Here is a 72089-nt window from a genome sequence, read left to right as displayed (position 1 = left end):
GCGTCCCATTATTCACAGGATTCCTTTCAGAAGTGTACATGAACTGGTTATTAGCAACCATGTCAATGAGTTCTTGAGCTTCTGCAGGCGTTTTCTTTAGGTGAATGGATCCACCTGCAGAAGTATCCAATGACATCTTAGCTAATTCAGACAGACCATCATAGAATATGTCTAGGATGGTCCATTCTGAAAGCATGTCAGAAGGACACTTTTTGGTCAGTTCTTTGTATCTCTCCCGAGCTTCATAGAGGGATTCACCTTCTTTCTGTCTGAAGGTCTGAACATCCACTCTAAGCTTACTCAGCTTTTGAGGAGGAAAGAACTTGGCTAAGAAAGCCTTGACCAGCTTATCCCAAGAGTTCAGGCTATCCTTCGGTTGAGAGTCCAACCATATTCTAGCTCTGTCTCTCACAGCAAAAGGGAAAAGCATGAGCCTGTAGACTTCAAGATCTACTCCATTAGTCTTAACAGTATCATATATCTGCAAGAATTCAGTTAAGAACTGAAAAGGATCTTCAGATGGAAGTCCATGAAACTTGCAGTTCTGCTGCATCAGAGAAACTAATTGAGGTTTCAGCTCAAAGTTGTTTGCTCCAATGGCAGGAATGGAGATGCTTCTTCCATGTAAATTGGAATTTGGTGCAGTAAAGTCACCAAGCATTCTCCTTGCATTATTGTTGTTGGGTTCGGCTGCCATCTCCTTTACTTGTTCGAAATTTTCACTAAGGTTGTCTCTGGATTGTTGTAATTTAGCTTCTCTTAGTTTCCTCTTCAGAGTCCTTTCAGGTTCTGAATCAGCTTCAACAAGAATGCCTTTTTCCTTGTTACTGCTCATAAGAAAGAGAAGAGAACAAGAAAAGAAGAGGAATCCTCTATGTCATAGTAAAGAGGTTCCTTATTGTTAGTAGAAGAAGAAAAAGAATAGGGGTGAAAAAGAATGAAGAATCCAAACACAAGGGTAAGGATAGGAGCAGTGATGTGAGATAAAGAGAAGTGTTAGTAGATGAATAAATAATTAGAAGGAGATGAAGGAGAAGGATTTTCGAAAATTATTTTTGAAAAAGGGTTAGTGATTTTCGAAAATAGTTTTTGAAAAAGGTTAGTAATTTTTGAAAATTAAAATCAAAAATTAAAATAATTAATTAATTAAAAAGAAATTTTGAAAAAGAGGGAAGATATTTTCGAAAATTAGAGAGAGAGAGTTAGTTAGGTAGTTTTGAAAAAGATAAGAAACAAACAAAAAGTTAGTTAGTTAGTTGAAACAAATTTGAAAATCAATTTTGAAAAGATAAGAAGATAGGAAGTTAGAAAAGATATTTTAAAATCAATTTTTGAAAAAGATAAGATAAGAAGATATTTTTGAAAAGATATGCTTGAAATTAGTTTTGAAAAAGATTTGATTTTTAAAATCACAATTGATGACTTGATTCACAAGAAGTCACAAGATATGATTCTAGAACTCAAAGTTTGAATCTTTCTTAACAAGCAAGTAACAAACTTGAAATTTTTGAATCAAAACATTAATTGATGATGTTATTTTTGAAAATATGATGTAAAATTAAGAAAAATTTTTTTGGAATTTTCGAAAATAGATAAGAAAAATGAAAAAGATTTGATTTTTGAAAAAGATTCTGAAAAAAAGATAAAATTTGAAAATTTGATTTGACTCATAGAAAACAACTAGATTTTAAAAATTTTTTAAAAAAATCAACTCAAATTTTCGAATTTTATGAGAGAAAAAGGGAAATATATTTTTTTGATTTTTGAATTTTTATGATGAGAGAGAAAAACATGAAAATGATGCAATGCATGAAAATTTTTAGATCAAAACAATGAATGCATGCAAGAATACTATGAATGTCAAGATGAACACCAAGAACACTTTGAAGATCATGATGAACATCAAGAACATATTTTTGAAAAATTTTTAATGCAAAGAAAACATGCAAGACACCAAACTTAGAAATCTTTCATGTTTAGACTCTATGGATGCAAGAATGCATATGAAAAACAAGAAAAGATGCAAAACAAGAAAACATCAAGATCAAACAAGAAGACTTACCAAGAACAACTTAAAGATCATGAAGAACACTATGAATGCATGAATTTTCGAAAAATGCAAGATGAATATGCAATTGACACCAAACTTATAACATGACACATGACTCAAACAAGAAACACAAAATTTTTTTTTTTTATTTTTATGATTTTCTAATTTTTTTTGTATTTTTTGAAAATTGATTGAAAAAGAAAAATAAGGATTCCAAAATTTTTAATATGAATTCTAGGAATCTTATGCTCTTTAGTCTAAAGCTCTAATCAAAGAGTCAGGCATGACTTAATAGCCAGCCAAGCTTTAGCATGAATATGAGTGTAATTCATTCAATTTTAGGCCAAAACCTCAGTCCAAAAGAATTTAGACATGGCTTTATAGCCAGCCATGCTTCATGAAACACTAGAATTCATTCTTAAAAATTCTGAAGAAAAATATATTTTTGAAAACATTTTTTTTTGAAAACAAAGGAGAAATTTTTTGAAATATTTTTAAAAAATTTTTGAAAATAAAACAAAAAGAAAATTACCTAATCTGAGCAACAAGATGAACCGTCAATTGTCCAAACTCGAACAATCCCCGGCAACAGCGCCAAAAACTTGGTGCACGAAATTGTAATCTCAGGCAACGGCGCCAGAAACTCCGTACGCACGTCTTAATAAATCGTTTTTCATTCACAACTTCGATACAACTAACTAGCAAGTGCACTGGGTCGTCCAAGTAATAAACCTTACGTGAGTAAGGGTCGATCCCACGGAGATTGTTGGTATGAAGCAAGCTATGGTCACCTTGTAAATCTCAGTAAGGTGGATATAAAATAGTTATGGAGTTTTCGAAACTATATAATAAATAGACAGAAAATAAGGATAAAAATACTTATGTAAATCATTGGTGAGAATTTCAGATAAGCGCATAGAGATGCTTTCGTTCCTCTGAACCTCTGCTTTCCTGCTGTCTTCATCCAATCAATCCTACTCATTTCCATGGCTGGCTTTATGTAAGGGCATCACCATTGTCAATGGCTACATCCCATCCTCTTGTGAAAATGGTCCAAATGCTCTGTCACAGCACGGCTAATCATCTGAGGTTCTCGATCATACTGGAATAGGATTCACCCTCCTTTTGCGTCTGTCACTACGCCCAGCACTCGCGAGTTTGAAGCTCGTCACAGTCATTCAATCCCTGAATCCTACTCGAAATACCACAGACAAGGTTTAGACTTTCCGGATTCTCATGAATGCCGCCATCAATCTAGCTTACACTACGAAGATTCTGATTAAGAGATCTAAGAGATACTCATTCAATCTAAGGTAGAACGGAAGTGGTTGTCAGGCACGCGTTCATAGGGAATGATGATGATTGTCACGTTAATCACATTCAGGTTGAAATGCGAATGAATATCTTAGAAGCGGAATAAGTTGAATTGAATAGAAAAACAGTAGTACTTTGCATTAATCTTTGAGGAACAGCAGAGCTCCACACCTTAATCTATGGAGTGCAGAAACTCTACCGTATGAAAAATACATAAGTGAATAGAGGGTAAGCATGGCCAAGTGGCCAGCCTCCCATGGAGGTCTAGAGATCTAAAAATGGTCAAAAGATGTTCAAAGATCTCTAATACAATAGTAAGAAGTCCTATTTATAATAAACTAGCTACTAGGGTTTACAAAAGTAAGTAATTGATGCATAAATCCACTTCCGGGGCCCACTTGGTGTGTGCTTGGGCTGAGCTTGAAGTCTATACGTGGAGAGGTCATTCTTGGAGTTGAACACCAGCTTTTGTGCCATTTTGGGCGTTGAACTCCACTTTGCAACTTGTTTCTGGCGCTGGACGCCAGAATTGGGCAGAGAGCTGGCGTTGAACGCCAGTTTGCGTCATCTAAACTTGGGCAAAGTATGGACTATTATATATTGCTGGAAAGCCCTGGATGTCTACTTTCTAACGCAATTAAAAGCGCGCCATTTTGAGTTCTGTAGCTCCAGAAAATCTACTTTGAGTGAAGGGAGGTCAGAATCCAACAGCATCAGCAGTCCTTCTTCAACCTCTGAATCTGATTTTTGCTCAAGTCCCTCAATTTCAGCCAGAAAATACCTAAAATCACAGAAAAACACACAAAATCATAGTAAAGTCCAGAAATGTGAATTTAGCATAAAAACTAATGAAAACATCCCTAAAAGTAACTAGATTCTACTAAAAACATACTAAAAACAGTGCCAAAAAGCGTATAAATTATCCGCTCATCAGCTATGCATACACGATTCCTTGAGGATATGAATTAATTTAACTACATGTAAGCTTTATATACAAGTGAATAATAACTATAATTTCATGACTCATTTAGGTAGTTGCATTTAGAATAGAATGCATTGCATGAGATTCCACCATTCTAACTTTACCCTTTCTCTTGGATTTAGCATGAGGACATGCTATTGTTTAAGTGTGGGGAGGTTGATAAATCCATATTTTATGATGTATTTTGTGCTCAATTTAAGTGATTTATTCAATCCTTCACCCACTTATTCATGTAAATTGCATGGTTTTACTTTCCCTTCCTTATTATGTGATATATGTGAAAAACATGTTTCCTATGCTTTAGAAATATTAAAATTAATCATTCTTTATTACCATTCGATGCCGTGATTTGTGTGTCAATTGTTTTCAGATCTCCCAAGGCAGGAATGGCTTAGAGGACAGAAAGAAAACATACAAAAATGGAAGGAAAGCACAAAAATGGAGTTTTGAAGAAAAGGGCAGCGACACGAACGCGTGACTGACGCGGACGCGTGCCTTGAGCAGAACGCAAATGACGTGTACGCGTGACCGAAGCGAATGCGTGACAAGAAAAACTCTCAGATGACGCGACTGCGTGACCCACGCGGATGCGTGACAGACGCCACGCACCAGAATATGCAGAAAATGCCCTCAGCGATTTCTGGACCCTTTTTCGGCCCAATTCTGAATCCAGAAACACAGAATATAAGCCAGAGATTGGAGGAATCAAAGGGGGATATATCATACATTCACTTCTCATAATTTAGATGTAGTTTTTAGAGAGAGAGGTTCTCTCCTCTCTCTTAGGTTTTAGGATTAGGATTCCTCTTAAAGGATTTAGGATTACAACTTCCTCTCAGGTTCAATATTCCTTTTACTTTATATTTTTCTTTTACTTTCAGATACTTTAATGCTTTTATTTAATTACTTATGTTGCCAAATTGGCTTATGAACCATTCATGTTAGGATTTTCTTTATTTAATATAAATTGAGGTATTTCAGATTTATGATTCTTATTTAGCTTTTTATATTCTTGGCTTTAATTGATTAACTAGATACTCTTGAGTTATCAAACTTATCGTGGTTGTTAATTGTTATTTTTCCTAATTGAATTGAATTTCCCTAACTCTAGTCCTTTCTTAGGAGTTGACTAGGACTTGAGGATCTGACTAATTAGTCCACTTGACTTTCCCTTGCTTTAGTAAAAGTTAACTAAGTGGGATTAGAACTCAATTCTCATCACCATCGATAAGGATAACTAGGATAGGGCTTCCGAATTTTCATACCTTGCCAAGAGTTTTATTAGATATTAATTTTTTAATTCATGCAATTTATTTTCCTTGTTCAAACCTTTTAAAACCCAAAAACACTGTTTTCTATAACTAATAATAAGAACATCTCCCTGTAGTTCCTTGAGAAGACGACCCGAGGTTTAAATACTTCGGTTATCAATTTTAAAGGGGTTTGTTACTTGTGACAACCAAATGTTTGTACGAAAGGATTTTCTGTTAGTTTAGAAGCTATACTTGCAACGCGATTATATTTGTGAATTTCTTTACCGATAGAAAAACCTATCGTCACGCGCCCATGCTGAAATTCCCAAAATCCAAATCTTCATGTTCCTTCCTCTTGTGCATGCTTTCTTTCTCTCTTCTAGGCCATTCTTGCCCTATAAATTCTAAAATCACTTAGCAAACACGTCACGACACTGAATGGTAATAAAAGAGGATCAAAATATATCAATTCTAAGGCAAAAGAAGCATGTTTTCCATCATGAAGCCATATTAGGAAGAGAACACAAAACCATGCAATTCTTGTGAATAAGTGTGAAAAATATTGACAAAATCTCCCAAATTTTACACAATATAAACCACAAAATTGGAGTTTATCAAATCTCTCCACACTTAAACCAAGCATATCCTCATGCTTAAAATAAAAAGACCAAAGATCATGGTAAGAAAGGGTTCATGAAGTGCAAATTTCCTAAATGATTGCATACAACTAATGTAAAATCATCTATCTACTTGGTCAAGAGTAAATTTATCCTCCAAGAACACATATGAGCATACGGGGTAAAAATGCTATGTAATTCATAAATCCTACTAATTTGAACATTACTATGAAGTGCATACAACTTGCTAGATGAACGCTTGTGAAAGCCGGGAACAAAGAGTTGAGCATCGAATTCTCACCGGAAGTGTATTCGCTCTATTCGCTCGAGTGTATAGGGTTCGTTACTCCATCCTCTCCTAATCATGCTTTCCAAGATTTGTCCTTCATCTAACAATCAAGAATTACTTAATGCATGCATACAAGTATCATGAGGTCTTATTCATGGGTTGTAATGGGGCTAGGGTGAAGGTAAGGATGTATATGGTCAAGTGAGTTTAAAATTTGAATCCTTGATTAACCTAAGATCCCATTAGACACATAGAACAACCTATACAACTATAATACAATACCTAGCTACCCATGGGTTTCACTTTTTGCATACTCATGCATTCTTTTCAATTCACATCCCATATGCATTGTTATTATTACTTTGTCCTGGGGAATTTTTGTCCCCTTTCATTGCTTTCTTTTCTTTTTTTTTTATTTATTTATTTCTTTTTCTTACATTCTCATATATACACATATAATTTTTTCTTTTTGGTCCCCTTTTTCTTGGGGTTTCATGTACAAAAGTTTCAATGCATATGGTTCAATCATTTAATACATGAGTATGTTCCCAAATCCTAGAATTTTCAATTAAAATTACAAATATACCTCTTTACATCTACCCAAGTTACCAAGTACACCCTCCCATTTGAATGATATACACCTTTACTTACCTAAGCTAATCAAGGATCCAAATATAGAGACATTCATTGTTTTTCACTTAGGGTTGTTGATGTGCTCTATTTAAGATCAAGAAAGGTTTAACATGGGCTCAAAATTAGTTAGCAATGGTAGATAAAAGGGTTAAGGCCGTTTGGGAAAAGTAACTATTGAAATGATGGCCTCAATCATGTAAATGCATTCATATACCAGGCAATGGACATATAGAATCAGACAAAGCAAGGATTACAATCATAGAGAGAGAATAATGCACACAAGAATGGGAATTAATGGTTAGAAGATATAACCACACAATAGGCTCAAAACTCACATGCTTGTGTTCTTAGCTCAATCACTATGTTCCAAAATACATTCTTAAAGCAAGTTTACCGCAAAATTTTTTTTTTCAAAATTGGTAGGGTACCCCAAAACACAGTTTCTTAGGGAAGAAGTCATTATTTTGACCAAGTAACTCTATAGAGACTAACTATCATACAAGGAGTATTTACAAGCAAGACTAACTACACATGCAATGTACTAACTACTAAGCAAAAGATAAATCTATGGGTGTTGAAAGGAAGAGATTGTTACCCATGGAGATCGGTCGAACGACCTCTCCACACTTAGAATTTAGCACGGTCTTCTGTGCTACCAACAATACGCAAAGGGCGGTTGGGACCGGAACCCTCACTATCCCCTTCATCAGAGCTCCCATCACTTGGGTTTGAGGTGGATGTGAATATTTCAGGTTCCTCCATGCTAGGGGTAACACAACGCAGAAGCTTCTTAATGTAAGTGTATCGGCGTTGGTTGCGCTGCTTATATCTATCAATCTTTCGGTGCAGATATTCTATCCTTTGATGGGTGGATCTTTGCCGTGGTGGTGACGATGAGGTGGAAGAAATAGTAGATGGAAGGGCTATGTCAAGGCTAGGGTTGTTTATAGGAAGCTGTAAGTATTTTCCGCTTGGGACAACATCGCCCTTAGCCGGAATGATAGCCTTCATGTCCATGGCTTCCCAAGGAACACCCGCAGCAGCAACTAAATTAGATACCAATGCTGGAAATGGCAAATTATCCCGAGCGTGGACTTGACCCATTGCTTGCTTGATAAGAAGCAGAATGTTCACCGGTCTCTCCATGAGAACACACCAAACAAGCAAGGCGAGATCCGCCGTGAAGGACGACTTGTGGGTGCTAGGTAGCACATAGTGGGATAGGATCTGGGCCCAAGCTCTAGCTTCTACAGTAAGGAAATGTGCGCCAATGCACTTGGGCCGCATCCGGAGTCGACCATGGGTCCAAAATGTCTCTGGTTCAGCAATGACTCGGAGGATCGAGTCCCAATCAAATCCAAACTCTTATCGCTGACGTAAGACCTCTTGGTAGCCATCCATGTCACTTGGTACTGGTAAGATATTAAACACTTGCTGAATAGCCTCTTCTGAAACTGAGACTTGCTTCCGGCGCATGTATACCAATTGAAGAGAGGGAAGATGGTAGTTAGTGTAGAATTCTACCACCCATGAGAGGTTGACCTCCTGTGGTTTTCTCAGAAGAAACTCTCATCCTTGCCGTTCAATGCGGGGTAGAATACAAGGAGCAACTTTGTCCGGCAGAGCGAGTAGATGCTCAGCATGATAGTTCCTCTCAACCATGGTGGAGAACACAAGTTCACAGAAGCGGTTGGGGAACCTTGAAGAATCCTTTGCCGGTTTGCTCTTCTCTTTTTCATCAATAAGAGCGGGTGCCTTCGCCTTCTTAGATAGGGGTTTGGCTCCTAATGAAGAGTGCATCTTAGAGTTTAACTTTTGGGGTGCTCTCTTTACGGCTGGTTTCCTTGAAGCTTTCTCCTTGCCTTTCTTGGTGGCCATCTTGAAAAAAGAAGGGAAAGAGAAAAAGCATTAAACCCAAAGAATTATCTCAACAAAAACATACAAGTGAAAGATAGTTCCCAAAAGAAATAGTGCAACAAAGTGATCATAGAGGCATGGGTCACAACACTTGGCATGGGATGCAAGAGGGAGTAAAGCATGTAATATGGCATGAGAAGAATAATCTCAAGCATCCATAACAAAGAGCAAGTCATGTTCAATGAGTATCTAATTAGTAAGCATACACTCTAAGCAAGCAAAGTGGACTCAATGCACTTAGAATAGAGCAAGTGAATGAGGAGGAGCACCAATTTGAAGGTATATGACTAAAATAAACCAAAATGGTATTCGTGCATTTCCTCGAACACTTGGCGTGCAATTATCAAGCAATGAGCAATTATAAGATACTCAATCAATTAGAAGCTCAAAATGAAATATCAATCATCACACAACATCACCTACTGACAAAGATAATGAAAGACAACAAGAAGATCTATTAAAGAAAATTAGAACTTCAAATTCAACATTCATGGAAAAGCAAGAAAAAGAAAAAGTAAACAAACAAAAGTAAGTAGTATAATCATACAACTAAAAGAGAAAATAAGTGAATCAACAAGAAACATCTAAAAAAAGAGATTATGCAAAGAAAGTAAGAGATGAGATATAGAAGAAGTAGAACCTTGAGAAGTATAAAAGAACAAGGTAGAATTTTCTTTTTGTGAAAATGAGGAAGAGATATACTTCAGGTGGGTGGTTACCAACGAGCAGCTCCTTGAGGTATGTAAATCGGCGCTTGTTATGGCGCTCCCTTTGCTTTCCTTTCTGGTTAAGCCGGTCTAGCCTCTCAATTATCTGATGGAGCAGTTGGTTTGTTAAAGGTGCTTGTGATGTGAAAGGAGTAGGAATATTTTCGGCCGGGTCTACAGGCCGGTTAGTAGTGGTTGCTGGAGGTCTGATATACTTCCCGTTAGGGACGTATTGATCATCCCGTGGAATCATGGCCTTGGTGTCCCCAGCTCTGTAGGAGACTCCGAATGCTGAGACTAGATCTGAAACCAAGGCGGAAAAAGGTAGGTTACCCACAATCTGTACCTGTCCCATAGCATGCCGAATATGTCTTGGTATATTGAGGTGCTGGTCTATAAGGATACACCAGAGTAGAACAGCCATGTCTGCGGTGAAGGAGGACTCGTGAGTGCTCGAAAAGATGTAATAGGACATAATCTGTGTCCATACTAGAGCCTCCAAGGTGAGTGCTGAAGCCAATATGCTCTTAGGTCGAGATCGATGGTATGCATAGATCCATCTGCTGCCAGGTTGTGCTATAACTCTGAGAACGGCGTCCCAGTCAAATTGGTATGTTTGGCATTTGAATAAGGCTTCTTGGAATGCGTCCAATCCTTCTGGAGCAGGGGGAAGATCTAAAGCTCGTTGAATAGCCTCTTCTGTTATGGGAACTTGCTTCTGATGGACATAGACAGACTGCATGGTTGGCATGTGAAAATTGGAGTAGAATTCAACTACCCATGATAGGTTAACCTACCGTGGCTGTTTCCGTAGGAATCCCAATTGTCTTCATTCAATTCGGGGCTCAACAAAATCAATAATGTTGGTCGGGAGGATGAGAATGTATTCGTTATTATAATTTCTCTCAGCCAGGATGGGGAACATCTGCTCACAGTAGCGGTTAGGGAACCGCGCAGTGTCCTTTGCTAGAAAAGCTTTCTCTTTTTCATCGAACTTAATGATCCTCTTGATTCGCTTTGTTGAGGGCCTTACTGTTGTTGGAGATGGCTCTGCCACTAGTGCTCCTTTTGTTCCTTTCTTCGCTGGTGGTTTGGGAGTAGCATTCTCTTTACCCTTCTTGGTGGCCACCTAAAAAAGGAAAAAGAAAGTAATATATAAAGCTGAGGGTTTGAGCAAGGAAGAGGATGGTATAGGTGATAATCAATGCACGGTAAAGAAGGATATCATTAACACATGGTCATGACTACATGTGAAAATTTCATCAATGGAAATATAGCAAGTGCATGTGATGGCAATTAAATGCAAGATGTTTATTGGCATGCCGGCAAAGGCATGAGTAGCATAGATCAATCATTAAATGTCCAAGTTTGATTATCAACCCTTTCAAACTAACAATCTATTTGTATTGACAATTATATTTAATCAATAAAATATAAAAGAGATTTTGTGAAAAACAGGCATTAGAGTAGTAGAATAGAATAATATGAAAAAAATAATGCACAATGCCATACGGACTTTTTCACAAACACATAGCATGCATGGTGAATATGTTATTGAAAGTATTAAATTGAACATGCAAGCAACCCTTTAAGAAGTAATATTAATTGTCAAACAATTCCACAATAACTCACAAGCAAAATGTCAAAGAAAATAATCACCCAATTAAATTTTCAACACCAATTAAAGGAATAAAAAGGAAAGAAAAAGAAAGAAAAAAGAAAATATAGATAATGAAAGTGAAAAAAAAAGAAGAAGAAAACATTAATAAAAATAATAAAGGAAAAGTAAAAAGTAAGGAAAGAAAGAAAAGAACCTTGATAATGTATATAAAAAATAAGGGAGGAGAAAGTAAAAAGTGAGAAAGAATAAAGAAGGAAGAAGAGAGAAGAAAGAAATAAGAAGGGAAAGAAAACATTTGGATATGGGGAAGAAAAGATAAGATATCTGGGCTGATCTGGATAAGCTGTGCGTCACATGTGACGCGAACGCGTGGAGCACGCGATCGCGTGGTGGGTGATAAGTTCAGGTGACGCGGACGCGTGGGTCACGCGCACGCGTGACCTGATTTGTGCTATTGGCGCAAGTGCAGCCTCGCGTACGCACAACTCTTTGTTCTATACGCACATTGCCAAAAATTTGGGTGACGCGTGCGCGTAGGTGACGTGCACGCGTGAATGGCCATATTTTGAAAAACGACGCGGCCGTGTGGGGTACGCGTTCGCGTGATAGGGCTTGTGCTTCCAGCACCATTCCAGCCCCACTCCATCATAACTTGCTGCCATATACCTCTTTACGTCAATTTTGCAGGGTCACGCGTGCGCGTGGGTGACGCGCACGCATGGGGAGGCTATTTTTTCAAAATGACGCGGGCGCGTCGGCGACGCGGTCGCGTGGGCATGTTTGTGCCTAAGGCACGTGATAAACCACTATTTTATGGTTTATCTTGTGCTCAATTGAGTGGATTTTATCAACTTTTTACCCACTTATTCATACTATTTGCATGGTTTTACTTTTTCCTTCCTGATTTTGTACTATGATTGAAAACATGCTTCCTTGGCCTTATATTTGCTAATATTAATCCTCTCTTATTACCATTAGATGCCTTGATATGTGTGTTAAGTGTTTTCAGAGATTACAGGGTAGGAATGGCTTGGAGGATGGAAAGGAAGCATGCAAAAGTGGAAGGAATACAAGAAGTTGAAGGAACTGCAAAGCTATTAGCCTGACCCTCTCGCACTAAAACGGTCATAACTTGAGCTACAAAGGTCCAAACGACGCGGTTTTAGTTGCGTTGGAAAGCTAACGTCCGGGGCTTCGATTTGATATATAATATGCCATAGTTTCCCTGATGCTAAGTGACGCGAACGCGTGCTCCACGCGGACACATCGCAGTGACGAAAATCAGCGTGGCAGATTTCTTCTCCAGCGATTTCTGAGCTATTTTCGACCGAGTTTTCGGTCCAGAAAACACAGATTAGAGGCTATAAAGTGGGGGAATCCATTCATTCATAATCATCAGCTCATAATTCATAATTTTTAGTTTTAGATGTAGTTTTTAGAGAGAGAGGTTCTCTCCTCTCTCTTAGGATTTAGTTTTAGGATTTAGGATTATTTCTTCTTCATTCCAGGTTCTATGTTCCTTCAATATTTATTTTCTACCTTTATTTACTCTAATACTTTTATTTGTATTTGATTTATGTTGCCCAATTGACTTATGAACCTTTCCATGTTAGAGTTGAATTTATGTTTAGACGTAATTTGATGTGTTTCAGATTTATGAATGCTTTTAATTTAATTTAGAATATTCCCTTTTGGCTTTGGTTGAATTATTGGAGACACTTGAGTTATCAAACTCATTGTTGATTGAAAATTGGAATTCTTCAAGAATTAATTCGAGTTCCAATAACTCTAGCCTTTCCCAAGGAAAGACTAGGACCTGAGGAATCAAAATCAATTCATCCACTGAACTTACCTTCATAGTTAGAGGTTAACAAAGTGGGAGAAAAATCCAATTCTCATCACAATTGATAAGGATAACTAGGATAGGACTTTCAGTTCTTATACCTTGCCAAGAGATTTTATTATTGTTAATTTATTTTACTTGTCATTTAAATTACCTGTTCCTTACTTTCAAAACCCCCAATTTACAAGACTCATAACCAATAATAAGAACACCTCCCTGCAATTTCTTGAGAAGATGACCCGAGGTTAAATACTTCGGTTATCAATTTCAAATGGGTTTGTTACTTGTGACAACCAAAACGTTTGTAAGAAAGGAATTCTTGTCGCTCTAGAAGCTATACTTGCAACGAGGATTTATCTGTGAATTTCTAGACCACGCAAAAATTCCTCTCTTCAGCACGCCTCCAGCCACGCTTTCGCATGACTCTCTGCTTCTTTTTTTCTTGTTACGAAGGCACCAATGACGCGGACGCGTCAGCGACGCTTGCGCGTTGCGTGCCTCTCTCTCTCTCTCTCTCTTTTTTTATATATGCAGTATGCAAATGCTGCCTATATGCAGAGATTATGAGAAGAGTCATTAACAAAAACAAAAATAGAATAAAGTAAAATAAAACTAAGATTGAAACTGAACGATCATACTATGGTAGGTTGTCTCCCACCTAGCACTGTGCTTTTACGTCCTTAAGTTGGACGTCTTCAGGCTCATTCTGCTTCTGTTGGTGGGTCTTCCAAAAGGAAAACCTCTAGTTCTTTGTGATCCTTCATCTTCTCACCATGATAAAGCCTCAGGCGATGTCCATTGACCTTCATGAATTTGGAGCTAGAAGGGTGACGCAGGTGAAAAACTCTGTATGGCTTTGCCTTCTCTACTCTATAGGGACCTTCCATCTTGATCTTAGTTTGCCTGGCATAAGCCTCAGTCTGGAGTTATAAAGAAGAACTAACTCCCTTGGTCTGAATTCTCTCCTTTCGATGTGCTTGTCATGGACAGCCTTCATCTTCTCTTTATATCGTCTAGAGTTGTCATATGCTTCTAGGCGAAGATTCTCCAATTCTGCTAGTTGCAGCTTTCTTTCAGCACCAGATTCTTCAAAATTCATTTTGCATTCCCTTACAGCCCAGAAAGCCTTGTGTTCCACCTCTACTGAAAGGTGGCAAGCCTTTCCGTATACCAAGCAAAAGGGGCTTATCCCAATGGGTGTCTTATACGCTGTTCTATATGCCCAGAGTGCATCTTGTAGCCTGGCACTCCAGTCTTTCCTATGGGGCTTTACTATCTTCTCCAAAATACATTTTATTTCTCTGTTAGACACTTCTGCTTGTCCATTGGTCTGTGGATGATAAGCTGTTGCTACCTTGTGAACTATCCCATGCTTTTTCAGTAATCCTGTTAGTCTTCTGTTACAAAAGTGATTGCCTTGATCGCTCACGATTGCTCATGGTGATCCAAAGCGACAGATAATATGGTTTCTAACAAAGGAAACAACAGTGTTAGCATCATTAGTACGGGTAGGAATTGCTTCCACCCATTTAGAAACATAATCTACGGCTAACAGTATGTAAAGGTAACCATTAGAGTTTGGAAATGGACCCATGAAGTCAATACCCCAAACATAAAAAATTTCACAGAAAAGCATAATCTGTTGAGGCATCTCATCCCTCTTAGATATATTACCAAATCTTTGGCATGAGGAACAAGATTTGCAAAATTTAGCAGCATCTTTAAAAAGAGTAGGTCACCAGAATCCGCAGTCTAAGATTTTTCTAGCTGTTCTTTGAGGGCCAAAATGTCCTCCACTCTCAGAAGAGTGGCAGACCTCTAAAATGGACTGGAATTCTGCTTGAGGCACACACTTTCTAATTACCAGGTTAGCACCATACCTCTATAAATATGGGTTATCCCATATATAAAATTTAGACTCACTTTTCAGCTTGTCCCTTTGATGTTTAGTAAAATTGGGAGGGAAAGTATGGCTAACTAGATAATTAGCTACAGGTGCATACTAAGGAACTACTTCAGATACTGCATGCAAGTTATCAAATGGAAAAGCATCATTTATAGGAGCGGAGTCATCCTTAATGTGCTCAAGGCAACTCAAGTGGTCTGCCACTAAATTCTGGTTACCACTCCTATCCTTAATTTCTAAATCAAATTCTTGTAGCAGCAGTATCCAACGTATCAACCTTGGTTTGGACTCCTTTTTAGCTAATAAATATTTTAGAGCTGCATGGTCTGAGTACACTACTACCTTAGTACCAAGTAAATATGCTCAGAATTTATCCAGAGCAAAAACAATAGCAAGAAGCTCTTTTTCAGTAGTAGTGTAATTAGACTGAGCAGCATCTAAGGTCTTAGATGCATAAGCAATTACGAAAGGATCCTTACCTTTGCGCTGAGCCAGCACCACTCCTACTGCATGGTTGGAGGCATCACACATAATTTCAAATTGCTGGCTCCAGTCTGGTCCTCTCACAATCGGAGCTTGAGTCAGGGCGATCTTTAGCTTATCAAACGCTTTCATACAATCCTCACTGAACTTGAACTCAATATCTTTCTGTAGCAGTCTGGATAAAGGTAATGCTACCTTACTGAAGTCCTTAATGAATCTCCTGTAAAAACCTACATGGCCAAGGAATGAACGGACTTCCCTCACGGAGGAGGGGTAAGGTAAACTAGAAATGACATCCACCTTTCCTGGATCTACTGAAATACCAGTTTTAGAGACAACATGTCCTAGAACAATCCCTTGTTTTACCATAAAATGACATTTTTCAAAATTCAATACAAGGTTTGAACTAACGCATCTGTCTAATACACTAGCTAAACTATCCAAGCAAAGGTCAAATGAATCACCATATACACTAAAATCATCCATAAATACTTCCATATAGTTCTCAATAAGATCTGAAAAGATACTCATCATGCATCTTTGGAAAGTAGCAGGTGCATTACATAAGCCAAAAGGCATTCTTTTATATGCATACGTTCCAAAGGGACATGTAAAAGTGGTCTTCTTCTGATCTTTAGGAACTATATGAATTTAAAAGTAGTCTGTATAACCATCTAAAAAGCAATAATGGGATTTACCTGACAGGCGATCAAGCATTTGATCAATAAAAGGCAAGGGGTAATGATCCTTGCGAGTAGCTTGGTTGAGACGCCTATAGTCAATGCAAACCCTCCATGAATTCTACACTCTAGTTGTCAGGAGCTCTCCATGCTCATTCTTTATTGTTGTGACTCCATACTTCTTGGGCACCACTTGTACTGGACTGACCATTCACTATCTGAGATGGGGAAAATGATATCTGCTTCAAGTAGCCTGGTTACTTCTTTCTTGACAACTTCTAAGATGGTGGGATTCAATCTTCTTTGGGGTTGACAGACGGGTTTTGATTCCTCTTCTAAATATATTTTGTGCTAAAAAACTTGAGGATTGATGCCTACTATATCCGCCAAGCTCCACCCAATTGCTCTCTTGTACTTTCTCAGCACGCTAAGCAGTTGTTCTTCCTGTTGAGAAGTGAGTTCCCTTGCAATGATAATTGGGAATTTCTGGTTATCCTCAAGGTAAGAATACTTGAGGTATGGAGGAAGGGGCTTCAATTCCAATTTCTGATCATGGTTAGGCTCTGGATCATCCGGGGCTAGTGGTAATGGTAAGGTGTCTTCATTATGTTTAGAGGGTGTCCCTACACTTGGACCTTGCTCCATGTGCTTCTCTTCTAATTCTTCTTGGTGAACTTCAGCTATAGTTTCATCAATGATGTCGCACTGGAAGATAGAATGATCTTTTGGAGGGTGCTTCATAGCTTCATTGAAACTAAAACTTACTATTCTGCCATCTATCTCAAAGGAGTAAGTTCCTGAGAATGCATCCAACTTGAACTTTGAGGTCTTCAGGAATGGTCTTCCAAGCAAGATTGATGATGGTCTTCTTGAGTCATTAGGGGGCATTTCCAGGATGTAGAAGTCAATGGGAAATGTGAGCCCCTTAATGCTCACTAATACATTTTCAGCAATTCCAACTACTGTAATAATTTTTTTATCTGCTAACACAAAACGAGCTGCCGACCTTTTTAAGGGAGGAAGCCTTAGAGTATCATATATAGACAATGGCATTATACTAACACACGCTCCTAAGTCACACATGCAATCAGAAAATATTACACCTCTAGTGGTACAGTTTACCATGCATGGACCTGGATCACTACATTTTTCAGGTATACCTCCCATTAAAGCAGATATAGAACTACCTAAAGGAATAGTTTCTAATTCATTAATTTTATCTTTATGTATGCATAAATCTTTCAGAAACTTTACATATTTAGGTACTTGCTGAATAACATAAAAAAGGGGAACAGTTACCTCAACCTTTTTGAAAATTTCTACCATTTTGGGATCAAGTTTCATCTGCTTTCTGGACTTCCTTGTATGGTGTGGAAATGGGATAGGAATGGCGCCACTTGTTTCTTCTGTATCCTTTGGTGCTCCATTCCTTTGCTGAGCTACTTCTTCTTCAACAATGTCTTGCACCTCCTCTTCTAATTCAGTATCTTCCACTTCTATCAAATCCTCAGCTGGGGCGTGTACTTGTGGGCTTGGCTCTTCTTGGTTCCTCTCTTGCAGTGTGGTTCCAGACCTCAAAGTGATGGCATTGATGCCACCCTTGGGGTTAGGTAAAGGTTGAGAAGGAATTCCACTGGAGTTTAAAGGTTGGTTAGTGGAAGTAGGTAATGAATCTATCCAGGCAGCAAGAGCTTGTAAAGTGGCATTCAGACCATTTAGAGTAGAGTTTAGTGTAGTCTGCATGTCTTGTTGTCCTTGTGTAAGAGAACGAAGCATCTCGTCATTTGATGAGGAAGTGGGATAAGTGATCTGAGGTACTTGTTATTGATTTGCTGGGGTCCTTGTGATTGCCTTAAATAAGGAGCTCTATAAGGTTGGTTCTGATTCTCCTATCTGTTGTTGTTATTCCACCTCTGGTTTCCTTGGTTGTCTCTGCCTCCTCTGTTATAGTTGTCCCTCCAGCCATGGTTGGAATTATCCCTCCAACCTTGGTTGGAGTTGTCCTGCCATCCTTGGTTATAGTTCCCACCTTGGTTGTAGTTACCGCCTTGTTGGTTGCATCCTTGATTCGGGCGGTCATAGAAGTTATGAGTAGCTGCCACAATATTGTCTTCTTGTTGGACCTGCGGGCATTCATCAGTATAATGACTATAATCAGCACATATGCCGCATACTCTTTGGGGGACTAACTGTTGGCTTTGTTATGGTGGGGAAGGCTGAGCTTGTTATTGTTGATTCAACTGTAATTGCTTCAGTAGGTTGGTCATTTCACATATACTCTGTGTAAGAGCAGAAGTCTCAGTACTAGAGGAAATTTCTGCAACAGCTTTTGAGTGGGTTCTCCTGTGCCTGTGATTCCTAGTAAACTCAGCTAAGTCGCTGATTAGTTGCCATGCTTCATCTGCGGTCTTGTATTTCTTCAGAGAACCATTACTAGCACCATCTAGTATAGTTTTATCCCGAGGCTTCATGCCTTGAGTGAAATAGCTGATCAACACTAGCCTGTCAATCATGTGATGGGGGCATGCGTCCAGAAGGTTCTTAAAACGCTCCCAGTACTCATAGAGAGTTTCTGATTCACCTTGAACAATGCATGAGATCTCTTTCCTTAGTCTGTCTGTAACTTCAGCTGGAAAGTATTTTTCCAAAAATTTTCTCCTGAGCTATCCCAGTTAGTAACAGTTGCTTCAGGTTGGGAATAGTACCACTCCCTCACCTTTCCCTCAAGAGAAAACGGGAAGGCAGTCAATAAAATAGAAGTTTCATTTGCACCCTGACGCCTTACAGTGGAACAGGCTGTCTGAAAATCCCTGAGGTGCTTGATGGGCTCCTGAGCAGGTAAGCCATGAAACTTGGGCATCAAGTTGATTAGTGCAGTCTTCAGTTCAAAATCTGCAACCAGAGTTGGATGATGCACTTGATACAGCTGCATTGTAAAATCTGGGGCTCCAGCTTCCTGGAGAGTAATCCTCCTAGGTGCTGCCATTCTATCTGCACGTGAATTAAATGAATTAGTAGTAAAGAAGCTTGTTTCGCTCTCAGATGGCGGTTCAGATTCGCCCTCAGATGAGACTGGTGAATCAATAACAATCACTTCACCACCCTCAGAGTCTAGCCGACGTCGAGCTCGCCTAATACATGAAATAGTTCTTTCAATTTCAGGATCAAATGCGGCTAAGCTCGGATCAGGCAGTGAACGCGTCATTCAATGAAAGAAACATATAGCTCATGGTAATAAAATAAAAATAAAATATGCAAATAAAAATAAAAATAAGTACACTAATTAATAATTTAGCACACAATTGCAACTCCCCGGCAACGGCGCCAAAAACTGGTGCGTGGTAGAAGTTAGGCCAATTAAGAGATTTTAATAAGAGAACAACATTGCAAGTATAGCTCTTAACCAGTTAAAATCTGCCTCACCAATTTAAAAAGGGTGTCACAAAAATTTAGAATAAAAATACTGGAAGTATGAGTCCCAGGTCGTCTCCCAACGAGTTGCAAGAGAGGATGCTATTTTATTAATTAGGAATTTTCCGAGAGAGTTTGAGTTTGGTTGATAAGCAATTAAATAATTGTAAATTAAAGCAATAAAAACTAAGAATGATTATTAATATTCTAGATAAAAAGCCTTGACTGGGGGAATGATTAATTGGAAGTTCTATCCTTGTTGGGGTCTCTTAAGTGTAGTATCAAAAAGGTTGTTGTTTTCACTTAGTTAACCCTTACTAAATAAAGGAAAGTCAAGTGATTGAGCTAACTCTTATTCACAAATCCTAGTCCTCTCCCTTGGGAAGGTCTACCGTTAGTAAATACAGAACTAGCCAACAACTTCCAATTTAACCTGCACTTAAGCCTTCCAACTCAAGTGTCTCCTTTTAATCAACCCCCATGTCAAGTATGGAGTCTACTCCATTGACATGAATATAACGCTCATAAAAAAAAATAAGAAGACATGATAAATTAAATTAAATTAATTAAAAGTAAAAGTAATCCTTTGCATTAACAATCCATGAAAATAATCCAATTACTACTTTAAACAAGAATTAAGAATATGGAATAAGTAAAAGAGTAAGTAAGGAAACAAACTAGAATAATGTCTTCAATGGAGGTAATGACTCTTCAATATCCAAAAGCATAAAACTAATTAACTATGAATGTAAAGAGAACCTAGATGGGAAGTAATCATCTCTAGATTCATATCTAAAACCTAGAAACTATCCTAATGAGAATATGTGAATGTATAAAATTGTGTCTAAGATGTGTGTTGAGTCTCTACATGTTCCCTGGCTTTATTCTGTGTTTCTGGGCCGAAAAATGGGTCAAAACACGGCCTGAAATCGCCCCTAATATTTTCTGTTAATTCTGCAGATCGCGCAGGTCACGCGTACGCATCAGTCACGTGTGCGCATCATTTGGCTGATTTTCTTTCCACGCGTACGCGTCGTCTACACGTTCGCATCATTCGTGCAGACTCCAATCCACGCGTACGCGTCAGGCACACGCACGCGTCACTGCAATTTTCTCCATTCCGCGTGCTAGCGTCACCCATGCGCGCGCGTCAGTGTTCGCTGGTCATCTCCTTAGTTTCTTGTGTTCCTTCCATTTTTGCAAGCATCAACTCCATTATTTAAGCCATTCCTGCCCTATGAAGCCTGAAACACTTAACACACAGATCACGGCATCGAATGGTATAAAGGAGAATTAAAATACACAAATTAAAGATCTATAGGAAGCAAGTTTTCAATCATAAAATAAAACTAGGAAGGAAAATGTAAAGTCATGCAATTAATATGAATAAGTAGGTGAAGACTTGATGAAACCACTCAATTAAACACAAGATAAACCAATAAATAGTGGTTTATCAGTCCTTAAGTTGGACGGTCAGTCGCTCAAGCTTCTCCTCCTCTAGGTGCATCCGTTAATAGGAACACCTCTAGCTCTTTTGGAAACTTGTAGCCATGGTACTTCTTCACTCTATGTCCATTTACCTTGAAAGTTACTTCACTTTTAGGATCAAACAATTCCACCACTCCATAGGGCTTTATCTCTTTCACCTTGAAGGGTCCTTCCCATCTAGAGCGGAGCTTGCCAGGCATGAATTTAAGCCTCGAGTTGTAAAGGAGAACCTCATCACCTTCTTGAAAATCCTTCTTTCGGATGTGATGGTCATGAAATGCCTTAGTCTTTTCCTTGTAAATCCGGGCATTCTCATATGCTTCGTTCCTTAAACACTCGAGCTCCTCTAGCTGTAATTTCTTGGCCACACCTGCCTTGGTTAAATCCATGTTGCACTGGTTTACCGCCCAATAGGCTTTATGCTCAATCTCCATCGGAAGGTGGCATACCTTACCATAGACGATCCGGAAGGGGCTCATCCCTAACGGAGTCTTGTAGGCCGTTCTATACGCCCATAGTGCATCTCCTAGCCAGAGGCTCTAATCCTTCCTTTGTGGATTTACCACTTTCTCGAAGATTCTCTTAATCTCCCGGTTGGACACTTCCGCTTGTCCGTTGATCTGTGGGTGATAAGTAGTGGCAACCTTATGTAATACCCCATAGTGCTTGAGCAGTGCCTCTACTTTTCTGTTACAAAAGTGGGATCCTTGGTCGCTCACGATTGCTCGTGGCGACCATAACGGCATACAATGTTATTTCTAATAAAAGAAATGATGGTATTGGTGTCGTCAAGGCGGGTAGGTATTGTTTCTACCCAATTAGACATGTAGTGAACCGCTAACAGAATATACAGATATCCACTTGAGTTGGAAAACGGTCCCATAAGTCAATGCCCATACATCAAATATCTCACAGAACAACATAAGTTGCTGAGGCATCTCATCCCTTTGGGACGTGTTTCCCGACTTCTGACACTGATGGCAAGACACACAGAACCGGTTAGCATCTTTGAATAAGGTTGGCCACCAGAATTCACAATCCAACACCTTTTTAGCTGTCCTTTGTGGGCCAAAGTGGCCACCACATTCGGACGAATGGCAAGCTTCAAGAATGGGTTGAATTTCAGATTCCGGGACACATCTTCGAATTACTTGGTCCACTCCCCTCTTCCACAAGTGAGGGTCATCCCAAATGTAGTATTTGGAATCACTCCTCAACTTGTCTCTTTGGTGTTTAGAAAAGTTAGGAGGGAAGATTTTTGCAACCAAGTAGTTCGCCATTGGTGCAAACCAAGGAAAGATAGCCGACACAGCAGGCAAACTATCTAATGGGAATGAGTCATTGATTGGAAATGGGTCAAATTTTAAATTCTCAAGACGGCTTAAATGATCCGCAACTAAGTTTTGAGACCCACTCCGGTCCCTAATCTAAATGTCGAATTCTTGCAAAAGCAAGATCCAACGTATGAGTCTAGGTTTTGACTCATTCTTTGTTAATAAGTACTTTAAAGCTGCATGATCCGTGTATACCACTATCTTGGACCCTAGTAAATAAGATCTGAATTTATCTAAAGCATGAACAATAGCTAGGAGTTCCTTTTATGTAGTGGTATAGTTGAATTGTGCTGCATCCAAGGTTATGGAAGAGTAAGCAATGACATAATGGAGTTTAACATCGCGCTGTGCAAGCGTGACACCTACAGCATGGTTTGACGCATCGCACATTATCTCGAATGGTAGCATCCAGTTGGGGCCTCACACAATCGGCGCTGTGGTAAGAACTCTCCTTAGCTCTTCAAACGCATTCACACATGCACTGTCAAACTCAAAGTCCACATCTTTTTGGAGTAGGCGCGATAATGGCAAAGCAATCCTGCTGAAATCTTTAATAAAGCGCCTATAAAATCCTGCATGTCCCAAAAATGAGCGGACCTCCCTCACAGATGAGGGGTGAGGTAAAGTGCTGATAACATCGACCTTGGCCGGGTCTACAGAAATGCCTTCACTAGATACTACATGTCCTAACACTATACCTTGTCGTACCATGAAGTGACATTTTTCAAAATTCAAGACAAGGTTAGTGTCAACACATCTAGCTAAGTGATGAGCGGATAATTTATACGCTTTTTGGCATTGTTTTTAGTATGTTTTTAGTAGGATCTAGTTACTTTTAGGGATGTTTTTATTAGTTTTTATGTTAAATTCACATTTCTAGACTTTACTATGAGTTTGTGTGTTTTTCTGTGATTTCAGGCATTTTCTGGCTGAAATTGAGGGACTTGAGCAAAAATCAGATTCAGAGGTAGAAGAAGGACTGCTGATGCTGTTGGATTCTGACCTCCCTACACTCAAAGTGGATTTTCTGGAGATACAGAACTCAAAATGGCACGCTTCCAATTGCGTTGGAAAGTAGACATCCAGGGCTTTCCAGCAATATATAATAGTCCATACTTTGGCCGAGTTTAGACGACACAAAAGGGCGTTGAACGCCAGTTCTACGCTGCAGTCTGGAGTTAAACGCCAGAAACACGTCACGAACCAGAGTTGAATGCCAAAAATACGTTAGAACTTGGCGTTCAACTCCAGAAGAAGCCTCTGCACGTGTAAACTTCAAGCTCAGCCCAAGCACACACCAAGTGGGCCCTGGAAGTGGATTTATGCATCAATTACTTACTTCTGTAAACCCTAGTAGCTAGTTTAGTATAAATAGGACTTTTTACTATTGTATTTGAGATCTTTGGAACGTTTAGTCCTTAGACATTGGAGGCTGGCCATTCGGCCATGCCTTAACCTTTCACTTATATATTTTTCAACGGTAGAGTTTCTACACTCCATAGATCAAGGTGTGGAGCTCTACTGTTCCTCATGATTTAATGCAAAGTACTACTATTTTCTATTCAATTCAACTTATTCCGCTTCTAAGATATCCATTCACACCCAAGAACATGATGAATGTGATGATTATGTGACGCTCATCATCATTCTCACTTATGAACGCGTGCCTGACAACCACTTCCGTTCTACATGCAAATAAGCTAGAATGAATATCTCTTGGACATCTAATACAGGGGACCGAGTCCGAGTTATTAGAATCCTCGTGGTATAAGTTAGAACCCATGGATGGCCATTCTTGAGATCCGGAAAGTCTAAACCTTGTCTGTGGTATTCCGAGTAGGATCTGGGAGGGATGGCTGTGACGAACTTCAAACTCGCGAGTGCTGGGCGTAGTGACAGACGCAAAAGGAGGGTGAATACTATTCCAGTATGATTGAGAACCTCAGATGATTAGCCGTGCTGTGACAGAGCATTTGGACCTTTTTCACAAGAGGATGGGATGTAGCCATTGACAACGGTGATGCCCTTACAGAAAGCTTGCCATGGAAAGGAGTAGGACTGATTGGATGAAGACAGCAGGAAAGCAGAAGTTCAGAAGAACGAAGGCATCTCTATATGCTTATCTGAAATTCTCACCAATGAATTACATAAGTATTTCTATCTTTATTTTCTATTTATTTATTTTCGAAAACTCCATAACCATTTGATATCCGCCTGACTGAGATTTACAAGGTGACCATAGCTTCCTTCATACCAACAATCTCCGTGGGATCGACCCTTACTCACGTAAGGTTTTATTACTTGGACGACCCAGTGCACTTGCTGGTTAGTTGTGCGAAGTTGTGAAGTTATGTTTAGACCATGGTATTGTGCACCAGTTATTGGCGCCATGCCAGGAAGAGAACGAACAATAAATTTTACAACTCAGAGTAACAATTTCGCATACCAAGTTTTTGGCGCCATTGCCGGGGAGAGAACGAACAACAAATTTTACAACCTCAGAGTAACAATTTCGCATACCAAGTTTTTGGTGCCGTTGCCGGGGATTGTTCGAGTTTGGACAACTAACGGTCCATCTTGTTGCTCAGATTAGGTAATTTTCTTTTTGTTTTATTTTCAAAAATTTTTCAAAAATCTTCAAAAAATTTCTCCTTTATTTTCGAAAAAAAAAATTAAAAAGTCTTTTCAAAAAATTTTTATTATGTTCTTCAGAATTTTTAAGAATGAATTCTAGAGTTTCATGAAGCATGTGAAGCCTGGCCGGCTGTAAAGCCATGTCTAAATTTATTTGGACTGGGGCTTCCAACCCAACATTATCAAGAGCAAGCTAGTTGTTGCTAATCCACCTGCTGCTGTTCCTGATCCACCTGATTTACATGCTAAAGCTTGACTCGCTATTAAGCCATGTCTAACCCTCAGATTGGAGCTTTAGACTAAAGAGCACAAGATTCCTGGAATTCATATTAAAAATTTTGGAATCCTTATTTTTTCTTTTTCATATAATTTTCGAAAAATCCAAAAAAATTTAGAAAATCATAAAAAAAAATCAAAAATATTTTGTGTTTCTTATTTGAGTCTTGAGTCAGATTTTAAGTTTGGTGTCAATTGCATGTTCATCTTTCTTTTTTCGAAAAAATCATGCATTCATAGTGTTCTTCATGATCTTCAAGTTATTCTTGGTAAGTCTTCTTGTTTGATCTTGATGTTTTCTTGTTTTGCATCTTTTCTTATTTTTCATGTGCATTTTTGCGTTCATAGTGTCTGAACATGAAAGATTTCTAAGTTTGGTGTCTTGCATGTTTTCTTTGCATTAAAAATTTTTAAAAAATATGTTCTTGATGTTCATCATGATCTTCAAAGTGTTCTTGGTGTTCATCTTGACATTCATAGCATTCTTGCATGCATTCATTGTTTTGATCCAAAATTTTCATGCATTGCATCATTTTTCATGTTTTTCTCTCTCATCATTAAAAATTCAAAAATCAAAAAAATATCTTTCCTTTTTTCCCTCATAAATTTTGAAAATTTGAGTTGACTTTTTCAAAAATTTTTAAAATTCAATTGTTTCTTATGAGTCAAATCAAATTTTCAATTTAAAAATCTTATCTTTTTCAAAAATAAAATCTCTTTCATTTTTCTTATCTATTTTCGAAAATTTTAAAATTATTTTTCAAAAAAATCTTTTTCTTAACTTTATCTCATAATTTTCGAAAATATCATCAACAATTAATGTTTTGATTCAAAAATTTCAAGTTTGTTACTTGCTTGTTAAGAAAGATTCAAACTTTAAGTTCTAGAATCATATCTTGTGATTTCTTGTGAATCAAGTCATTAATTGTGATTTTAAAAATAAAATCTTTTTCAAAACTAATTTCAATCATATCTTTTCAAAAATATCTTCTTATCTTATCTTTTTCAAATATCTTTTCTAACTTCTTAACTTCTTATCTTTTCAAAATTGATTTTCAAAATTTGTTTCAACTAACTAATTGACTTTTTGGTTGTTTCTCATCTTGTTTAAAACTACCTAACTAACTCTCTCTCTCTAATTTTCGAAAATATCTTCCCTCTTTTTTTCAAAATTTCTTCTTAATTAACTAATTATTTTAATTTTTTATTTTAATTTTCGAAAATTACTAACCTTTTTCAAAAACTATTTTCGAAAATCACTAACTCTTTTTCAAAAAAATTATTTTCGAAAATTCTCTTTCTCTCCCATCTCCTTCTATTTATTTATTCATCTACTAACATCTCTCCCCCACTCACCAAAAATCCGAACCCTCTCTCTCTCTGAGTTCAGATTTTCTCTTCTTCTTTTCTTCTACTCAAATAAGGGAACCTCTATACTTGGGCAAAAAGGATCTCTATTATTATTATTTATCTGCTCCCTCTCTTTCATATGAGCAGGAGCAAGGAAAAGAACATTCTTGTTGAAGCAGACCCTGAACCTGAAAGGACTCTGAAGAGGAAACTAAGAGAAGCTAAAATACAACAACCCAGAGATAACCTTACAGAAATTTTCGAACAGGAAGAGGAGATGGCAGCCGAAAATAATAATGCAAGGAGGATGCTTGGTGACTTTACTGCACCTAATTCCAATTTACATGGAAGAAGCATCTCCATCCTTACCATTGGAGCAAACAATTTTCAGCTGAAACCTCAATTAGTTTCTCTGATGCAACAAAACTGCAAGTTTCATGGACTTCCATCTGAAGATCCTTTTCAGTTCTTAACTGAATTCTTGTAGATCTGTGATACTGTTAAGACTAATGGAGTAGATCCTGAAGTCTACAGGCTCATGCTTTTCCCTTTTGCTATAAGAGACAGAGCTAGAGTGTGGTTGGACTCTCAACCCAAAGATAGCCTGAACTCTTGGGATAAGCTGGTCACGGCTTTCTTAGCCAAGTTCTTTCCTCCTCAAAAGCTGAGTAAGCTTAGAGTGGATGTTCAAACCTTCAGACAGAAAGAAGGTGAATCCCTCTATGAAGCTTGAGAGAGATACAAGCAACTGATCAAAAAGTGTCCTTCTGACATGCTTTCAGAATGGACCATCCTGGATATATTCTATGATGGTCTGTCTGAATTAGCTAAGATGTCATTGGATACTTCTGTAGGTGGATCCATTCACCTAAAGAAAATGCCTGCAGAAGCTCAAGAACTCATTGACATGGTTGCTAATAACCAGTTCATGTACACTTCTGAGAGGAATCCTGTGAGTAATGGGACACCTCAGAAGAAGGGAGTTCTTGAAATTGATACTCTGAATGCCATATTGGCCCAGAATAAAATATTGACTCAACAAGTCAATATGATTTCTCAGAGTCTGAATGGAATGCAAGCTGCATCCAACAGTACTCAAGAGGCATCTTCTGAAGAATAAGCTTATGATCCTGAGAACCCTGCAATAGCAGAGGTAAATTACATGGGTGAACCTTATAGAAACACCTATAATTCATCATGGAGAAATCACCCAAATCTCTCATGGAAGGATCAACAAAAGCCTCAACAAGGCTTTAATAATGGTGGAAGAAACAGGTTTAGCAATAGCAAGCCTTTTCCATCATCCACTCAGCAACAGACAGAGAACTCTGAACAAAATACTTCTAATCTAGCAAACTTAGTCTCTGATCTATCTAAGGCCACTGTGAGTTTCATGAATGAAACAAGGTCCTCCATTAGAAATTTAGAAGCACAAGTGGGCCAGCTGAGTAAAAGAATCACTGAAATCCCTCCTAGTACTCTCCCAAGCAATACAGAAGAAAATCCAAAAGGAGAGTGCAAGGCCATTGAAATAACCATCATGGCCGAATCCAAGGAGAAAGAAGAGGACGTGAATCCCAAGGAGGAAGACCTCCTGGGACGTCCAGTGATCAATAAGGAGTTTTCCTCTGAGGAACCAAAGGAATCTGAGACTCATCTAGAGACCATAGAGATTCCATTGAACCTCCTTATGCCATTCATTAGTTCTGATGAGTCTTCTTCTTCTAAAGAGAATGAGGATGTCACTGACGAACAAGTTGCCAAGTTCTTTGGTGCAATCATGAAGCTGAATGCCAATTTATTTGGTAATGAGACTTGGGGAGATGAACATCCCCTGTTCACCAATGAACTAAATGCATTGGATCAACTGAGATTGCCTAAGAAGAAACAGGATCCTGGAAAGTTTCTGATACCTTGTACCATAGGCACCATGACCTTTGAGAAGGCTCTATGTGACCTGGGGTCAGGAATAAATCTCATGCCACTCTCTGTAATGGAGAAACTGGGAATCTTTGAGGTACAAGCTGCTAAAATCTCATTAGAGATGGCAGACAATTCCAGAAAATAGGCTTATGGACAAGTAGAGGACGTGTTAGTAAAGGTTGAAGGCCTTTACATCCCTGCTGATTTCATAATCCTAGATACTGGGAAGGATGAGGATGAATCCATCATCCTTGGAAGACCCTTCCTAGCCACAGCAAGAGCTGTGATTGATGTTGACAGAGGTGAATTAGTCCTTCAATTGAATAAGGACTCGCTTGTGTTTACAACTCAAGGTTATCCTTCTGTAAACATGGAAAAGAGGCACAGTAAGCTTCTCTCAAAACAGAGTCAACCAGAGCCCCCACAGTCAAACTCTAAGTTTGGTGTTGGGAGCCCACAACCAAACTCTAAGTTTGGTGTTGAACTCCCATATCCAAACTCTAAGTTTGGTGTTGGGAGGTCTCAATAATGCTCTGAACATCTGTGAGGCTCTATGAGAGCCCACTGTCAAGCTATTGACATTAAAGAAGCGCTTGTTGGGAGGCAACCCAATTTTTATTTATCTAATTTTATTTTTATTTTTGTTGTTCTTTCATGTTTTATTAGGTTCATGATCATGTAGAGTCACAAAATAAATAGAAAAATTAAAAACAGAATAAAAAATAGTAGAAGAAAAATCACACCCTGGAGGAAGGGCTTACTGGCGTTTAAACGCCAGTAAGGAGCATCTGGCATTAAACGCCAGAAACAAGCAGCATCTTGGCGTTCAGACGCCAGAAATGCACAGTGAGGAAAGCTGGCGCTGAATGCCAGAAACAAGCATGGAACTGGCGTTCAACGCCAGAAATATGCTGCATCTGGGCGCTGAACGCCCAGAACAAGCATCAATTCGGCGTTTAAACGCCAGAATTGCCTGCAAAGGCATTTTACATGCCTAATGGGTGCAGGGATGCAAATTCTTGACACCTCAGGATCTGTGGACTCCACAGGATCAACTCAGCATCTGTGGACCCCACAGGATCCCCACCTACCACCACTCACTCTCTTCCCTTTTCTCAATGTTCATCCTCTCTTCCCAATAAACACTCTTCCCCAAAACTCTTCACCAATCACCTCAATCTCTCTTCCCTATCACCACTTCACTACTCACATCCATCCACTCTTTCCCATAAACCTACCTCATAAACTCCACCTACCTTCAAAATTCAAAATCAATTTCCCACCCAAACCTACCCTATATGGCCGAAACAAACCCCCTCCCCTCCCTATATAAAGCCTTCCATTCTTCCTCATTTTCACACAACACAACCCTCTCTTCCCCTTCTTGGCCGGATACACTTCTCCCTCCTCTCCTCCATATTTTCTTCTTCTTCTTCATCTATTCTTTCTTCTCTTGCTCGAGGGCGAGCAATATTCTAAGTTTGGTGTGGTAAAAGCATAAGCTTTTTGTTTTTCCATTACCATTGATGGCACCTAAGACCGGAGAATCCTCTAGAAAAGGGAAATGGAAGACAAAAGCTTCCACCTCCGAGTCATGGGAGATGGAAAGATTCATCTCCAAAGCCCATCAAGACCACTTCTATGATGTTGTGGCCAAGAAGAAGGTGACCCCCGAGGTCCCTTTCAAACTCAAGAGAAATGAGTATCCGGAGATCCAACATGAAATCCAAAGAAGAGGTTGGGAAGTTCTAACAAACCCCATCCAACAAGTCGGCATCCTAATAGTTCAAGAGTTCTATGCTAATGCATGGATCACTAGGAACCATGATCAAAGTAAGAACCCGAACCCAAAGAATTATCTCACCATGGTTCGGGGAAAATACTTAGATTTTAGTCCGGAAAATGTGAGGTTGGCGTTTGACTTGCCTATGATGCAAGGAGATGCACGCCTCTACACTAGAAGGGTCAACTTTGATCAAAGGTTGGACCAAGTCCTCATGGACATATGTGTGGAAGGATATCAATGGAAGATTGACTCAAAAGGCAAACCGGTTCAACTTAGAAGACTGGACCTTAAGCCTGTGGCTAGAGGATGGTTGGAGTTCATCCAACGCTCCATCATCCCCACTAGCAACCGATCTGAAGTTACTGTGGATCGGGCCATCATGATTCATAGCATCATGATTGGAGAGGAAGTAGAAGTTCATGAAGTCATCTCCCTTGAACTCTACAAAATAGCCGAAAAGCCCTCTCCCTGGGCAAGGCTAGCTTTTCCTCATCTTATTTGCCATCTGTGTTACTCAGTTGGAGCTTTCATAAAAGGAGACATTCCCATTGAGGAAGAGAAGCCCATCACTAAGAAAAGGATGGAGCAAGCAAGAGAGCCCATTCATGGAGCTCAAGAGACGCATGAAGCTCATCACTATGAGATCCCGGAGATGCCTCAAATGCATTTTCCTCCACAAAACTATTGGGAGCAAATCAACACCTCCCTAGGAGAATTAAGTTCCAACATGGGACAATTAAGGGTGGAACATCAAGAGTACTCCATCATCCTTCATGAAATTAGAGAAGATCAAAAAGCAATGAGGGAGGAGCAACAAAGACAAGGAAGAGACATAGAAGAGCTCAAGGACATCATTGGTTCCTCAAGAAGGAAACACCATCATCACTAAGGTGGACTCATTCCTTGTTCTTAAATTCTCTGTTTTTCGTTTTCTTTATGTTAAGTGCTTATCCACGTTTGTGTCTTATTACATGATCATTAGTATTTAGTAACTTTGTCTTAAAGTTATGAATGTCCTATGAATCCATCACCTCTCTTAAATGAAAAATGTTTTAATTCAAAAGAACAAGAAGTACATGAGTTTTGAATTTATCCTTGAACTTAGTTTAATTATATTGATGTGGTGACAATGCTTCTTGTTTTCTGAATGAATGCTTGAACAGTGCATATGTCTTTTGAAGTTGTTGTTTAAGAATGTTAAATGTGTTGGCTCTTGAAAGAATGATGACAAGGAGACATGTTATTTGATAATCTGAAAAATCATAAAATTGATTCTTGAAGCAAGAAAAAGCAGCAAAGAACAAAGCTTGCAGAAAAAAAATAGCGAAAAAAAAGAGAAAAAGCAAGTAGAAAAAGCCAAAAGCTCTTAAAACCAAGAGGCAAGAACAAAAAGCCAATAGCCCTTAAAACCAAAAGGCAAGGGTAATAAAAAGGATCCCAAGGCTTTGAGCATCAGTGGATAGGAGGGCCTAAAGGAATAAAATCCTGGCCTAAGCGGCTAAACCAAGCTGTCCCTAACCATGTGCTTGTGGCGTGAAGGTGTCAAGTGAAAACTTGAGACTGAGCGGTTAAAGTCAAGGTCAAAAGCAAAAAAAGAGTGTGCTTAAGAACCCTGGACACCTCTAATTGGGGACTTTAGCAAAGCTGAGTCACAATCTGAAAAGGTTCACCCAGTTATGTGTTTGTGGCATTTATGTATCCGGTGGTAATACTGGAAAACAAAGTGCTTAGGGCCACGGCCAAGACTCATAAAGTAGCTATGTTCAAGAATCAACATACTGAACTAGAAGAATCAATAACACTATCTGAACTCTGAGTTCCTATAGATGCCAATCATTCTGAACTTCAATGGATAAAGTGAGATGCCAAAACTATTCAACAGGCAAAAAGCTACAAGTCCCGCTCACCTGATTGGAGCTATGTTTCATTGATAGTTTGGAATTTATAGTATATTCTCTTCTTTTTATCCTATTTGATTTTCAGTTGCTTGGGGACAAGCAACAATTTAAGTTTGGTGTTGTGATGAGCGGATAATTTATACGCTTTTTGGCATTGTTTTTAGTATGTTTTTAGTAGAATCTAGTTACTTTTAGGGATGTTTTTATTAGTTTTTATGTTAAATTCATATTTCTGGACTTTACTATGAGTTTGTGTGTTTTTCTGTGATTTCAGGTATTTTCTGGCTGAAATTGAGGGACTTGAGCAAAAATCAGATTCAGAGGTAGAAGAAGGACTGCTGATGTTTTTGGATTCTGACCTCCCTGCACTCAAAGTGAATTTTCTGAAGCTACAGAACTTGAAATGGCGTGCTTCTAATTGCGTTGGAAAGTAGACATCCAGGGCTTTCCAGCAATATATAATAGTTCATACTTTGGCCGATTTTAGATGACGAAAAAGGGCGTTGAACGCCAGTTCTACGCTGCAGTCTGGAGTTAAACGCCAGAAACACGTCACGAACCAGAGTTGAACGCCAAAAACACGTTACAACTTGGCGTTCAACTCCAAAAGAAGCCTCTGCACGTGTAAACTTCAAGCTCAGCCCAAGCACACACCAAGTGGGCCCTGGAAGTGGATTTATGCATCAATTACTTACTTCTGTAAACCCTAGTAGCTAGTTTAGTATAAATAGGACTTTTTACTATTGTATTTGAGATCTTTGGAACGTTTAGTCCTTAGACATTGGAGGCTGGCCATTCGGCCATGCCTGAACCTTTCACTTATGTATTTTTCAATGGTAGAGTTTCTACACTCCATAGATCAAGGTGTGGAGCTCTGCTGTTCCTCATGATTTAATGCAAAGTACTACTGTTTTCTATTCAATTCAACTTATTCCGCTTCTAAGATATCCATTCGCACCTAAGAACATGATGAATGTGATGATTATATGATGCTCATCATCATTCTCACTTATGAACGCGTGCCTGACAACTACTTCCGTTCTACATGCAAACAAGCTAGAATGAATATCTCTTGGACATCTAATACAGGGGACTAAGTCCGAGTTATTAGAATCCTCGTGGTATAAGTTAGAACCCATGGATGGCCATTCCTGAGATCCGGAAAGTCTAAACCTTGTCTGTGGTATTCCGAGTAGGATCTGGGAAGGGATGGCTGTGACGAACTTCAAACTCGCGAGTGCCGGGCATAGTGACAGACACAAAAGGATAGTAAATCCTATTCTAGTATGATCGAGAACCTCCAGATGATTAGCCATGCCGTGACAGAGCATTTGGACCATTTTCACAGAGAGGATGGGATGTAGCCATTGACAACGGTGATGCCCTTACAGAAAGCTTGCCATGGAAAGGAGTAGGATTGATTGGATGAAGACAGCAGGAAAGCAGAGATTCAGAGGAACGAAAGCATCTCTATACGCTTATCTGAAATTCTCACCAATGAATTACATAAGTATTTCTATCTTTATTTTCTGTTTATTTATTAGTATTATTCGAAAACTCCATAACCATTTGATATCCGCCTGACTGAGATTTACAAGATGACCATAGCTTGCTTCATACCAACAATCTCTGTGGGATCGACCCATACTCACGTAAGGTTTTATTACTTGGATGACCCAGTGCACTTGCTGGTTAGTTGTGCGAAGTTGTGAAGTTATGTCTAGACCATGGTATTGTGCACCAGTTATTGGCACCATGCCAGGGAGAGAACGAACAACAAATTTTACAACCTCAGAGTAACAATTTCGCATACCACTAAGACCTTGGCCAAGTTCTCTAAGCAACAATCAAATAAAGTTCCATAAACACTGAAGTCATCCATAAAGACTTCCAGACAATTCTCCATCAGATCGGAAAAGACATTCATCATACAGCGCTGGAAAGTAGCAGGTGCATTACATAGTCCAAATGGCATCCTTTTGTAGATAAAGGTGCCAAAAAGGCAAGTGAATGTGGTCTTTTCCTGATCTTCAGGAGCAATGTGAATCTAGAAGTAACCAGTGAATCCATCAAAGAAATAATGGGATTTACCCGCCAAACGGTCCAACATCTGATCGATAAATGGCAAAGGGTAGTGGTCCTTCCTTGTTGCGGCGTTCCATCATCCTTTTTAACCACAGTGATGCCCGATTTCTTGGGAATAACCTGGACCGAGCTCACCCACTCACTATCAGAAATTGGGTATATGATACTCGCATCAAGTAGCCTAGTGACCTCCTTCTTTACCACATCAAGGATGGTTGGGTTGAGCCTCCTTTGCGGTTGCCTAACCGGCCTAGCTCCCTCTTGGAGAAATATACGATGCATGCACTTGCGAGGGTCAATCCCCACAATATCGGCTAGGCTCCAACCAATTGCCTTCTTGTACTTTCTTAGAACATCTAGGAGCTTCCCTTCTTCTTCATTAGAAAGCTCACTAGCAATAATGACTGGAAACTTTTGGTTGTCCTCTAAGAAAGCATACTTTAAATGAGATGGAAGAGGCTTCAGTTCATTCTTTTCCTCAAGCTGAGGTTCCTTTTCATCAAGCTCACGGAGTTCATTCTCAACAACTTTCTCTTGTTCATCCTCTTGGTCATCCGTCTCTTCAACAATAGGGTAGCATAACTTGTTGTAGTCTTCTTTTCGCACTTTTGCTACCACTTCATCGATTACATCACATCGGAGAATGGAATTCTCTTCGGAAGGATGCTTCATAGCTTCTTCCAAATTGAACTTGATAGTCTTGTCTCCAACTTCAAAGGAATATGTGCCGGTGAAGGCATCTAACTTGAATTTAGAGGTCTTAAGGAAGGGTCTACCAAGTAGAACGGAGGATGAGCTTCTATTTTCTGTTGGAGGCATTTCAAGGATGTAAAAGTCAATCGGAAAGACCAAGTCCTTGATCGCCACAAGTACATCTTCTGCTATCCCCATCACAGTGATCACACTTTTATCGGCTAAGGCAAACTTCGCCGCCGACTTCTTTAACGGAGCTAAATTCAACCGCACAAAGGTAGAAAGCGGCATGATGCTTACGCAAGCTCTTAGATCATACACAGTCATGAAAAGTGCGTCCACCAATACAACAAGACACCAAACAAGGTCCAGGGTCAAACTACCCAAGGATAATGTCTCCAACTCTCCTATCCTATCTTTGTGTGTACACAAGTCTTTCAAAAATTTTGCATACTTCAGAATTTGTTGGATAGAATCAAGAAGTGGTATGGTTACCTCAACCTTCTTGAACACTTGAAGCATGCTCAAATCAAATTCCGAGGTCTTCTTTGCTTTCTTCACCATGGAAGAGAATGGGATAGGAATGGACTCATCCACTATAGCTTTTCTCTTGGGTTCCTTAAGGCTTACTCCTTCTTCCTCATGCCTTTTGTCTACCTCCTCTTCTTCATGCGGAGCTTCAACAACCACTTCTTTCTCATAAATGTCTTCCATGACCCTAGGAGGTATCTCTTCCAGTGTAGTCCCCAACCGTAGAGTGATGGCATTGAGACTGCCTTTGGGGTTTGGTTGGGGTTGGGATGGAAGGTTAGAAGAGCTTGAGGTTTGGTTGGTGTTGTTGTTGGAGGAGGGCATGGTCATCTTTGAAAGCTTGTCGGCGAGATTGGCCAGTTGAGCGCCCAAGGCATCAAATTGAGCCTTGTTGCTCTCGTCCTGTTTCTCCATAGCGGCTCTAAGCTCATCAACTTAATTGGTGGAAGATGAAGAGGTTTGGTTGGATTGTTGTCTATGGTGTGGTGCTTGATATTTGGTGTAGTTGTTTTGGTTTTGGTTGTGGTGATTTTGGTTGGCTTGGTGGTTGTTATTGTTATGGTGGTATTGAGATGAAGATTGGTTGTTGTTGTAATGAGAAGAAGAGTTGTTCCATCTTTGGTTTTGATTGCTCCCTTGTGCACTAATCCCTCCACCCTTGATTTTGATTACTACCATGAGAGTAGTTGTTTTGGCCATGAGAAGGATAGGGCGGACGGTTGTTGTAATTCACATTGGCCACGACAAGGGCATGCTCCTCTTGAATTTGATGACATTGATCAGTGTAATGTGTGGTGCTAGAGCACAAACCCCAAATTCTAAGAGGGCCTTCAAGTTGAGCAACTGGGGGTGGGGCTTGGATTGCTTGGATGGAGTAGTATTCCTTTTGATCTTTTTGTATTTGCGTGAGGATAGTGGTCATGTCCCCAAGCGCTTTGGTTAAGATTTCTTCGGAAGGGGATGGTTCTACCACACCCCTGAGAGGATTACTTCTCACCCTTACATTTTGTGTAGCCTTGGCAACATCATTTATCAATTTCCAAGCTTCTCCATCCGTCTTGTTTTTCGAAAGGGAACCACCACTAGAAGCGGTGAGCAATCTTCTATCTTCCACACAAAGACCTCCGGTGAAGTAACTAATGAGCAAGTGAGTGTTCAATCCATGGTGGGGACAAGATTCTAATAGCCTCTTGAACCGAGTCCAATACTCATACAAACTCTCTTGGTCCCTTTGCATTATACCCGAGATCTCCTTCCGGACATAATCGGTCTTCTCCGGTGGGAAGAATTTATCTAGAAACTCTCTTCTCAAGAAATCCAAATTGGTCACAATCTCATCTGGTAGCGAATAAAACCATGTCTTTGCTTTCCCTTCAAGAGAGAAAGGAAAGGCAAAAACCATAATAGCCAACTCATCGGCTCCATGCCTTTGAGCCGTAGAATAAGCAACTTGAAAATCTCTTAGATGTCGGATGGGGTCTTGACCCGGCAACCCATGATATTTAGGAAGTAGATGTATCAAGCTACTTTTCAACTCAAAGTTTGGATCAAGGTTAGAATACCTTGCTTGCAAAGGTTGAAGTATGATATCCGGAGCTCCTTGCTCATGCAAAGTGATCCGTCGTGGCTCTGCCATGTATGGTTCACCTGTAGGATGCAAAGATGTATTAGTAGTGCCAACAGAAGAATAGGAAGTAGCGGACTCCAAGTCACTCTCGGTACCGTCTAGTGATTCGGTATGTTCCTCAAAAGAGGCCGAAGTACTAGCCGTATAGTCCAACCGCCGTCTAGCTTGCCAAGTCTGTAACAAGGTTCTTTCAATCTCAGGGTCAAACTCGGCTAAGCTAGAATTCGGTTGAGACCGAGTCATCAAACTTGGGAGTCATAGCACACGTACAAAAAAAATCTAAACTATAGATAAATATTGAAAGTAAGTAAACTATCTACAATATTCACATAACCAATATCAAGGCATATGTTGCAACCATTCCCCGGCAACGGCGCCAAAAATTTGATGGACACAGATACCGACGGTAAGGAATTCACAAGATTTTCGCCCTCAATAGACAAATAATCCGCGAATCAAATTTTGAAGGAATTGGTTGTCACAAGTTCAACCCCAATAAAAGTAACCGAAGTATTCAAACCTCGGGTCGTCTCACAAGGAATGGGCAAACATGTGCATCAACATTGGTTAAAATTCCGGGGTTGCAAGTCATGAGCAAGAAATTAAACTAGGAATCTTAACAAGCAAGTAATCTTGAAGTGCAAGAAACTAATTCAAATCACTAAAGCAAGATGTGAGCAATTCTAAACTAATAAGATAACATTCAATATAATTCTATTCTAAAACTAGACAAATGACTATAACTAAGACAAAGCAATCAAGATTTTTGGATTTTCAAGTATGAATAGTAAAAGCAACTCTTGGCTAGACATGGGAATTGGAGTCACTATCCTTGTCTAATAACCATATCTTGACAATTATGAGGAACCAAACTCATTAAGTCTACTTCTATACTTGAAGTATGTTAAATGGTTTAGTCAACATCAACCCATAAGGTCCAACCTAGCTACTAATTGACTTAGTAGTAGGCTAGTGTCAATGGCTATCAAATTGACCACTAACGGTTCCCAAATCATCAAATCCATTAGACCCAATGACTCAAGTTTACCCAATTTCCTTAGCCTAGGCCAAGAGTAAAAAGAACTACTCCATAATCAAAAGAAACATTTCATCAAGCTCATGATAAGCATTACCAAAAGACATATTCAAATTGTAATTAAATTGAAATTAACAAGTACCCACTAACAATTATCAACATACAATTACTCAAACAACACAATTAATCATAAAAATCATCAATGTAACATTAGCAATTCAAGATTCACAAGATTCATGAAATGAATATAAAATGACAATTGACAAGAAAACATAAATCTAACACAAGATCTAAAAAAATTATACTAAGGAATTCAAATTAAGCAATTAAAACTAGTAGTTAACAAGATCCAATTCAGAATTCGACAAGGAGAGATCAAATCAAAGCTAGATCTAGAGAGGAATAAGGGTTTTTCTCTCTAGAAAAACAAAAACCAAAAACTAGCTAGAAATTATGTCTAAGTGTGAATGAATGATCCTCCCATTTCCCCCTAGCATCCTTGGGTCTTTTCCATGTAGAACTAACTTAAATTTGGGCCTCTTAAACCTCAGAAATCACCAGGCACGATTTCCTTTAATGAGGTCACGTGCAGCTTGTCGCGCGTACGCGCCATGCGTGCGTGCACGCCGATTGATTTTGCGATCCACGCGTGCGCGCCATGTACACGTGCGCGTCGCTGTGGATTTCTCTAATCCGCACGGATGCGCCGATCTACGCGCACCGCTTCCAGCTGTCCACATCCACGCGTGCACGCGAGGTGCACGTGCACGCCCATGCTAAAATTCCCAAAATCCAAATCTTCATGTTCCTTCCTCTTGTGCATGCTTGCTTTCTCTCTTCTAGGCCATTCTTGCCCTATAAATTCTGAAATCACTCAACAAACACGTCACGGCACCGAATGGTAATAAAAGAGGATCAAAATATATCAATTCTAAGGCAAAAGAAGCATGTTTTCCATCATGAAGCAATATTAGGAAGAGAACACAAAACCATGCAATTCTTGTGAATAAGTGTGAAAAATATTGACAAAACTCCCCAAATTCTACACAATATAAACCACAAAATTGGGGTTTATCATTGAGCACTTCGTCCAAGCCTGGCATTTAACTTGGAGTATGGGCATTGAACGCCAGTTAAGGGGTGAATGCATGCTCCCTTGGTCCCTTGGTGGCGTTGAACGCCAGTCTTGGGCATTCAACGCTGGGCTTTGGTCCTTCTTGGTCGTTGAACACCAGATGTGGCCGTTCAACGCCAGTTATGGGAAGTGATCTGAAAGAGAAGTATAGATCATTATATATTGCGGGAAAGCTCTAGACGTTAGCTTTCCAACGCCATTGAGAGAATATCAATTGGACCTCTGTAGCTCAAAAATATGCGCATTGGAATGCACAGAGGTCAGGATTTAACAACATCTGCTATCCTTTCTAAACAAGACTTTGCTAATTCTGCCATTTTTGCCCAAAAATCACCCAAAATCATAAAAAAAAAAAAAAACTCAAAGTAGCATCCAAAAAGTGAATTTTTCACTAAAAAATGTATTAAAACATGATAAAAATTAATGAAATCTAACTAAAAACATTATGAAAATGCTATGAAAAAGCGTAGAAGATATCCACTTATCACAACACCAAACTTAAATTGTTGCTTGTCCTCAAGCAACCAAAAACAAGATAGGACTAAAGAAGAAAAAAATACATAAGGTCTTCAGAGTTGTCAATGAAGCTCAGTTCAAATTTATTGAATGGGTCTATGAGTTCTTCATTTCTGAATAGCTTTGGCATCTTAATTTTCTTTTGAAGCTAAGAGATATTGGCATCCCTTGGAACTTAAAATCCAGATGATATTATTGATTCTCTTCTTTTAGCTTTTCTTGATTCTTGAACACGGCTTCTTTTTGGTGCTTTGCACCTTTGAGCCTAGTCGTGACTCGCATTTTGTTTTCAAGTATTACTGATAATGAAAGAATTATTTCTCGTTGATAACTACCGACAAGTGCACCAGGTCGTATCAAGTAATAAAACTCACTAGAGAGTGAGGTCGATCCCATGAGGATTAAGAATTAAGCAAACAATGGTTAATTGATTATCCTAGTTAGATTATTCATATTGGAGTGATAAGCAACAGGAAATGTAAATTGCAAAAAAGTAAAGGAAAGCAATAAAGTGCAAGAAAGAAAAGAAAGTGTAGAAAATGTAAATAACATAAAGTAAGTAAAAGAAAGAAAAGATAAAATAAGCATTGGGATCAAGAGATATTGCATTCTCCAGATTAGTTGATTTCATCCCATCTTCAATCATGCAACTCATTGACCTCTTGGAAATCATGATTGATTGAGCCCCAATTCCTTGGTGACTCAGTCTCTCAAATCTTGATTAATAGCCAATTTCTTGGTCTAATTACTCATGAGTAGAGATGAATTATGGTCCCTGATTATACCACACACTTTCCTAGAACCAAATAATGGAGAGATTAAATGTCACCGTATCCCAACCAAAACCCAAATCTATTCAAGTGTGAGAAGGATTTTCAAGCATAGTTTTATGTTTCCTCTTCCAAGGTTCCCATAAAACCCAAATACATTCAATCTCTTTTCCAAGATAATTAAATGCTAACATGAAGAACGAAAATCCTTCAAGTAAATCAAAGAGAGATGAATAGAAGAAGAAGAAGAATAAAAACAATCAATCCATCAAATAGCAATAGAGCTCTCTTTTCCAATGGAAAGAGTTAGTAATTCATAACAAAATATTTACAAAAGTAAGAAAGAAAAGAGAAGAAGATGATGGTGAACAGAGAGAGTCTGAAGACTCCTTCCAGAATAGCCTGCCTAATTCTATGAAACTAAGGCCTTTATATAGGCTTCCCTAAATTACAAATTGAAATAAAATTGAAAACAAATTACAATCAAATGAAAATTAACTATTCTAGATGATTCTTATGGCCTTGATTTGTTGACAATTGTGGGCTTGCTTGCTTGCATTTAGAGTGGACTTTGATGGAAAAATAATTTAGAATGAGGTTCCAGGAGAGCATAGCACTATTTTGGAGAGCGGAGCGCTCATGCACCCATGCGTACGCATCACCCACGCGTGTGCGTCATTTAGCATTTCGGCACTCATGACGCGTACGCGTCGCCTTCAGCGCTTTCCAGGAGAGCGTAGCGCTCGCGCTAATAACGCTCTCCCACGGGTACGCGTCAGCCACGCGTACGTGTGGCCTTTCAAATTTGTCAGTTTCACGCGTACGCGTCATCCATACGTACGCATGGTCTTCCAAAAGTATCACTTCGACGCGTACGCGTCACTGGCGAATTTTCCAGCTTCACTATCGCAAGTGCTCTTGAATAATAACGTAGCGCTCGCGCCAAGGGCACTCTTCCTTTCTTTTGTTCTCTGTTTCACAGTCTTTAAGCTCCTTTCTTATTTCATGCTTGTTTTGTACTTTTTACTTCCTTTTCCACCAATTTCTACAAATTCAAACCAAATCAAAGAATTGAAAGTAATCTATGATTTAAGCACAAAAGTATTCAATAATTAAGCATGATTAGTGAAAATTAAAGGTGAAAAAGTATAGAAAAATATAACATGATGCGTAGTCATCACAACACCAATCTTAAACTTTGCTTGTCCTCAAGCAAATAAAGAATCATGCAATAAAGTATGACAAACCCAGGTGAGAAGAGTAGCAATTTTTATGTTCATGGTTGGCTAGTTTCTTATGCATGCTACAATCACAAAAGGGATTCAAATAATTGATGCTTGTATCTAGCTCATTTTATGAAATCTTTTCCTTTATGTTCCTTCCTTGAAACAAGCTTTTCATTCTTTTCTTAGCTTAACTTTTGGGTGCTTTGCACCATGTATTGAAAGCTACGACTCTAAATGCTTTATTTTCAAGTATTACCACTTGATACATAAACACCACAAGCATTTAATTAGAGGATTCTTTAAGCTCATTTGTTTCTTTTCTTTACTCTCTAATCATTGATGCTCAGAGCCTTGAGCTTTGAGGGAGTGCTTTTGCACTTGAGCCTAGTCTTAACTCTAAGTGTTTTGTTTTCAAACTTTTTGCTTGATACATAAACACCACAAGTACTTAACAATTGAATTGTCATTGGTACTCAGAGCCTTCAGCTTTCTCATTCTTTCCCTTTTCTTTTCTTGCCTTATTTGCATTTGCTTCTTCAAGGTTTTCATGATTTAAAAATTTTCATAAAATATCCTAGATGAAAACTTCAATTAAACAAATTCAAATGCAATTGAGCAACAATAATCAAGCTAGCTTCCCAATACTTATAAGCTCATACTAACTTCTATAGTTACCTTGTTTGTTTATGATCATGATGCTTAATTGCTTTTAAACTCACAAAACTCAAGATGGTAGTCATAATATCACAACAACATGTTACAATTCTGCAATCAAGCTATGCTTATTCACAATACACATGCATACAGAGAAAATAGAAGACAATCATGCAATTTAAAGTGTACTGGAAACAAATAAGAGAAAAAGAAACTTTACCACCTTGTAGTTCATCTTCACAATTGTTGTCATTTTCCTCCTATTCTTCCCCTTCCCACACCAAACTTAGAATGATTGCTTGTCCTCAAGCAACAAATAAAACAGTGGTGATGGGGTTTATGATAGTTCATGAGTGTCTTACACAATGAAATGTGAGTAATACATGTGGTTAGGCAAGCAAAATTAAGGATACAATAAAGGCACAAGAGATAAAAACAGAGACAATGTGATTGTATTAATAAGTGGTGTGTGCATGGTACTTTGCATGAAAGGTAAGTGGCAACACCAAACTTAGAATGACACTTTCATTTTAGCATGATGCAAGTACCTAGTGAAGATTGGAAATCAAATTGTTGCATGGCAACACCAAACTTATACACTACAAGAAAAAGCGTGTTTATCGACGCCAAAAATCGACGGCTATTTTTGCTGTCGATAATTTTCGACGGCCTGCTGTTGATATCACTAAAAAAATAATTAAAAATAAAAATATTAAAATCGACGGCCTAGTCGTCGATATTTTTTATAATTCATTAATTTATTTCCCTATTATCGTCATATTATAGGCGAACCAGAAGTCGAAAATAAAATCGACAAATATGGCGTCGATTTTATTATTTTAAATATCGACAATTTTGCTGTCGATAAATTTGAACGGTCTAGATTACTTTCTAAAATGGAATGAACGGTCTAACTTTAGTCTATATAATAGATGCTATATGTGTCATTTTTTTTATATTAAAATCGACGAATATGGCGTCTATTTTATTATTTAAAATATCAACACCTTTGCCGTCGATAAATTTGAACGGTCTTGATTGCTTTCTAAAATGGAATGGACGATATAAATTTAATCTATAAAATAGACGCTATATGTGATGTTTTTTTTAAATAAAATCGACAAATATGCCGTCGATTTTTATCACTAAAAACACATGTTCTCGCGTCAACTCCCGCTTTCAAAGTTCAGAAACGCAAACTTCCCCAAATTCAAGCTAGGTATTCTTTGGTTGACTTTGCTAGGTATTCTTCAAGCTAGGTATCCTTTGGTTGACTTCGCTTTCTCTTCACCACCGCCTCCGTCTGACACCACCACCGGCGACCACCATCGCCTACCCTCTATCTCTTCCTTCTTCTCTTTCTTCCCCATTTCTCCATTTCTTCGTTCCTGCGTGCGACACCCCTGTTCGTGGAGTCACCCTCTGTCCGCGTTTTCAAGCACCGATAAGCAACCACCAGCGGCGGCGACCTTCTGTGCCACCGTGACATCACCACCACCCCACCGCCTCTCCGTTCTTCTTCCTCCTTTCATGAATGCAGGTTCCCTTCCCCTGTTCCCTGTCTTTCTTTTCTTTATTTTCACTGCTTTTTAATTCTGTTTTTAGAAATTTTGGTTAGGCTTAGGTTTGTTAAAACTTGTGTTTCTGGACTGAAATTGTTGTTGGCTATATCTTTCTAAAATTATTGGGTTGAATGCTGCTTAGATTGAACTGAAATTTACTGTTTTGAACTCTGCACACCACATGTTTAGAGAAATGCCTGAATGGAATTTTTTATTTAATTTCTATGTCTGATCAGCATAGGCTTTATATTATGGAACACTTAGCTTAATTAAAGTGTCAAGATAATTATTATTTTGACATTAACTAATATGCTACACAATCTCTTACGAAAGCTTATTTTGCCACACAGCACACTACACTACAACTACTACTTTCGGCAGAACAGAAAAGTACATAATATAAAAGCCTCTTGCTAGCTACTACTTTCAGGTTGATTTCTCTCCCTTTAAGTCTTCAAGTTTAATTAGCTGATGATGTCTTGCTTGAGTTGTAAGAATTAAAGTTTAATTTGCCAAAGTTTCTTTGATATGCATGTTAGCAATATTTTAATGACTTAAAAGGAATGGGAACCGACAAACAGTGCTACTGCTGCTTTGTAAAAACAAAAAGTGATACTACTAATGCTAACTTCACAACTTCCTCGTGACTGGATCAGTATTACTCAACGTCACAACATTACTATTTATTTGCTAAGTAGTAGTGAGTGTGGTAGCTAATAGGATAGCTAGCAATAATGAAGTAAAGACAAAAAGAGGTTTCACTACTTATATTCACTACTAATAGGATAGCTAGCAATATACTTATGTGATTTCTGATTCTCTCTTTTTTTTCCTAAACAAAAATAGTATTCATATTGTTATAATAATAAAATAAATATTTTAGTGCATGCCCATTGCTATTGCCATTGCCATATTTTATAAAAAAGTAGTACTTGTCTTAGTCTCAGGCATTCCTTTTTGGTTTTGCTTCTATTCTTTGCACTTCATTTGCTTTACCCTTCCTTTCTTTTCCAATTGCTTCCCCTTTATTTTATTTCTGACATGCTTTCTATTGTGTGCTCATATAGGCCAACACCATGCATTCACAAGGTAAGAGAGATTATTTGACAGGGGACCTTGACACAATTTCACTTATATTACCTCTTCCCACATTAGATTCACCCTATCCACCTCTTCATATCCATCTCTAGATTTAATTTTATTTGAATCAAGATAACATACTTTAAGACACATTAAAATGGCAATACCTTATATATTTTTCATGGTATTATTGAAACTAACTATGCCCTATTTCAAATGGCAATACCTTATAGTTTATATAGTATTTAATACACATTAAAATTAAAATGAGCTATTGTACCTTATCAGATTTTGGAATTAGTTTCCTTAGACTTGTAAGCTGTGCATTGATCCGGTTACTACGCCGCTTCTCGGCCTGGCTGTGGCTCTTGGAAGCACTAGCAGTTCTGTCTCTGGCCACCATTTCGACCGGTGCTGGCCATGAATGAAAACTATTATTGTTATCATTATGATCATGACATTGTGGTTAGAATTGTGATGATGAACCATTTTTCAGCTTCAAGTTCATGCCGTCTTTTATTTTGTTGTTGACTCTTCCTTTATTTATTTGGATTAACTTCCTCAACACCGTTTATAGTTATCAAAACAACTTTTAATTTTCTCATAAATTATTGTTATTTTCTTTTAACTGAATGCTTTATAATTATAAAATTTATTTTAATGTGACTTCTATTTCTTCTCAAACATGACATTAGAAAGTATTAATATGGATAACTATTTCAGAAAAATCAGATAATAATGAGGTAGCTAATTATATGATGTATAATTTTTATATTTTTGGATTTGAGAGTTTTGTTCGGCTGACTAAGTTTCATTGTCCGTCCAAATTAATCTTTGGCCAGTTTATTCCAATGGAAATACTAGTGTTCAGTTGACTAAGTTTTTAGAAGACTATTATGTATTGTTTTTAGTGTTGATGTGCCTATATATATTTTTTTGGCAAGGTTGACATAGTCACAAGTATTATCAAAGTTCCAGTGACATCCGTTTACACTATCACAAGTATTGATAGAGTTTAAGACTCCCAGAAAAGCTATTCAAGGTTTAACCTTCTACTTTTTTGTTTATTTATTATCTCTGTTAAACTATTGAGTTTTATTTTATCTTTATCTTTATTATCTCTATTAAATTATTATGCATGCTTATCTATACTTATTTATGTATGCTTGTTTGTGTAAACCATTCATGGTGAAAGTATAAATTATATTGATGATAAGATTTTTATTTGTTGTGGTTTTTCGTTGAATAAAAAAAATAAAAAGTGAATATTATCCCTTTGATATGTAGGAAATTAAATTCATTAATAATGAAAAACCAGAACCGAAGTTGGATGTATGATAGAACGTATGATCAGAGACGGGGTCTTAAACCCAGTTTTATTAAAGGGGTAAATGAATTTGTGGATGTGTGTATTAGAACTCATGAATTTCTCAGAGGAGGTTTAGTTAGGTGTCCATGTGCCAGATGTCAATGTGGGACGTTTAAACAGTTGATCGACATTAAGATTGATCTATATACTCATGGGTTTAAACCTAATTATTGGGTTTGGACAGAGCATGGAGAAGAGATACCCACAGAGAATCAGATTAGGATAGAAGAAGATATTGAAAGTAGCTCTGAATTAGGTGGTGTTACATGGGAAGAAAATTTTGATCGTTATCATGAGATGGTTGTTGATGCTTTGCAACCTGAGTTTCACATGTACATGCAACCAATAGTGGAGGAACCAAATCGAGATGCTAAGAGATTTTATGACCTCTTAGATTCAGTTAGTAAACCCTTGTGGGAAAATTATTTCCATTCACGATTGTCACTTGCTAGTAGATGCTGAGTATAAAATCAGAAGGAAACCAATCCCAGGGATTTTTTGACCAGTGGGCAACTTTGTTTAGAGAAATGCGAACAACTCCAAATAAAATTCCTGCTAATTACTATGAAGCTAAGAAAATTGTTTCCCAACTTGGGTTTAAGGAGGTTAAGATAGATTGTTATGTCAATGGTTGTATGATATATTACAAAGAGGACAAAGATCTTAGACAATGTAAATTTTGTGGGGAGCAGAGATTTAAGCCTAGGAAAGGAAAAAATAAAGAGGTGCCATATAAAAAAATGCATTATTTGCCATTGATTCCAAGGCTACAAAGGTTGTATGCATCAATGAGTACTACCCCTCATATGTTGTGGCATCACCAAAATCGCAAAAATGACGACGTGATGACACATCCTTCCCATGGTGAAGCATGGAAACATTTTGATACCAAGCATGCTCATTTTGCAAGCGAACCGCGTAATGTTAGACTTGGACTTTGTTCTGATGGGTTTTCTCCTAATGTTCATTTTAGCACACCGTACTCTTGTTGGCCTGTTATAGTTACCCCTTATAACCTTCCACCTCATATGTGTATGAAAGACCCTTTTTTGTTCCTAACGTATATCATACCCGGAAAAGAAAATCCCAAAACAAAAATTGATGTTTATCTTCAACCATTGATAGATGAACTTAAAGAGTTATGGGATGAAGGCGTCCTAACATACAACATTCATAGCAAGAGGAATTTTCAGTTAAAGGCTGCGTTAATGTGGACAATTAACGATTTTTCTGCTTATGGAATGTTGTCTGGTTGGAGTACGGGGGAAGATTAGCGTGTCTAGTATGCATGGAGGATACCAAGGCCTTTTGGTTAGATTATGGCAGAAAGAATTCGTGGTTTGACTATCACAGGAGATATTTACCTGAAGGTCATCCTTATAGGCATAATAAAGTTGGTTTTAAGAAGAATGTTGAGGAGGATGAAGAACCTCCTATTAGGCTTAGTGGCGAACAGGTCTGGGAAAGAGTTAGACACTATCCTAAAATAGTTGACACAGGAGGACAAGTGAGATTGAGCAGATATAGGGTGGAACACAATTGGACCAAAAGGAGTATATTTTGAGATCTCCCATATTGGAAAGATCATTTGGTTCGTCATTGTTTGGATCTAATACATATTGAGAAGAATGTTTTTAATAACATAATGAATATCGTTATGGATACTGAAAGAACAAAAGACAATAAAAAGGCAAGGTTAGACATGGTTGTGCTTTGTAACCGACCAGATTTGAATTTGGTGCAAGTACGCGAAGGTCATTGGGCAAAGCCTAAGGGCAACTATGTCTTGACACTCCAACAACGAAAAAATATTTGTAAATGGGTACAAGAGTTGAAAATGCGAGATGGATATATTTCAATTTTACAAAGGTGTGTCGATGTCATGGGAGGAAAATTATTTGGGATGAAAACTCATGATTGTCATGTATTTATGGAGTGTTTGCTTCCGTTAGCCTTCAAAGAGTTGCCAGACCACGTCTGGAAACCGTTGACCGAAATAAGTCAATATTTTAGGGACCTTTGTTCATCTACTCTTCGGGTTAGCGATCTTGTACAAATGGAAGCTAATATTCCTGTTATTTGTGCAAGTTAGAAATAATTTTTCCACCTGCCTTTTTCGACGTAATGGAGCATCTACCAGTTCACTTGGCATATGAGGCACGTATTTGTGGACCAGCTCAGTATAGGTGGATGTATCCATTTGAGCGTGAAATAGGCACGTATAAGAGATCAGTGAAGAATCGGGCTAGAGTAGAGGGTTCAATTTGTCAAGCATACCTAGCTAGAGAGACATCAAGTTATTGTTCTTATTACTTTGAGCCACATGTCATGTCTAAGAGAACAAGGCCGAATCGGAATGATGATGGTGGTGTAAGTTCATCTGAGCCTACCCTTTCTATTTTTGATCAACCGGGTATTGTTGGGGGAGACAACAAAGACAGATGCTTAACTAGTATGGAAATGAAAGCCGCTCACTTACATATCTTGTTGAATTGTCCTGAAGTCGATACATTTAGAAGTCAATACGAGCAGATCCATGGGAGCAATAATTTTTTATCCAAGTTTCCATCATGGTTCCATGAGCATGTAAGTTTTTACATTTTGTTGATTGTATCAAAATATGTCAAAGTAAATCTTATTTTTCTAAATACTATATTTTGTTTGACAAAATCAGGTAAAAAATCCCAGTAATGGCATAACTTGTCTTCATTTATTGAGTTTAGCATTCGGCCAAAAACTAGGGCCACGAGTGTTGGTATGTTCAAGGTTAACAGGTATAGATTTCATATTCTTGAGCATGCATCTGGAAAGAAGACAGATAATACAGGCATATATGTTAAAGGTGATTGAGGGAATGATGCATTTGATTGGTACAACACTCTTAAAGAGATTTTGATTGTTGAATATCCAAGTCTTGTTAGTTTAAGAGTCACCTTATTTTACTGTGAGTGGTATGAACCTACCAGGCCTCGGGGAACACGTAGACACAAAGACTACAAAATAATTGAAGTATTACCCACTAGGAGATATGGGAGTTACGATCCATTCATCCTTGCGCAAAAAGCTAGACAAGTGTATTACATGCCATATCCACAAGGCTGTAAGTCTAATTGGAAGGTTGTGATTACATGTAAATCACGAAAAATAATGGAGGAGGCACAAAATAAATCTGAAACCGAGGTGTATCAGAATGATGAGCCTCCACATGCTAGGATTATTTCAGAAACCGAGTTTCCACCATCATTAGCATCTACGTCAGGAGATGTTGATATGATACAACTTCAAGTAGCTGACCTCCAGGTTCCTAATATAAATAATGATGAGGACGATGACATTGAGAACTATGATGACGATGATGCTTACACTGATGATGATGGAAGTTCAGAATTTTCGGATTGAGGTTTTAGTTGTAAATTCTTAGTTTGCAAATTTGTTAATTTAATTTTAAATAAATTATATTTTGTATATGTGTTGCTGCTTCATAGAAGATTAGAATCAAGTAGGAGTTGGTAAATTCTTCTCTTTATGTTGATTTTTCTGTAACTTGATTTCATACTACTTTCCTATTGCCATTTACACTTTGATTTTGGTCCAAAGTGACGAGTGTTTATGTACAGGAGGAACAAATTTCTCTTTGCTATTGCCTTATATTTATTTTCACTTATGTATGAAAAATAGCCTTAATTAAAACTCAAAAAAGGATTTAAATGGAAAATTTCAATAGCTAATACTCTTCTTGCTGCTACTGCTTCAGTTATTTTATTTCTTTCAATAGCTAATACTCCTTTTGCTGCTGCTGCTTCAATGAGCTGGCAGTGCAGGGTTAGTATATGATGTAAAAAATTCTGCAGCCATTGATTCCTTTAAACTTTGAAGCATGCATTTTCCTCTCATCTTCCTACTCTTCCTTCCCATGCATTTTCCTTCCTACTCTTCCTACTCTTCCTACTCTTTACGGAATTCAAATCTGCAAAAGCATTTTACTACTAGCTGATGACACTACTAGCTGATTTTACTTTAATTACATATTTCTAATAAATTTGTTAATTTGTTAATTCATATATCTTGTATCGGTTATGTTATGGATAATAACTTGCTTATTTTAATGTGTACAGGATATGGTTGGTAGAGACAGAGATTGCGGTCGAGGCCAAAAGGGGAGCCTAGGCTTTCTACTGGTTAGCCCCTTGACTTGCATGCGGATCCATACTCTCTTGTTGGGTCATCATCCGACACGACTGCTCCGACCAATAGGAGACCGCCACCTATTGCTACTACTATCCCCTCCCGTCAGGAGCCTCAGATACACATGATGCCTACTCCGGGTGTGCCAAGATCATGCACTCAACAAGCCAATGAACCTTCCAACACTGCCTCACATGGTGTGCAGAGTGATCCAGCTATTGTAGCTCCCAGTCGAGCAGGATCTTGTGGAAAAATACAAACCACATCTAATAGTACCCAAGATGCTCAGGGTCAAGGAACATCTACTGCCACTGGTCACTCCAGTACAAGTGCTCCGAAGCTCAGATATGATGGTGCCAAATGGTTTGTTATTTGCTTTAAATTTTATGAACTAAGCGTGCACTTTAAATGGTGTGCTTTTATTTGTTTAGTTGGATATTTGTTAATGAAAATATTTGCTTAACTATTTGCTTTGATTCGATATGCCTATCTTCTTAGTTCCTTTTTTCGTGGTTTGTAATAAAAATCTCATGCTTTAGTTCTTTGAGATTTTAGTTACACTTTAGCTTTTGGTAGTTTGGACATAGATTTCATATATTAAGATATTTTGAGCCCACAAAATAGAGCATGTTTGCTTCTTTCATGTCAGTTTTAAATTTTATAAATGGTGTCATTTGGTTTTTGATGTAGTTGTCACCCACCTAAGCCTAGATTGAAGCGTATTTCTCAGGTTTTTAGGAAAAACTACAACAAGTCTTGGCTGAGTTTTGATGAGGCAGATGATGATACTCGAAAAATATGGTGGACTGAGTGGATAGTAAATTCTATCTCCTTATGCTCCTTATGAATAGCATTCATTGCTTATTATGTTCTATATATTCTGCCTTCTTGTTATTCTCTTTTTCTTTTTTAATCAAATAAAGTGTTGTTATTCCCAATGATAAACTGTTACGAGCTTGACTCTACAGGATTCTCATTTTGTTTAATTACTATAGCTGTTTAATTAAACAGAAATTAATAATTAAAAACTATCCTACATAACTAGTTAACGTTTTCTTTATTAGAAAGAAAGAGAGGAAAACATTATCATTGTGCATAATATTCTTTATGATATCTACCAAAAAAATCTCTATAAAAAACTGTAGTCAGTAAGAAGCTTCCAATTGGCAAATATTTTAGTAGATTTTGGTGATTTAAAGCTTGCATATAGTAGATTTTGGCAAATATTTTAGTAGATTTTGGTGATTTAAAAAACTGTTTAATACTGCATATTCTGCACCCCTTGAGCTAGTCTTTCTTGACATTTTGGGACCCTCTAGATCAGGATTTAAATATTATCTTAGTATAATTGATGCTGACACAAGGTATACTTGTCCTTATTTACTTTACTCTAAATCTCAGTTCTTGCAAATCTTAATGCAATATAAGAATCTCATGGAAACTGAAACTGGTTGTAAACTCAAGCGTATACAAATAGATAATGGTAAAGAATTTACTTCTACTGCTATTAAAGAATTTTTGCATCTCCATAGCATTAGTCACATGCTTTGACATTATTGATACGGAGGAGGATGATATCTATCAAGCTTGGAGGTTTAGGGCTGCCAAGCGCTTGCGAGGTATGCTCCATGCCATTCACAAAAAAGGTGCCCGTCCATATTGGATCCCACCAGAAGTTCTTGGTGAATTGATGAGACGTTGGAACACTGATGCCTATAGACAATTACAGGCGAGAAATACAATTGCCAGGAAATCGACTCGAGGTACTTTTCTTCACACTGCAGGAGGCACTACCTTTCCAGAAGCGAGATTACGCTTGGTAAGTTGCTTATAGAATCCTCTTTTTTACTTAAAGACAATCTTTACTATGATATTTGCTGTTCTGAAAATTTCTTAAGGCCAAACAAGTAAGAAAAATCTCACAGCAATTCTAATATGTTTGTTTACCTTATTTATTTCATTTATAATTTTTTTTATTGGAATATCTAAGTTTTGAAGGTCATGGTTCATCAATTATAATCCCTTGTCCACACCCTACATGCTGTTATTTGTGCTTGTGTTATGATTTATTGAAACAAAATGAGCTTGATGGATTATTAAGTTGCAACTAAATGTGAGTTTTGACTACTGATTGTGACCTTGAAGTCCATTAAACCGTGTCTAGCTTCTTATTGTCATGTCTCCCATTGAGGTTCTAAATAAAATGAGCTTGTTCTATTCTGCTTTTGCTTTTATTCTGCTTTTTAATTATTTTTAGTGATTTTTTTAATTACTAAAATCTTATTACTAAAATATAGACACAATAGAACTAATCATATCTCAATAGTACTATATGCAATTTTTTTCCTCAATCAGTGATAGTGTGTCATATTGTTTCTCTCATTATGTAAAATCATTCGCTTGGAAGACCATCACGTATGGATGAGTTTTTTGAGCACACTCATACTCGTAAAGAGGATAGGACTCAATGGGTTGATGAACACTCCCGAAAGACAAAGGTAACTTACCTTTATTAATTGTAACTATTTTGTTATCTAATTGTTATGCCTTATTAATACTTATAGTAGTTTATCAATCATTTTTCCTCATTGTAGGATATATTTCAAGAGCGTATGTTTCAGGCTAAGCAAGAGCGGTAGGCTGCTATAGAGGCTGGTGTAACTGGTCCACCGCCTGTCTCTAAGGAAAGCATATGGATTGAGACAGTGGGTGGAAAATGAAGAGGTAGGGTATATGGTATGGGTGAGGTAAGGGACTCTTCCATGGTGCGGCCTTGAGTTGATGGGCCAACCACGACCACCAGCACTAATGTTTTGGATCTTAGAGAACGAATCATAATACTCAATAGGAAAGTTGAACAACATGCCGCTAAATATAGAGAGCTTGAAGACCGCTACCAAAGGGAGAAAAGAGAGTGGCAATAGACAGTTGAATCCTTGCGTGAGGATCTCAACACCAGTAACTCACAGATGGATCAGTTTAGTCATCAATTGAGCAGCTTGACTGAGTATGTGAGGGCCATGGGTCCTAGTAGTTCTGGATCACGTGTTCCCCCACCTCCTCCTTTTACTTTTCCAAGCTCTCAGAAAAGCACAGCTCCAGCCCTAGTCCCAACCCCAGCCTCAGGTAGAAAATTTCCACCTATTTTGTAGCGACTAGGACAACCACAGAGTTCTCAAAGGGAGGATGATTCTGACGGTTTTGATGACTCAGATGATTATTTAGACGAGTATGAGTAGGTTATTTAATTACTTTACTTGGAATATTTTGTATTATTAGTAGATTGCAATTTAAACGAATATAAGTCTAAGTTTAGTTATTTATCTTGTCTTGAGTCTTTATGTTAAAGGATTATTTATTATTTTGATAAGTTTGTAAACTTATTATCTAATATTTAGTATAAATTTTATTTTTATATTTAAAAGTTTATTTGTCTTGTTATCTATATTCTGTATAAATTTTATTTTTATATTTATTTGCATTGATTGTTTATTATTATTCAAATAAAAAAAATAAAATATATCTATTAAAATCGACGGAATAGTTGTCGCTTTTTAATTTTAAAATAGACAAGCAAACCCAAATACAGACATAAAATTTGTCGGTATATGAATAATAAAATCGACGGCAACTGCGTCGATTTTATTGGATCCAATGTCGACAGCAAAATTGTCGATTTTAGTAAACATATTATAGACAAAGGTACCGTCGATTTTATTTGTATCAAATATCGACAGTAGAGGCATTGATTTTATATAATAATATCGACGCCCTTGTTGTCGATTTTATTAAGAATATAAAATTATCAAACTCATAATATCGACAGTCTTGTTTTCGATTTTTTTAAATTATTATCGACGGCCAGGCAAGCCGTCAATTTTATTAGCATTTTGAAAAATCGACAAGCTTTATAGCGACCAACTCCGCCGTCTATTTTGCTGTCGAATTTCAATATTATCGACGGCTAAGCCGTCGATTTAGCCATCGATTTTAACGACGTTTCTTGTAGTGTTAGAATGCAATCATATGCAAAATTATTGAAAATAAATAAAGCAAAGAACGGAAATGTTACCTACGGCTGGATTGCCTCCCAACAAGCGGCCTTTTAATGTCATTAGCTTGACATGTTGTTCTCAACTTTCTTCCTCTTCTTCCAGTTTGTTAAGAGGAATGGCCTCAAGGGTGGAGAAGAGAAAGTTGATGTCCCCTGTTTTGGCCTCTTTCCAACAAGCTTCCTTTTGTTATTTTCTTGATTTGCTTTGCTTGTTGGGGCAGGGGTTGGATTGTTTGTAGTTGACCTTTTCTTCTTCATGAATGTTGTCCTTCGTATCTTAGTCACAATCGTCTTTTTGGTGCTTTTGTTGGTTGCCTTCACTTCTTTGTCTTTAAAACTTGGTTGTTGTGTGCTGGTTGGAGTGTCTTCTTCATCAAGAGCTTCTTGAATTGGTGGTTCAACGAACTCACCCTTTATGCAACTCTCTGTTTCATTGGAGTGTGGACTCCCTTGATTGACTTCCTCCCTTTCTTCTGCATGATTTTGTATTGCTTCCTTTGGGAGTGAGGTTTGCTTGTTTGTTTGTCACTTTCAGTAGCTTCTGTGGGTATGGAGCCCTAGGCTTATATACTCTCACAACCTCCTCCTTCTTCACTGGAATCTCACTTGGTACAAGGGCCTCTTTTTCTTATTTTTCACTTCCTCCTTTTTACCCACCATTTGATCTTCATCCTCCTTGCTTAGCACTACTCCTCTTGTGGTATTGTATTCTTCCTTTAGCCAAGGAAAGAGAGCGGTTGGATTTTCAGCGTAGGATTGTGTTAATTGTCTCATTTTTTCTTCATGGTCCCTTTTTGCTATTTCCTCCTTTTCTCTAAATTTCTTTTCCCTCTCATTTGATTATTTATTAGATCTTTCGATGTTCTTTATGCACTCTTCAAGGAAAAATTCTAGCCTAGAAAGTGTATCTAAGGGAGCTTGTGGTGGTTGGTTAGAGTTGGCTTGTGAATATCTCTCTGCCCCTACTAACTGTGCCATTGCAGCTTCTAATCTTGCAAAATTGCCATCAAGTGATGAAAAATTTAGACATGTAAAACTAAGAGTTAAGGTTGGATAATTAAGAGGTAATGGCTCTTGATGAATGGGGTATGGATGAGTGAAATATCTTTGATTTTGATCTTTCCAGCCACAACATGAGTAGTGATTACACTCATCAAAATATGGACCATTTTGTGGCCCTGGAAAGCACCCCATTTCATGTTCTTGATACTCCCACCCACCATGAGTATAATAATGTGAATCATTTTGTGGTGGTGGAAAGTTTTCCATGAAATTTTCTTGACCATTTTCTCTCATTCCTTGGTGATATTCCCAGCCACCATTAAGATAATGACTTGAATCATTTTGTGGTGATGGGAAATATCCCATATGATATGATTGATCAGAATGTGAAGTAAACTGTAACACCCTAATTACCCTATGCCTTACTTCTAGCCGTAAAACAAAGGTTAATCAGAGGTTACGACAGTACTAAGGCTTATACATATTTATATATAGAAGGAAATAATATATTCTAGAAGCTCGATGAAGGATTAAGCTCAAAGACAGATTTACAAAAGTGCAAAACGTTCACACGAAGCTAACGCATAAGACACAAAGTATAGATGCAAGAGAAAAGAACATATATAAATATAAGAATATAATACTCATTGGGAACTAGCCGCAGCTTGCGGAGTTTAAGCTGACTAGTTATATACAGACATACAGAATTTTAGAGTTAAAACAACTTATACAACTTATCTCTCAAGTAAGCCTCTAAGGCCATAAAGATAAATATACAAAGAGATGCGAGAGTAACTATAACAAAGTAAAATAGAAATAAACCAAGGAGGAACCATACTCTGCTCTGTCACCATATCTGCAATCTCACCGCGGTGGATTTGTAACCTGCGTCTAAAAAACAACAACATATGGTATGAGAATCGGAAGTTCTCAGTATGGTAACAGTGCCCAATAGTCTTAAAACGGTGTCACAGAAGCTTACAAACTTGTTAGGAAGGTGAAATAGTTGAAAACAAAGTTTAAGCTTGAGAAACAGGGTGTGTGCGTGCGCACAAGGCTATGCGTGCGCACGCCCAGGAGAAGTTTTAAAACGTGTGCGTACGCATAGAGGTGTGCGTACGCATAAGTACCAAAATTTGCAATTCTGTTCGCTCGCACAAGGCGTGTTTGTGCCCTCTACAGATTGCCCTTCCCAACGTGTGCGTGCGCACAGGTTGTAAAACTCCATTGATCATGTGCGCGCACAGGTTGTGCTAGCACTCTACACATAATGCCTTCCCTTGCATGTGCGTACGCACAGGTCTGTGCATGCGCACAAGTTTAAAATTTTGCAGGGGTGTGCGTGTGCACATACCAGAAATCACAAAATTCTGCAACTTTGCAGAATTTTAAATTTTGACACCAATCTTTGAATGATCATAACTTCCTCTAAAAAATACAAATTTTACAAACTTTATATCAATTTGAAGAATTTTCAATGAACTTTAATTACAAGCAAAATTTCAACAAATTTGGAAAACTGAGGCACAAGTTATGACCCGTCAAAGTTCACTAAAAACCAGTTTTTACAAAAAACCTCAAAACCTCAATTTCACCAAAACTCACAATTCGAAACCAATCTAATCTTAACCCAAACAATACCAAAACAACATCAAAGTCCATACCATTTCTCTCCCAATTCGACCATCCATAATATCCCAATTACATCATTCAACACCATCAAAACCCTTAGTCATCAACATCCAAAACCATTATAATCATTCATAATCATCAGCAATCAACAACAACATCAACCACTACAATTCCTCATATTAATCTCATAAAACTCACATCTTCAAACAATAGTCATCAAAAATCAATATTCATATTACCAATATTAACATACACACTCACCCACATCAATCAACATCATAATACATCATTAACACCAATACTTCTCAACAATCACCATCACCCACAAAAATCAATTATTCATCATTACTCATCAACCATATCAACAACACTTATCAAAAATAATAGTCCACAACATTTATCATTCACTTTCTCAACACCAACAACCATCAACATATAATATTACTCCTCAACCATATCCACTCCATACACTATTATATCAATCGCTAAATCACAATTCACTTTCAATTAACATATACATTCAATTCAATCCTATCTTAAGGTCAACTAGCCTAAGTTTCTAGAAATATTACATATTAAATAAAGGAAACCGAAACCATACCTTGGCCGATTCCCAAACGCACCAAACACCAAAACGAAGCCACCCAACTTGATCCAAAGCCTCAACCAACTCCAACAAACACCAAAACTCAATCTAACATCATATATATATATCAAAAATAAAACCTAAGATACATAAAATAACTAAACACAAGGGTTTAATAAAACCTTACCTTACCCAATGAGATTAGGGGTAAAATCCAACAATTACCCGCTACTAGAGATCACCTAAACAAGCAAAACCACAAAATCTACTCAAAAACTAAACCCCCAAAAATGCAGAAGTTACGGCAGGAAACTGGTAGGTGAGTTTCAATATCTTACTAGCAAAACCTAAATAGAAAGGAAGAGCTCGTTGAGAGCTTTGCGTGGCCGCAAACGGCTCGTCAATCGGAGTTTCGTAGCTCAAGTTATGGCTCCCAGAAGGTGGATGTAAATAGTGCACTCTCTTCTTCCTCTCTTCTCTGTTCTCACCGCCCCTCTCTCTTTCTTTTCTAAAAAATGAGGCTAAATGCCTCATATTTAGGGCACTTATATGTTGGACTTGGGCCCACTTGGACTCGGTCCAACCCGCTAAGTGCTTTTGGTACGTTTGGCCCACTTTGGGCCAAAACCTTTAAGATTAGTGTCCGGTTTTTTATTCTAAATTATTTTTATCCTTTCAAAACAATAAATCAATTTTCCAAAATCTTATTTTCCAAAATACGCAGTACTGGACAGACTAGAGCCGGTATTGCCAGCTTAACCGCCAGTACGCATTTTCACAGAAAATTTTCGAAAAAGATACATTTTCCAACTCAGAAAAATTTACTGAAATCAAATTTCACATTTATATTTTCAAATTAAAACTTCTAAATTTTGAATCTATTCCGGGCACTAAAATTATTATTTTTATTAAAACAGTTTTACGAAAAAACTCCGGCTCTTACATAAACTCCATTTGAATTTTGTAAAAACAATCACCAAGAAAAATTGAAATTCCTTATATCAGAGATAAGGAGTTCTTAGCGAGGCAATAACACAAACACCTTAGTAGCAGGATAAAATTAAAAGAAAATAAATGAAAAAGACAAAAAGAAAGAAAAAAAATTTCTAATCTAGTTAATCAATCAACCGGTAGTTTGTTAATCACAATTAATCCCCAGCAACGGTGCCAAAAACTTGATAACGAAAAAATTATTTCTCATTAATAACTACCGGCAAGTGCACCGGGTCGTATCAAGTAATAAAACTCACTAGAGAGTGAGGTCGATCCCACGAGGATTAACGGATTAAGCAAACAATGGTTAATTGATTATCCTAGTTAGACTATTCATATTGGAGTGTTAAGCAACAGAAAATGTAAATTGCAAGAAAGTAAAGGAAAGCAATAAAGTGCAAGAAAAGTAAATGACATAAAAGTAAAGTACAAGAAAGTAAAGTGCTGGAAATGTAAAGTGTAGAAAATGTAAATAACATAAAGTAAGTAAAAGAAAGAAAAGATAAAATAAGCATTGGGATCAAGAGATATTGCATTCTCCAGATTAATTGATTTCATCCCATCTTCAATCATGCAACTCATTGACCTCTTGGCAATCATGATTGATTGAGCCCTAATTCCTTGGTGACTTAATCTCTCAAATCTTGATCAATAGCCAATTTCTTGGTCTAATTGCTCATGAGAAGAGATGAAGAATGGTCCCTGATTATACCACACACTTTCCTAGAACCAAATAATGGAGAGATTAAATGTCATCGTATCCCAACCAAAACCCAAATCTATTCAAGTGTGAGAAGGCTTTTCAAGCATGGTTTTATGTTTCCTCTTCCAAGGTTCCCATAAAACCCAAATACATTCAATCTCTTTTCCCCGATAATTGAATGTTAACATGAAGAACAAAAATCCTTCAAGTAAATCAAAGAGAGATGAATAGAAGAAGAAGAATAAAAACAATTAATCCATCAAATAACAATAGAGCTCTCTTTCCCAATGGAAAGAGTTAGTAATTCATAACAAAATATTTACAAAAGTAAGAAAGAAAAGAGAAGAAGATGATGGTGAACAGAGAGAGTCCGAAGACTCCTCCCAGAATAGCCTGCCTAATTCTATCAAACTAAGGCCTTTATATAGGCTTCCCTAAATTATAAATTGAAATGAAATTGAAAATAAATTACAATCAAATGAAAATTAACTATTCTAGATGATTCTTATGGCCTTGATTGGTTGACAATTGTGGGCTTGCTTGCTTGCATTTAGAGTGGACTTTGATGTAAAAATGATTCAGAATGAGGTTCCAGGAGAGTGTAGCACTGTTCTGGAGAGCGGAGCGCTCATGCACCCATGCGTACGCGTCTCCCACGCGTTTGCATCATTAAGCATTTTGGCACTCGTGACGCGTACGCGTTGCCTTCAGCGCTTTCCAGGAGAGCATAGTGCTCGCGCCAAGAATGCTCTCCTACGCGTACACGTCATCCACGCGTATGCGTGGCCCTTCAAATTTGTCAGTTTCACGCGTACGCATCATCCACGCGTACGCGTCACCAGCTGAGAATAACATTATAACGCGTATGCGTCATCTATGCGTACGTGTAGTCTTCCAAAAGTATCACTTCGACGCGTAAGCGTCACCCACGCGTATGCGTCACTGGCGAATTTTCCAGCTTGACTATCACAAGCGCTCTTGAATAATAACGTAGCGCTCGCGCCAAGGGAGCTCTTCCTTTCTTCTCTTCTCTATTTGACAGTCTTTAAGCTGCTTTCTTGTTTCATGCTTGTTTTGTGATTTTTACTTCCTTTTCCACCAATTTCTACAAATTCAAATCAAATCAAAGAATTGAAAGTAATCTATGATTTAAGAACAAAAGTATTCAATAATTAAGCATGATTAGTGAAAATTAAAGGTGAAAAAGTATAGAAAACCATAACATGATGCGCAGTCATCAATTACCACCTGATACATAAACGCCACAAGCATTTAACTCAGGAAACCCTTTGGATTCGAATTTCGCTTTGCATAAATTCTCAGACAGTGGTGCTCAGAGTTCTTAACCGTACTCTTTAGCTTTGGATCACGTTTTAAATGCTCAGTCTCGAGCTTTTTACTTGATACCTTCACATCACAAGCATATAGTTAGGGATAGTAACTCTTTTGAGCTTTTTAGGTTAATTTTTCAACCCTCCTAACCATTGATGCTCAAAGCCTTGGATCCTTTTTCTTTTGATTTTTCTTTTTCTTTTTGCTTTTTCTTTTGTTTCAAGAATCAATCTTTTTTATTTTTCAGAGAGTCAATAATATTTCTTTAAATTCACTATTCTTCAAGAGCCAACATTCTCAACTTCAATATCAATTATGCACAGTTGATTTATACATGCAGAAAATAAAGATAAGACCACCACTTTGACATAAGTAGAACGGTTGGCAATAATTTTATATTTTAATGCTTCTTAAGTAAAATTTTATTTAAGTTCAATGGAGGATATGCGAAACACCTTAAAATATAATCAACAAGAATTGAAATTAAGTACTAAACTAAAAAGTGGGAAATTCTAATGGTGATCATGTAGCCTAGAGATAAAAAAAGAAGGTAATGTACTAAAATAATAGGGATAGAATAGGAGAGATGGAACTTAACCACCTCACTCATGATGAACATCGCCCTCTTCTAAGAATTTCTGGAATTTCAACTCCCTTAAGTCTTGACCTTGGCCCTTTTGTAATTCGGTCAGCTTGTGAAGCATCCGGGACTGATCTTTTTGCTCCTCTTTTAGTTGATCCAATGTGGTTTACAACTGTTCAATGGAAGCTGCCAGTTGAGTCCAATATTCAATTGGACGAGTGCTCTATTCTTGAGGCTGCTCGGGCATCTTCCTCTTAGAGGGAGAAACCGCCCTCTGAACCCTAGCTTGCACCGATTCCCTAGTGTTTTCCATGCTCTTCTTGGTGATTAGGGCATCTCTTGTAATGAATGTATCTCTGTCAATGAAGATTCTTGCCTCGTCACACAAGTGAGAGATGAGGTGTGGAAAAGCCAACCTTGACTGAGTTGAGGTTTTGGCTGCAATTTTGTACATCTCAGAAGGGATTATTTGATGAACTTCCACCTTATTGCCAAGCATGATACAGTGGATCATCACATCCCGCCTTACTATGACCTCTGAGCAGTTGCTAGTGGGGAGGATAGAGCTCCTAATAAAATCCAGCCATCCCATAGCAACTGGCTTGAAATCCATCCTCTTTAGTTGGATTGGTTGACCCTTTTTATCATTTATCCACTGTGTTCCAGGGAGACATATGTCTTGTAGGACTTAGTCTAGCCTTGGATCAGCGTGCACTCTCCTATTAAAGGAGTTAGGGTCGTCCTTTAAAGGGGGTAACTAGAAAGCTTCCCTCACGTTATCCAAACCATAATGCAAGATCTTCCCTCAGACCATGGTGCGCCATAGGTTGAATTCCTGTCCCTCTTCCTTTTGTTTGTTTGACCTCCATAAGTTCGCATAGATTTCTCAGACTTTCAGAATTCCAACCTTAGTTTCAGGGTTGGCTAGAATTTTCTAACTCCTTGTTCAGATATGCTCTTGAATCTCAGGATATTCATTATCCTTCTAGTCGAACCTAACTTCCGAAATTACAGCCTTCTTACACACTACATCATAGTAGTGTTCCACATGAAGCTTGGAGTAAAATCTGTAGGGCTTATAGGCAACAGTTGAGGGATCCTTTTCTTTCTTATTTCTTGAAATAGATCTTCCACCCTTTGGTGCCATGGAGTGTGAGAAAGTGAAAGAGTAGAGTGAAAAGCAACACCAAGCTTAGGAGGTTGCTCGTCCCGAGCAAAAGGAGAAGAAAATAGAGGGAGGAGAAGCAGAGAGTGCGTAAGCTAGATGAGGAGGGGCGTGATAGATGGAGAGGGAGCCAAAGGGTTATAAATAGGGAGTGGGGTGTTAAATTCGAAATTGAATTTCAAAAAGAGAGGGGATATGATGACAAATGTTGAAATTTTGGGTAAAAGGATAAGATAAAAGATAAGGGAGATATGGGTTGTTAAGATATAAAAGAATTAAAAAATATTTGAAAAAGATGTGAAAAATATTTGAAGAAGTTATAAAAGATATGGTTTGCCAAGATTTGAAAAGATGTTATTGAAAAGATTTGACATGAGGGGATATGGTTTTGAAAACATAAGATTTAGAAAAGATATTGTTCAAAAAGATTTGAATTGAAAAGTTTAAAATTAAAAATGTAGTTTGAAAGAGTATGGAATGGAAAGATATGGTTAGAAAAGATAAGGTTGGAAAAGATTTGGTTTTGAAAAGTCAACTCCCTCTCTTTTTCTTTGAATTTTGAATTCTTGCCCTCCCTTTCTAGGCGTTCAACGCCCAGATCTAGCATTGACCGCCAGTTGGGAATCAAATTGTGTTTTATTTTTTTATAGTGGGGCATTCAACGCCAAGAATGGGCGTTGAACGCCCTATAGGGAACAAAAACTTGGCCCCAAATGCCCCTCTATGGGCGTTCAACACCCATCCCTCCTCCTCTTCCAGCGTTGGGTGCCAGTTTTGGCATTCAACGCCAGTAAAGGGTGTCTCCAGGGTGTTCTATTTTCCATCTTATGCGTACTTTTTCTTATTTTAAGTGCTACACATGATCACAACCGTTAAAAAGCAAGGCAAAAATATGAAATTAATGAAAACTTAGAAAAAAGAAAAAAAATGAACTCAAACTAAAAACGAATAAAGGAAATGAAGAACACTATACATGTGGTTGGGTTGCCTCCCAGCAAGCACTTCTTTATTGTCAGTAGCTAGAAAATGCTATTGTCATGTAAGCAGGAGGGTGAAAACCTCTTGCTCAATTGGGTCCCCTAGATAGTATTTGATACGTTGGCCATTGACGGTGAATCTTTTATCAGAATACTGGCTCTAAAGTTCTACATGACCATAGGGCAACACTCTAGTCACCATAAAAGGTCCTGTCCATTGTAACTTGAGTTTTCCAAGAAATAACTTGAGCCTGGAGTTAAAGAGCAGAACCTATTGACCAGGCTGGAAGTCTCTGGAAGATGTTCTCTGATCATGCCATTTCTTGGATCTTTCCTTGTAAATCTTGGCATTCTCGAAAGTAGTATGTCAGAATTCATCCAACTCGTTCAATAGGAGCAACCTCTTTTCTTCTGCAGCCTTGGAGTCAAAGTTGAGGAATCTTGTTACCCAGTATGCTCTGTGCTCCAACTTTACGGGTAGGTGGCACGCTTTATCATAGACCATCTGATAGGGGGATATCCCGATGGGAGTCTTGAATGTAGTTTGGTATGCTCAGAGAGCATCATCAAGTTTTCTTGCCCAATCCCTTCTGGAGGTGCTCACTGTCCTCTCTAGAATTCGTTTGAGCTTGCTGTTGGAGACTTCAGCTTGTCCATTGGTTTGTCGGTCGTAGGGGGTCGTCACTCTGTGACGGACACCATATCTTTGTAAGATGGAGTCAAGCTGTCTTTTGCAGAAGTGAGTGCCTCCGTCACTGATCAGTGTCCTTGGGACACCAAATCTGCTGAAGATGTACTTTTAGAGGAATTTTAACACCAGTCGGGTGTCATTAGTGGGTGATGCGATTGCCTTAACCTACTTAGACACATATTCCACCGCCATCAGGATGTGTGTGTTTGAATATGGGGGTGGAAAGGGTCCCTTGAAGTCTATACCCCATATATCAAACAGCTCAATTTTCAGAATTCCTTGTTGTGGCTTTTCATGATTATGAGGGAGATTTCTAGCTCGTTGGCACTTGTCACAATTGTGGACAAACTCTCGAGAGTCCTTAAAGAGTGTTGGCCAGTAGAATCCGCTCTGAAGGACCTTGGTAACTGTTCGCTCTCCTCCAAAATGTCCTCCATATTCGGAGCCATGACAATGTCAACAAATCTGCTAGGTTTCTTCCTCGGAGACACAACATTAGATTATACCATCCAAGCACCTCTTAAAGAGGTAGGGTTCATCCCATAGGTAGTATTTAGCATCATGCAGAAGTTTGCATAGTTGCTGTCTGCTATACTCTTTCGGAATGAACTTCATGGCTTTATAGTTTGCAATGTCTACAAACCATGGTGCTTTCTAAATTGCAAAAAGATGCTTATCAGGGAAAGTCTTGGATACCTCAGTGATGGGCATGGCCGTCCCTGCTTCAGGCTCAATTCGGGATAAATGATCTGCCATTTATTTTTCTGATTTTTTCTGTCCCTGATCTCAATATCGAATTCTCGGAGAAGAAACACCCATCTGATTAACCTTGGTTTAGAGTCCTGCTTGGTCAGGAGGTACTTGAGAGCCGCATGGTCAGTGTAAACAATGACCTTTGAACCGATCAAATAAGATCTAAACTTCTCTATTGCGTAGACAATTGCTAGCAGTTCCTTCTCGGTGGTGGTATAGTTCCTCTGAGCATCATTTAAAATGTGACTAGCATAATTGATAAACCATTATTTTATGGTTTATATTGTGTTTAATTGTGTGGTTTTATCAAATCTTTACCAACTTATTCATTAAATTAGCATGTATTTACAATTCCATTCCAAAATTACTCTATGGTTGAAAACTTGCTTCCTAGAGACTTTTAATTATGTATTTTAATTCTCCTTTATTCCATTCGATGCCGTGATCCATGTATTAAGTGTTTCAGGCTTTATAGGGAATGAATGACTTGGGGATTGGAAATGAGGCTTGCAAAAATGGAAGGAACACAAGAAATTAAGGATATGACCAGTGAGAAGTGACGCGGGTGCATGGCTCACACGACCGCGCGAAATAGAGGAAATTACAGTGACGCGATCGCGTGCCTGACGCGAACGCATGGATTGGAAATTGCACAAGTGACGCGAATGCGTGGACGACGCGCACGCGTGGCAAGGCAAAACGCTGGATGATGCGAACGCATGGATGACGCGATCGCGTGACGTGCGTGATCTGCAGAATCTGCAGAATTCGCTGGGGGCAATTTTGGGCTCTGTTTTGACCCAGTTTTTGGCCCAGAAAAGCAGATTAGAGCCAGGGAACATGCAAAGACCAGAGGGACATTCATTCCGCATAATTTTTTAGTTTTTGAGATCTGATTTTTCTCCTCCTCTAGGTTTTCTCTCTACACATTCATAGTTCTTAGGATTTTGTTTTTATTGCTTTTTGGATTGGGATATTGAGAAGAGTTATTACCTCTGCCAAGACTTCATCATTCTAGTTTGTTTCCTTACTTGTCACTTACTCTTTCATATCCTTAATTTGTTCAGAATTACTATTGGATTATTTTTAGAATTTATTAATACAAGAACTATTTTTATTTTTAATTGGTCTCTTTGATTATTATTATTTATCATGTCTTTCTTTATTTCCCTTTCTCATTTTGTGAAGTTTACAATCATAATGAGCGAGTAGTTCCATAACTTGATTGGGAGTTGATTGAAAGGAGGACCTTGAGTTGGAATTCTCAAGAGTAAAATTATAATTGGGTTTATCGTTGGGTCGCCCTCTAGTCACTGACACTAGTCCTTCCCAAGGGAGAGGATTAGAACTTGTGAATAGAAACTGACTTCCAACTTGCTTAACTTTCCTTTATCTGGTAAGGGATAACTGAGCAGAACAACCTTGAATTATCAATTGATCTTGGGAGAACTCCAACAAGGATAGGACTTCCGACTAATCTACTCCCGGTCAAGGTTTTTTTTTAAATTACATAAATTTTCTGATTTAATTTCCTGTTTATCAACTCAAACCATTTTAGAAAACATCTGATTAATAAAATAGCACATCTTTCTGCAACTCATTGGGAGACGACCTGGGATTCATACTCCCAGTATTTTAATTCTAATTTTGTGACAACCCTTCTAAATTGATAAGCGGATTTTTGTTGGTTAAGGACTGTACTTGCAACGTTCCTCTTACATCAATTTCTTAATCCGCCAATTTCCGCCACGTCAATTTTTGGCACCGTTGCCGGGGAGTTGCGATAGAGTGCTAAGTTATTGATTGGAATTTATTTATTTGCATTTTATTTTATTTTTGCTACAATGAGCTGCATGTTTCTTTCATTAAATGACGCGTTCACTTCCTGATCCAAGCTTGCCAGTATTTGATCCTGAGATTGAAAGAACTATTTCACGTATAAGGCAAGCTCGACGTCGGTTAGTCCTCCCCGAGGGCAAATCTGAAATGTCACGTAAGGAAGAAACAAGCTCCCTTTCTACTGATTCAGTTGATTTACGTGCAGGTGACATGGCAGCACCTAGGTGAGTTACTATCCAGGAGGCTGGAGCCCCTGATTTTACAATGCAACCGTTTCAAGCGCATCACCCAGCGGTGGCTATAGATTTTGAAATAAAGACTGCACTACTTAACTTGATGCCTAAGTTTCATGGCTTACCTGCTCAAGAGCCTATCAAGCACCTTAGGGATTTCCAAGCAGCCTGTTCTACTGTCAGGTGTGATGATGCAGATGAAACTTCTATTCTGTTAAAAGCCTTCCCATTCTCTCTTGAGGGAATGGCGAGAGAGTGGTACTACACTCAACCCGCAGCAACTGTTTCTGACTGGGATACGCTTCGAAGAGAATTTTTGGAAAAATTCTTTCCAGCTGAAGTTACTGATAAACTAAGGAAAGACATTTCCATGATTGTTCAGGACGAATCCGAGACTCTCTACGAATACTGGGAGTGCTTCAACAATCTTCTGGAAGCATGGCCCCACCATATGATTGACAAGATAGTGTTGCTCGGTTACGTCACACAGGGCATGACGCCCCAAGATAAGACCACGTTGGAAAGTGCTAGCAATGGGTCTATGAAAAAGTATAAGACCACTAATGAGGCATGGCAATTGATCAGCGACTTAGCCGAATCTACTCGGAATCACAGGCAGAAACAAAGCCGGTCAAAAGCTGTTGCAGAGGTATCTTCTAGCAGAGAGACTACTGCTCTAACTCAGAGTATATGTGAAATGACCAACTTACTGAAGCAGATGCAGTTGAATCAACAACAAGCGCAGCAAAGCCAACAGTTAGTCCCACAAAGAGTGTGCAGAATCTGTGCTGATTATAGCCATTATACTGATGAATATCCGCAGCTCCAGTAGGAAGACAACACTGTGGCAACCACTCATAACTTCTATGACCGCTCCAATCAAGGATACAATCAAGGTGGCAGCTACAACCATGGATGGTAGGACAATTCCAACCAAGGTTGGAGAGATAATTCTAACCAGAGTTGGAGGGACAACAATAACAGAGGAGGCAGAGACAATCAAGGAAATTAGAGGTGGAATAATAACAACAACAAGCAGCAGAACCAAAACCAGCCTTACAGAGCACCTCACCTGAGGCAATCCCAAGGAGCACAGCACAACCAACAACAAGTTCCGCAGATCACTCAATCTAATTTCTCTCTGAGTGACGAGGCGATTCAATCCATTGCGCAAGGACAAAGGAACATGGAAAGTTCACTTAACGGTCTAACATCCGCTATACAAGCTCTCATCTCTCAGCTGGGATCATCCAATACTTCAAATACTCAACATGCAAGCTCTAGTGGAATTCCTTCTCAACACTTATCCAATCCAAAGGGTGGCATCAATGCCATCACCCTAAGGTCCGGAACCACACTGCAAGAGAGGAATCAGGAAGAGCCAATCCCATCAGAACACGCCTCAGCTGAAGAGGTGGTGGAAATAGAGGATGCTAAAGAGGAAGAGGACATACAAGACATGGTTGAAGAAGAAGAAGCTCAACCACAGAAGGAAGCACTAAAGGATGCAGATGCTGCAGAAAACGTCCTTCCTATTCCATTTCCACAAATTGCAAGGAAGTCCAGGAAGCAGATGGAACTTGATCCCAAAATGGTAGAAATATTCAAAAAGGTTGAGGTAATTGTTCCCCTTTTTGATGTTATTCAGCAGGTACCTAAATACGCAAAGTTTCTAAAAGATTTATGTATACATAAAGACAAAATTAATGAATTAGAAACTATTCCTTTAGGTAGTTCTATATCTGCTTTAATGGGAGGTATACCTGAAAAGTGTAGTGATCAAGGTCCATGCATGGTTAACTGTACTATTGGAGGTGTGATATTTTCTGACAGAATGTGTGATTTAGGAGCATGTGTTAGTATAATGCCTTTGTCTATATATGATACTTTGAGGCTCCCTCCCTTAAAAAGGTCGGCAGCTCGTTTTGTGTTAGCAGATAAAAGCATTACTACAGTGGTTGGAATTGCTGAAGATGTATTAGTGAGCATTAAGGGGCTCACATTTCCCATTGACTTCTATATCCTGGAAATGCCCCCTAATGACTCAGGAAGGCCATCATCAATCCTTCTTGGAAGACCATTCCTGAAGACTTCAAAGTTCAAGCTGGACGCATTTTTTGGAACTTATTCTTTTGAAATAGATGGCAGAATAGTGAAGTTCAGTTTAAATGGAGCTGTGAAGCACCCTCCAGATGATTTTTCTATCTCCCAGTGTGACATCATAGATAAAACCATGGCTGAAGTTCACCAGGAGAAATTAGAAGAGAAGTACACAGGATAAGGTCCAAGTGTGGGGACACTTTCAGAGGACAATGAGGGCACTTTGCCATTATCACCAGCTCCGGATGATCCAGAGCCTGGCCATGAGCAGAAATTAGAATTAAAGCCCCTCCCTCCATACCTCAAGTATGCTTACCTTGAGGACAAGCAGAAGTTTCCAGTTATTATTGCAAAGGAACTCACTTCCCAACAAGAAGAACAGCTACTCAGTGTGCTGAAAAAACACAAGAAAGTAATTGGATGGAGCCTGGATATAGTAGGCATCAACCCTCAAGTTTGTGAGCATAGAATATTCCTAGAAGAGGGAGAAAAGCCTGTCCGTCAACCTCAGAGAAGACTGAATCCCACCATCTTAGAAGTTGTCAAGAAAGAAGTGACCAGGCTACTTGAAGCAGATATCATTTACCCAACTCAGATAGCGAATGGGTCAGTCCAGTACAAGTGGTGCCCAAGAAGTCTGGAATCACAATAGTAAGAAATGAGCATGGAGAACTTCTGACAACTAGAGTGCAGAATTCATGGAGAGTTTGCATTGACTAAAGGCATCTCAACCAAGCCACTCGCAAGGATCATTACCCCTTGCCATTCATTGAATGTCAGGTAAATCCCATTATTGCTTTTTAGATGGTTATACAGGCTATTTTCAAATTCATATAGCTCCTGAAGATCAGGAAAAGACTACTTTTACATGTTCTTTTGAAACTTATGCTTATAAGAGAATGCCCTTTGGCTTATGCAATGCACCAGCTACTTTCCAAAGGTGCATAATGAGTCTTTTCTCTGACCTTATTGAGAACTGTATGGAGGTTTTTATGGATGATTTTAGCGTTTATGGTGATTTATTTAGCCTTTGCTTGGATAGTTTATCTAGAGTATTAGATAGATATGTCAGTACAAATCTTGTATTGAATTTTGAAAAATGTCACTTTATGGTAAAACAAGGGATTGTACTAGGACATGTTGTGTCTAATACTGGCATTTCTGTAGATCCAGCAAAGGTGGATGTTATTTCTAGTTTACCTTATCTCTCCTCTGTGAGGAAAGTCCGTTCGTTCCTTGGCCATGCAGGTTTTTACCGGAGATTCATTAAGGACTTCAGTAAGGTAGCACTACCCTTATCCAGACTACTGCAGAAAGATATTGAATTCGAGTTCAGTGAGGATTGCAAACAAGCGTTTGATAAGCTAAAGACCGCCCTGACTCAAGCTCCAATTGTGAGAGGACCAGACTGGAGCCAGCCATTTGAAATCATGTGTGATGCTTCCAACCATGCAGTAGGAGAAGCGCTGGCTCAGCGTGAAGGTAAGGACCCTTTTGTAATTGCTTATGCATCCAAGACTTTAGACGCCGCTCAGTCTAATTACACTACTACTGAGAAAGAGCTTCTTGCTATTGTTTTTGCTCTGGATAAATTCCGAGCCTATTTACTTGGTGCTAAAGTAGTAGTGTACTCAGACCACACAGTTTTAAAGTATTTATTAGCTAAAAAGGAGTCCAAACCAAGGCTTATACATTGGATACTGCTACTACAAGAATTTGGTTTGGAAATTAAGGATAGGAGTGGTAACCAGAATCTAGTGACAGACCACTTGAGTCGCCTTGAGCACATTAGGGATGACTCCACCCCTATAGATGATAATTTCCCATTTGATAACCTGCAAGCAGTATCTGAAGTAGTCCCTTGGTATGCACCTGTAGCTAATTATCTAGTTAGCCGCACTTTTCCTCCAAAATTTACTAAGCATCAAAGAGACAAGCTGAAAAGCGAGTCCAAATATTATATATGGGATGACCCATATTTATGGAGATGTTGCGCTGACCAAGTAATTAGACGGTGTGTGCTCAATCAGAATTCCAGTCCATTTTAGAGGCCTGCCACTCATCTGAGAGTGGAGGACATTTTGGCCCTCAAAGAACAGCTAGAAAAATTTTAGACTGTGGATTCTGGTCGCCTACTCTTTTTAAAGACACTGCTGAATTTTGTAAATCTTATTCCCCATGCCAAAGGTTTGGTAATATATCCAAGAGGGATGAGATGCCTCAACAGACTATGCTTTTCTGTGAAATTTTTTATGTTTGGGGCATTGACTTCATGGGTCCATTTTCACATTCTAATGGTTATTTTTATATATTGTTAGCTGTAGATTACGTTTCTAAATGGGTGGAAGCAATTCCTACCCGCACTAATGATGCTAACACTGTTATTTCCTTTGTTAGAACCCATATTATTTGTCGCTTTGGATCACCACGAGCAATTGTGAGCGATCAAGGCACCCATTTCTATAACAGGAAACTAACAGGATTACTGAAGAAGCATGGGATAGTTTATAAAGTGGCAACAGCCTACCATCCCCAGACTAATGGGCAAGCTGAGGTGTCTAACAGAGAGATAAAGAGTATAT

The 72089-nt window shown here is 38.3% G+C and overlaps 1 protein-coding gene, 3 non-coding genes and 1 pseudogene across 4 annotated transcripts; 4 read left to right on the top strand and 1 right to left on the bottom strand.

Annotated features, from left to right (window-relative positions):
- Positions 1 to 190: 190 nt before the first annotated feature.
- LOC148577411 (small nucleolar RNA R71) lies at positions 191 to 298 on the top strand. The gene has a single exon (XR_015903722.1). It is a non-coding gene; the product is annotated as a small nucleolar RNA R71 (small nucleolar RNA).
- Positions 299 to 18802: 18504 nt separating this feature from the next.
- On the top strand, positions 18803 to 18910 carry LOC148577410 (small nucleolar RNA R71). The gene has a single exon (XR_015902820.1). It is a non-coding gene; the product is annotated as a small nucleolar RNA R71 (small nucleolar RNA).
- Positions 18911 to 27458: 8548 nt separating this feature from the next.
- LOC148577409 (small nucleolar RNA R71) lies at positions 27459 to 27566 on the bottom strand. The gene has a single exon (XR_015903907.1). It is a non-coding gene; the product is annotated as a small nucleolar RNA R71 (small nucleolar RNA).
- A 19078-nt stretch (positions 27567 to 46644) lies between these two features.
- Positions 46645 to 52698, top strand: LOC148577407 (uncharacterized). Its single transcript, XM_088500527.1, has 4 exons — positions 46645 to 46683; positions 51070 to 51227; positions 51555 to 51681; positions 52378 to 52698. Exons 1-4 carry the CDS (start codon positions 46645 to 46647, stop codon positions 52696 to 52698), a joined length of 645 nt encoding a protein of 214 aa, XP_088356653.1.
- Positions 47207 to 48243, top strand: LOC148577408 (uncharacterized; annotated as a pseudogene).
- Positions 52699 to 72089: the final 19391 nt, after the last annotated feature.

This window comes from Arachis ipaensis, chromosome B1 (assembly GCF_059453495.1).
Source record: "Arachis ipaensis isolate K30076 ecotype BB chromosome B1, ASM5945349v1, whole genome shotgun sequence".
Lineage (NCBI taxonomy): Eukaryota > Viridiplantae > Streptophyta > Magnoliopsida > Fabales > Fabaceae > Arachis > Arachis ipaensis.
Note: the sequence above shows the minus strand (reverse complement) of the source record. Positions and strands in the feature narration are given on the sequence as shown.

Excerpts from the sequence above, each read along its gene's own strand:
- LOC148577407 (XM_088500527.1), top strand. The coding sequence starts at position 46,645 with ATGATAGAACGTATGATCAGAGACGGGGTCTTAAACCCA. Across the intron at positions 46,684-51,069 it reads GAGACGGGGTCTTAAACCCA|AGTGATCCAGCTATTGTAGC; the intron begins GTTTTATTAAAG and ends CATGGTGTGCAG. Across the intron at positions 51,228-51,554 it reads AGATATGATGGTGCCAAATG|TTGTCACCCACCTAAGCCTA; the intron begins GTTTGTTATTTG and ends TTTTTGATGTAG.